The sequence below is a fragment of the Macaca fascicularis genome, chromosome 9 (genome assembly GCF_037993035.2).
Source record: "Macaca fascicularis isolate 582-1 chromosome 9, T2T-MFA8v1.1".
NCBI lineage: Eukaryota > Metazoa > Chordata > Mammalia > Primates > Cercopithecidae > Macaca > Macaca fascicularis.
In genome coordinates, this window is record NC_088383.1 from 51,668,722 (window position 1) to 51,740,810 (window position 72,089).

The 72,089-nt window shown below is 43.7% G+C and overlaps 1 protein-coding gene and 1 pseudogene across 1 annotated transcript; both read left to right on the top strand.

Annotated features, from left to right (window-relative positions):
- Positions 1-20,645: 20,645 nt before the first annotated feature.
- Positions 20,646-26,384, top strand: LOC141407621 (uncharacterized). Its single transcript, XM_074000843.1, has 4 exons — positions 20,646-20,696; positions 20,892-21,192; positions 22,111-22,326; positions 23,530-26,384. Exons 1-4 carry the CDS (start codon positions 20,646-20,648, stop codon positions 23,661-23,663), a joined length of 702 nt encoding a protein of 233 aa, XP_073856944.1. The 3' UTR covers positions 23,664-26,384.
- Positions 26,385-68,676: 42,292 nt separating this feature from the next.
- LOC135965077 (small ribosomal subunit protein uS5 pseudogene) lies at positions 68,677-69,465 on the top strand (annotated as a pseudogene).
- The last annotated feature ends 2,624 nt before the right edge of the window (positions 69,466-72,089 follow it).

Genomic DNA, 72,089 nt, shown 5'->3' on the forward strand with positions numbered 1-72,089 from the left:
ACACACCCCTTCCTGTGCCAAAAGGGAAGGAACTCAGCATGTGGGAAGGATGGTCCTATGCTGTTCACTGGGACAGGAGAATGTGGGAACAAGAAACTCCAATGTGAGACAACAGGAGCGCTGTTTCTATTGCTGTCCTCAGGACACCCTCCTTCCTAGTGAAGCCCATACATTAGGTGCCTGCCTTGGGTATGTGGCTGCACTGACCCTCCACTTCAGGTCACAAACCTGCAGGTCCTGCCAGCCCCTGGTGAGCATAGCATCACCAGGGGAGGCTGAGTAGAGCTTTTCCTTGCTCCTGGTCCTCAGCTTCCCAGTCTCTCTTCCATTACCGAGCCTTAACCCCAAACTGCATTCTGCCTCCTTCTCCAACCTCCCTTCCCAGAGCCAGTGCCCCCTCATCATTGCACAGTCAGTGAATGAGTAAGTAAATATGTGAATAAACACATTTCCTTCGTGCACATGTAAGGAAGTCTAGGAATCAGGATACAGGCAGGGTGGAATACGGAGAAAGTGTTCTGGATGACTTTGTATTAAATACACGAGTTTGGAAGTGTCAGCCACAGACATCCCATGCACAGATGGCTATGCCTCTCTAGCAAAGCACCTCTGTGCTGCTTTCTCTGCAGGACACACTCTCCCTGGTGAAGTCCACAGCAACATCCTTGAAGGACACTGGTTCCTGGACAGATGGTGGGCATTCTTATTCAGCCTGCACCATCTCTGGCAACGTCCACAGGAAATGGTCAAGGACTATCTCCCTTTCCACTGGGAAAAGGTAGCTGTGTATATTAAAAGGTCAAAATCTGCTTGGGGCCCAGTCAAATATTCTCCAGGCTGACTTGGCATATGCCTTTCAGATACATTCACAGAGGTAAATACACTCTAAATACATGATACATTTTACCATGAGGACATGACATAAGGTGTGGTGTAAATATCCTGACCATTCTACAATGAGATGCTAAAGGTGACTACTGACTGCTGATTCTAAAATACTTGAAAATCTATAAGTAAACTCTGATCCCAGGTATTTTAATTAAATCTGTGAACTAAACACATGCAAGCAATTATGTCATGAATCTTATTAATTGTGACTATGGACAAATGATTCCCCAATCTGAAACTCACAATTATCATCTGCGAAATTATTTAAGAATCATTTTAGTGTGATTAAATGTTTTAAATGAACCAATACAGAAAGTGCTTTTGTTTTGTTTTGTTTGTTTTGTTTTGTTTTTGAGACGGAGTCTCATTCTGTTGCCCAGGCTAAAGTGCAGTGGCATGATCTCAGCTCACTGCAACCTCCACTTCCTGGGTTCAAGCAATCCTCCTGCCTCAGTTTCCTGAGTAGCTGGGATTACAGGTTCCTGCCACCACACCCAGCTAATTTTTTGTATTTTTAGTAGAGATGGGGTTTCAGTATCTTGGCCAGGCTGGTCTTGAACTCGTGACCTCGTGATCCACCCACCTCGGCCTCCCAAAGTATTGGGATTACAGGCGTGAGCCACTGCACCTGGCCTGAAATTGTTTCTTATATAACAAAATGCAATACATAAATGCTACAGGTATATTATTCGTTAAAATATTATTGACCTTTGGTGCAATGTCCGTCGTTCTGCATGACTGATCAGACTTTATACAGAACCTGGAGTCAGCACTTGCTGCCTCTCTCATCTGACCAGAGATCAGGTGTCATTACCAAATGTGAGGTCAGACAGGTTTAGCTTCACAAGCCTGTGGTACCTGGGACTGCTGTGCTGAAGGATGGTCCTGGCCTGGCCCTTCCTATAGGATGAAGTCTCCCTTTCCCTCCTGTTTACTCTGGATCCTCACAACTTTCACTATGATTATCTCTTCTATAGCCTCCTGTCTCTCTGCTCATAGAGTAATAGAAGCCTTTCAGTGAGTTCAGCTCTCTCCAGTCTTTCAAACATGGCCACAGTTTTCTAAAATTTACCTTCCTCGAACTGTCCCCCTAGACGCACCAGAGATGCATCTGTGCCATTCAGAGCAGAAAAGGCAGGTTCCTAGTCTCCTGCCCGCCAGAGCAGGATGGTTAGAGCTCACTCTGTAGTGATTATTGGGTGCCTCCTGCTGGAACCCCCACTGGAGCACTGAAATTCTCAATGTCCTGCTTTATCTGCTGTGTTGGCTGGGGCATGCCTTGGATCCATGAAAACATAAAGTGAAGAAAGTATTCTTCAATTCCTTGTCACTCTTTTTTCACTCATCATTAGTTATCGAATTTAGTGCCCAGCCAAGAAAACAGAGACCAAGAGAGACTGTGGAAAGACCATGGTGTACCAAGACATCTATCTTACAGACGCAGCTTCTCACAGGGCGTTTGGAAACTTCCAGCCAGTCTGTATCCCAGATAGGCACAAGAGGAATCACCTCAGTCAATTTGGAGACTCCAGGAGCACACACGACAAATAAATATGAGCGCGGAAGATTTCATGGAGAAGGTGGTAGGAGGTAGATAGTTTCCACAGGCAGAGCTACATCACTCAAATCCTATGAAAGGAGAGAACGGGCAGAAGGAAAACTATGGAGAGGAGATATCAGCAAACCTTGAGGCCTAAATGGTAAACAGTCCCGGCTCCGTCATCTGTGCCCACTTCCCAGCAGGTCTAAGTGGAGTGAGCAAAGCTCGTGGCAAGAGAGTTCAGCCCTGGAGACCTGGAGAGAAGTGGACAGGGCTTTCCTCTCCCTCTCTTTTGTATATGAATACAAGGGTTGTTTCTGCTCCTTCCCCAAGAGAAATTTATCTTCCAAAACTTAAAGCCATTTAAGGCTAAATATTTAATATGAAAAACCCTTAAAGATGGAGACAGGAGAGTCAGCTCCAGGAAAATCAGAAGGATGCTTTGGGAAATAATCTTTACTTGAGGGAAGAGTGAAGCAAGATGGTGAAATAGGACCCTCCAGAAATCATCTCCTCCACAGAAAAATAAAATTGAACAACTAAGCACAGAAATACCTTCACAAGAGCTAAGGCAACCAGGTGAGAGATCAGAGTACCTGATTTTAGCACAGCAATAAGAAAAGAGGCTTTGAATATGGAGGAAAGACAATATTCCATTGCTAATCTCCCCCTTTCCCCAACTCCAAGCAGTGCAGCTCAGGGACATGGCTCACTTGAGGAAGGAAAGTGATGAGGGTGAAGGGTTTTGACTTGAAGGCCAGTGCTGGGCCCATCACAGTAAAATGCAATGCCAGGGAGAACCCTACAGTCCTGACCCCAGACCAGGACCCATGGACAAAGTCCCTAGACTCCCCCCAGCACCTGGTGGAAAACTACAGCCCCAACAGGACAGTCTCAGGTTCTGGTTTGTATCACTGCTGGCCTTCTCCAGTGGCATTGGGCGATGAGTAAACTTGAGCAGCAGGCGGAGCATATCAGCACTGGTCTGGGACATGCTCCAGGTTTTTTTCTGGTTCTAATTTCCATGAGCTTTGGGCATTGCCCACCTAAGCCTTGGTGACCAAGGGACTGCCCCCACCATTCCTCAGCAGCACAATACTGGAAGTGACTATCTACTAGGGAAAAGGAGAGGAACATGAGCTCAAGGCTTCGCCTGGCAACCCAGTGCCAGGCTGGCCATGGTGAAATCCAACACTAGGCAAAACCCAGTGGCCTTGACTCCAGGCTGGTGCCTGTGGACAGAGCTGCTGGACCCGCCACAGTGCCAGATAGAGACCCACAGCCTTGGTGAGACAGTCTTGTTTCCCAGCCCACATCACCATTGACGCTCTGCAGCAGCCTTGAGACACACATAAACCTCAGTGGCAGGCAGTTGTAGCAGTGTGGGCCTTGGGCATCACTCTGTGCTGTGCTGGTCTCTGGCTGTGGGCTTTGGGTGTGACTCAGCATTACAGCAGCTGTGGTAGCCATGAGACTGCCAGTCTCATCATTCCCCTACCCCAGGAAGCACAGCACAGACAGAGGCAGTGTCTGCTTAAAGGAAGGAGAGGGAAGCAGGCACATGTTGCCATGAAGCCCAGTGCCGGGCCTCACACTGGGCAGAGCACTGAAGTGCCTGACCCCAACCAGAGGACCATAAACAGAATCTCTGGACCTGTCCCAGTCCCATCAGGAAACTTGCAAAGCCAGTGGATTGGAGTAGCCACTTCAAGCCCTCTTCTAGTCCTTTCCAGCCAGAACAACACAGCAACTTTGAACATGTGCAAACCTAGGCTTAGAGCGCCCTCTAATGCTGAAAAGAAGCAGTGACCATAGGAGAACACAATAACCAACCTGCTTAGAATCTGTGAAAGAATAAGCACAAAGCCAGACCGCTGAGGCTGTAATAAATACCTAATCATGTAATGTGCTCATTTGATGCCCACAAGCATCAAATACATTCATAAAACCATGACTTGAAAACTAAAGCACCAGAGACTGACACTAAAGTGATGAAGATGTGTGGTCTCATAGTCAAAGACCTTGAAACATGTGTTTTAAGAAAACACCAAGAATATCAGTAAAACACAGAGAAACAACTTGAGAGTTTAAAAACTTTTTTTGCGGGGGGGGGCGGAGCAAGATGGCCGAATAGGAACAGCTCCAGTCTCCAACCTCCAGCGCGAGTGACACAGAAGACCAGTGATTTCTGCATTTTCAACTGAGGTACTGGGTTCATCTCACTAGGGAGTGCCGGACAATAGGTGCTGGTCAGCTGCTGCAGCCCGACCAGCGAGAGCTGAAGCAGGGCGAGGTATCGCCTCACGTGGGAAGCGCAAGGGGAAAGGGAATCCCTTTTCCTAGCCAGGGGAACTGAGACACACAACACCTGGAAAATCGGGTAACTCCCACCCCAATACTGCGCTTTAAGCAAACAGGCACACCAGGAGATTATATCCCACACCTGGCCGGGAGGGTCCCACGCTCAAGGAGCCTCCCTCATTGCTAGCACAGCAGTCTGCGATCTCGCGGCAAGGCAGCAGCGAGGCTGGGGGAGGGGCGCCCGCCATTGCTGAGGCTTAAGTAGGTACATTAAGCCGCTGGGAAGCTCGAACTGGGTGGAGCTCACAGAAGCTCAAGGAAACCTGCCTGTCTCTGTAGACTCCACCTCTGGGGATAGGGCACAGTAAACAACAACAAAAACAGCAGAAACCTCTGCAGATGCAGATGACTCTGTCTGACAGCTTTGAAGAGAGCAGTGGATCTCCCAACACGGAGGTTGAGATCTGAGAAGGGACAGACTGCCTGCTCAAGTGGGTCCCTGACCCCTGAGTAGCCTAACTGGGTGACATCCCCCACTAGGTGCAGTCTGACACCCCACACCTCACAGGGTGGAGTACACCCCTGAGAGAAAGCCTCCAAAGCAAGAATCAGACAGGTACACTCCCTGTTCAGCAATATTCTGTCTTCTGCAGCCTCGACTGCTGACACCCAGGCAACCAGGGTCTGGAGTGGACCTCAAGCAATCTCCAACAGACCTACAGCTGAGGGTCCTGACTGTTAGAAGGAAAACTATCAAACAGGAAGGACACCTACACCAAAACCCCATCAGTACGTCACCATCATCATCAAAGACCAGAGGCAGATAAAACCAAAAAGATGGGGAAAAAGTAGGGCAGAAAAGCTGGAAATTCGAAAAATAAGAGCGCATCTCCCCCGGCAAAGGAGCGCAGCTCATCGCCAGCAATGGATCAAAGCTTGACAGAGAATGACTTTGACGAGATGAGAGAAGAAGGCTTCAGTCCATCAAACTTCTCAGAGCTAAAGGAGGAATTATGTACCCAGCGCAAAGAAACTAAAAATCTTGAAAAAAAAGTGGAAGAATTGATGGCTAGAGTAATTAATGCAGAGAAGGTCATAAACGAAATGAAAGAGATGAAAACCATGACACGAGAAATACGTGACAAATGCACAAGCTTCAGTAACTGACTCGATCAACTGGAAGAAAGAGTATCAGCAATTGTGGATCAAATGAACGAAATGAAGCGAGAAGAGAAACCAAAGGAAAAAAGAAGAAAAAGAAATGAACAAAGCCTGCAAGAAGTATGGGATTATGTAAAAAGACCAAATCCACATCTGATTGGGGTGCCTGAAAGTGAGGGGGAAAATGGAACCAAGTTGGAAAACACTCTGCAGGATATCATCCAAGAGAACTTCCCCAACCTAGTAGGGCAGGCCAACACTCAAATCCAGGAAATACAGAGAACGCCACAAAGATACTCCTCGAGAAGAGCAACTCCAAGACACATAATTGTCAGATTCACCAAAGTTGAAATGAAGGAAAAAATCTTAAGGGCAGCCAGAGAGAAAGGTCAGGTTACCCACAAAGGGAAGCCCATGAGACTAATAGCAGATATTTCGGCAGAAACTCTCCAAGCCAGAAGAGAGTGGGGGCCAATATTCAACATTCTTAAAGAAAAGAATTTTAAACCTATAATTTCATATCCAGCCAAACTAAGTTTCATAAGTGAAGGAGAAATAAAATCCTTTACAGATAAGCAGATGCTTAGAGATTTTGTCACCACCAGGCCTGCCTTACAAGGGACCCTGAAGGAAGCACTAAACATGGAAAGGAACAATTGGTACCAGCCATTGCAGAAACATGCCAAAATGTAAAGACCATCGAGGCTAGGAAGAAACTGCATCAACTAACGAGCAAAATAACCAGTTAATATCATAATGGCAGGATCAAGTTCACACATAACAATATTAACCTTAAATATAAATGGACTAAATGCTCCAATTAAAAGACACAGACTGGCAAACTAGATAAAGAGTCAAGACCCCTCAGTCTGCTGTATTCAGGAGCCCCATCTCACATGCAGAGACATATATAGGCTCAAAATAAAGGGATGGAGGAAGATTTACCACGCAAATAGAGAACAAAAAAAAAGCAGGGATTGCAATACTAGTCTCTGATAAAATAGACTTTAAACCATCAAAGATCAAAAGAGACAAAGAAGGCCATTACATAATGGTAAAGGGATCAATTCAATAGGAAGAGCTAACTATCCTAAATATATATGCACACAATACAGGAGCACCCAGATTCATAAAGCAAGTCCTTAGAGACTTACAAAGAGACTTGGACTCCCATACAATAATAATGGGAGACTTCAACACTCCACTGTCAACATTAGACAGATCAACGAGACAGAAAGTAAACAATGATATCCAGGAATTGAACTCATCTCTGCAGCAAGCAGACCTAATAGACATCTATAGAACTCTCCACCCCAAATCAACAGAATATACATTCTTCTCAGCACCACATCGCACTTATTCCAAAATTGACCACATAATTGGAAGTAAAGCACTCCTCAGCAAATGTACAAGAACAGAAATTATAACAAACTGGCTCTCAGACCACAGTGCAATCAAATTAGAACTCAGGACTAAGAAACTCAATCAAAACCGCTCAACTACATGGAAACTGAAAAACCTGCTCCTGAATGACTACTGGGTACATAACGAAACGAAGGCAGAAATAAAGATGTTCTTTGAAACCAATGAGAACAAAGATACAACATACCAGAATCTCTGGGACACATTTAAAGCAGTGTGTAGAGGGAAATTTATAGCACTAAATGCCCACAAGAGAAAGCTGGAAAGATCTAAAATTGACACCCTAACATCACAATTAAAAGAACTAGAGAAGCAAGAGCAAACACATTCTAAAGCTAGCAGAAGGCAAGAAATAACTAAGATCAGAGCAGAACTGAAGGAGATAGAGACACAAAAAACCCTCCAAATAATCAATGAATCCAGGAGTTGGTTTTTTGAAAAGATCAACAAAATTGACAGACCGCTAGCAAGACTAATAAAGAAGAAAAGAGAGAAGAATCAAATAGACTCAAAAAAAAAAAAAAAAAATGATAAAGGGGATATCACCACCGACCCCACAGAAATACAAACTACCATCAGAGAATACTATAAACACCTCTATGCAAATAAACTATAAAATCTAGAAGAAATGGATAATTTCCTGGACACTTACACTCTTCCAAGACTAAACCAGGAAGAAGTTGAATCCCTGAATAGACCAATAGCAGGCTCTGAAATTGAGGCAATAATTAATCGCCTACCAACCAAAAAAGTCCAGGACCAGATGGATTCACAGCTGAATTCTACCAGAGGTACAAGGAGGAGCTGGTACCATTCCTTCTGAAACTATTCCAATCAATAGAAAAAGAGGGAATCCTCCCTAACTCATTTTATGAGGCCAACATCATCCTGATACCAAAGCCTGGCAGAGACACACACAAAAAAGAGAATTTTAGAACAATATCCCTGATGAACATCGATGCAAAAATCCTCAATAAAATACTGGCAAACCGGATTCAGCAGCACATCGAAAAGCTTATCCACCATGATCAAGTGGGCTTCATCCCTGGGATGCAAGGCTGGTTCAACATTCGCAAATCAATAAACATAATCCAGCATATAAACAGAACCAAAGACAAGAACCACATGATTATCTCAATAGATGCAGAAAAGGCCTTTGACAAAATTCAACAGCCCTTCATGCTAAAAACGCTCAATAAACTCGGTATTGATGGAACGTACCTCAAAATAATAAGAGCTATTTATGACAAACCCACAGCCAATATCATACTGAATGGGCAAAAACTGGAAAAATTCCCTTTGAAAACTGGCACAAGACAGGGATGCCCTCTCTCACCACTCCTATTCAACGTAGTGTTGGAAGTTCTGGCTAGGGCCATCAGGCAAGAGAAAGAAATCAAGGGTATTCACTTAGGAAAAGAAGAAGTCAAATTGTCCCTGTTTGCAGATGACATGATTGTATATTTAGAAAACCCCATCATCTCAGCCCAAAATCTCCTTAAGCTGATAAGCAACTTCAGCAAAGTCTCAGGATACAAAATTAATGTGCAAAAATCACAAGCATTCTTTTTTTTTTGTTTAACAAGTATTTTGTTCTGAACAGCAAAGATAAAATTATTTGTTTATGAGAGAAAAATGAGAATTTAGAGTTTGTGCATCTGTGATATCTAAAAGAGGAAGCATCATCTAAAGTCATAATAAAAAGGGTATTTATTTGCAGTAAGCTGTTCCTGCAAAACACAAAGGATGGAGAGTTCTTAATCGTGGCCATTTACCAATATTTACTACCCACCACATCTTTCCTTTTCACAAAGTAAAGTGATGTCCTATCATTTTTTTTTCCTGTACAGTTTTTTTCAATTTGGTTTTTCTGAGTTGTATCCTATATAATAACCTGGTAAACACAGGTAAAATTTCTCTGCTAAGTTCTGTGAGTAGTTTTATCAGATTATTAAACTTGAGCCAAGGGGGTTATGGAAGCCTATGATTTATGGACAGTAGCTCAGAAATATAGATGGAATCGCTGGAACCCAGGAAGCAAAGGTTGCAGTGAGCCAAGATCGCGCCATTGCACTCCAGGGTGACAGAGTGAGACTCTGTCTCAAAAATAAATAAATATATTAAATAAAACATTTTACATATTTTAAAATCTTATTTTAATCAATTATTTGTAATTTTGTTAATATCAAAGACCCAACTCTAGAAAGTTTTGTAATTTTCTTCTTAATCATACCCAACTAAATTATACAACTCTGTTTTCTAAAAAAAAAAAAAAAAAAAAAAGTTCCTATTAACTAATCTGATTACAGTTTACATAGTTGATTCCAACTATACTTAGACTTTGTGTTTCACCTAATATTTCTCTTTCTTGGACAACCCAGTCATTTTATTTTAGGGCAAAAAATTTACCACACAAAATTCCTTCTTACATAAAATTGCTTTTTTTACCTTCTTTATCAAAAATACCTGTTTATATCTTAAACTTTCTTTACATCTCTTATTTCTTGGTTCCTTTTACATCATTTTATACATAATTTTTATAGAAGCTTTGAATTAGACAAAAATATTTACCTTTTAATAACATTTAAAAATGTTTTCCTATATTTTTTAAGTTGGAAATTACTCAGCTACTTAATATCTATTAATAACCTTAGATTCCCAATCATATGACATGTCTGTTTACAAGTATTTATTCCATTACATTTACAAAATTATTTAATATTTTACCTAGATTATTTATGAAAACTGTGATAGTCATTATTTAAGGTAAATTCCCTGTTAACTATTTTTATAGCTGTGAATTTCAGGTGTTTATTTAAGTAATTTTCTTAAGGCTAAATATAAGAGTATTTTTACTAATAACTCAGAATTTAGCTGTTTTCATTAAACCAACATATTCCATGTCTTATCAAAAATTACACAAGCAAAGATCATTCTGTCTTGGGCTGGGTTTTATAGTTTTATAACCCTTATGACAAATCTTATAATATTCTGCAGGAATAAGCATGAAATCACTTGATCAACACATACAAACAGACCGGGCACAGTGACTCACACCTATAATCCCAGCGCTTTGGGAGGCCAAGGCGGGCAGATCACCTGAGGTCGGGAGTTCGAGACCAGACTGACTAACATGGAGAAACCCCGTCTCTGCTGAAATTACAAAATTAGCTGGGCGTGGTGGCACATGCGTGTAATCCCAGCTACTTGGGAGGCTGAGGCAGGAGAATCACTTGAACCTGGGAAGCGGAGGTTGTGGTGAGCTGAGATTGCACCATTGCACTCCAGTCTGGGCAACAAGAATGAAACTCCATCTTTAAAAAAATGCTAATAATTCTTACATTTCTAATATTATTTTGTCAATAATTTGAAAGCCACCTTATTTATAAAAGATTTTACTTAAGTCACATGAACTTGAAAAAGCATTTGACTAGTCTTTTTTATGATATAATGGTTGATTTATGTACTTGTATTTTTCTTTAAACAAATTAATTAGAGCTATCTATTTATAGTAGGGAAACATTGTGTACACAACACATAAATACATAAACCTATTAGCTACGCTGACAGAAGTATGTGTTATAGATTCATAAGACCTTTTATTTTTTTCCTATTTGAGACTTAATTTTTTTTCTTTTTTTATTTTTGTTTTTTATTTAAATAGATTTTTGGTGAACAGGTAGTATTTGGTTACATGGATATGTTCTTTAGTGGTGATTTCTGAGATTTTGGTGCACCCATCACCTGAGCAGTGTGCACTACCCAATATGTAGTCTTTTATCCCTCACCCACCTCCTACCCTTTCCCCCAAGTCCCCAAAGTCTATTGTATCATTCTTATGCCTTTGCATCCTCATAGCTTAGCTCCCACTTATGAATGAGAGCACATGATGTTTGGTTTTCTATTCCTCAGTTACTTCACTTAGGATAATGGTCTCCAGTTTCATCCATGTTGCTATGAATGCCATTATTTTGTTCCTTTTTATGGGTGAGTAGTATCCTTGGCATAAATGCAGTCTAGGGAACTCCAAGGCTACTGAGAGTAAGTGGGATAGAGACATGCATGAGAGTGGATAATTCTTATTCTCTAGGCCCTCCCTGCTTCATGAGTGCAAGCTGCTTTGGCACTTATGAGCGGCACCTGCCAAGGTTGCAAGGACTCAGGGATGCAAGGACGGAAGAGGGAAAGAGGACATTCTTCCTTCTCTCCCTCATGTACCCTGGGCATATCTACCAGGAAAAGAAGGGAACCAGGTGTGCCTGCTCCCCTCTTTCTAGATGCGTAGCCATTAATCTTCAGTCTATACCCCTTTCAAATGTATCCTGAACCCCTGGGACTCCTTTGAAAAAACATCTTTTCCTTTCTCCTCCTCTGTCCTCTTCACAGATAGGTAATTGTGTCTCCACACTGTGGGACATTTTCCTCAGTTGCATCCTCCAAACTGAGAAAAGTTAATTTCCCAAACCTTAAACTGGTTGGCTTAGGCCTGGGCTTAGGTGAAGGGAACCAGAAGCCCAACATGCTGGCCAAAGGGTCAAGTTCTTTACCAGTTGAGCTTTTAGCCTCCCTCTCCCTGTGCAAACTGGTAAAAGGGACTTTTGAACTGTCCTTACCCCTCCTCTTGTTTTGTTTTGTTTGTTTTCACCATGTTGGCCAGGATGGCCTCAATCTCTTGACCTCATGATCCACCTGCTGCAGCCTCCCAAAGTGCTGGGATTACAGGTGTGAGTCACTGTGCTTGGCTCATTTTGTTTTGATACATGTTTTCTAATAACGTGCTATGTCTTTTCTCACCTTCAGCCATCAAACTTTGGATGTACATGCAGCTGGAGCCTTGGACAATGGCCCCTTCTCCCAGGGACCCTTAGATAGGCCTCTGAGGGGACTCTGAGTGCTGTTTTCCCAAAACTGCCCCTGACAGATGAAAGCAGTATCCTTATTCTAATGGCAGTTAGATGTGCTTCTTTAGAGGGAGGAATGAGGCAACTGAGTATAAAGGGGTCATCAGAGAACCTCCAACTGGCCTGCACAATGGGAGAAGTGTGCACTGGGGTGGAGCTCTGGGAAGTTCGCTGTGTTTATAGTGGGGAGCCTGGCCCCTTTCCTTCCTGGGTGGAACCTGGAATTCAATCTGTGAGGCAGGAAGCCGATGCTAGCATGACTCTCACACTGCTGAGGGTCCCTGGTTCCCCTTTATCCTTTTTGCTTAATAAATTCCACTTTTCTCACCCTTCGAAGTGTCTGTGAGCCTAATATTTCACGACTGTGTGATGAGGACCCCGTCTTTAGTCTGGAATGTTTTACATTGGACATTTATGCCCTATCATCCATGCATACCTGATGAAGAATCACCACAACAAAAAAGATAGCTCTTTAAATTTTATTTCAAGATGAATAATTGAAATAATTTTAATGTTTTTATTTCCAACACTTGACACTAGTGCTGGCTTGTTATTGAAGAAATAGTGATTGAGCATTTAATATCATTTATTTGGAACATATATAGAAAATGGTTCCCAGTGGCTGGTGCGGTGGCTCACGCCTGTAATCCCAACACTTTGGGAGGCCAAGTCAGGTGGATCACGAGGTCAGGAGTTCAAGACCAGCCTGGCCAACATGGTGAAACTCTGTCTCTACTAAAAATACAAAAATTAGCGGGATGTGGTGGTGGACACCTGTAATGCCAGCTACTCAGGAGGCTGAGGCAGGAGAATGGCTTGAAACCAGAAGGCGGAGGTTGCAGTGAGCCTAGATCCTGCCACTGCTGTACTCCAGCCTGACAACAAGAGCAAACCTCAATCTAAAAAAGAAGAAGAAAAAAAATAAAAAAGGAAAATGGTTCCTGGTCTAAAGAAAACCTTTGTAACCCCCTTTACAAAAACAAAGATTTTATTTGTTTATATCTACCTTATAAAAATTTCAAGCAGATCTGACATTCTTGAATAACTTCTAACTTTATTATTGGCCTGATTCTCTATGATTGTGAGAGAATAAAAATGAAAAAAAAAAAAACAATTATATATTCTGGTCTGAAAAAGTTGTCTCTACAATTTTTAACTTAGAAGTTTCAAGCTTCATGTCTTCATTGTATTTTTAAAGATATTTTTTGAACTTAAAATTTTTACTGAAATTGCCCCTTTTGAAGACACTAGTTAGGGATAAAATTTTTGTAATTTAATCATTCATTATTAGGTTCACTACAGAGTCAACCATTCATTACTTTGTGCTGGCATATTTTGGGAAACATATTATTAAGTTAGATTTTAAATAATTTTGATGTATTTCTAAAGTAAGGATTTTGAAACATGAGATACATTTAATAAATTGCTATGGTGTTGAGATATTTTATAAACCAATTTAATAACTTAATAGTTTTAAAAGTTTTAAATAAAATTTAAAAATGAGTATGACACAGAGTATCAAACATTGTCCAATGTTCGAATATAATGGAGCAAATAGGAAAATTATGAGAATTAGTTTTCCTTTTATATTTGTGTTGACAAAGCTAAATAATCTAAATAATATTCTGCCATCTATTTTATCTTGATTAAAACTATGGGTGACTATAATTAAAATCAAATATATCAGAAGTTCTACAAATACATTTTATTCTATGTCTTGTATTTCTTACAGGAATACATCTCCACTGACAATGCTGCATTCCCATTATCTATAATGAAAGAGTAAAATCTTGATCTCATAAATGGTTACTTAGTGAATGCAACATTGCTGCATTATTATGATTTTTTCATGGATTTGTTAGCCTATTTGTATTTTGTTATAATTTAGACCCTACAGTATTGACTGTACCCACCACAATGCATTAGGAATAAAACACAAACATTTATTCTCAAATAATGTAACAAAAAGAAATAAGCAAAGCACAATTTTCAAATTATCTTTCTTTAGGCTAGAAACTACAATTTCCTAAAATCCTTCTCTGGTCTCATGTAATGCATCATCAGCTTGTGGGGCAAAAATGTAATGTTATTTGTTCTTTCCAAATAATATTTTCTAACCAAATATTTTTACTTTTGTTTTTTATTTTTCATTATCTCAGCTTTGGCAATAAAACAGCTCTATGAAGACCTGGGAAACAGGGAAACCAGACTTATGAGATCTATGGAATCTGATACTGTTTGACTACAGGGGATTTCAATGTGCAAATGCTAAGTGCCACAAAGAGGTGGCAGGGCCTTAAAGGGCAACATTTACATAATTTTTTAATTTACATAATGCCACTTTTGAGTCAGGCATGGTGGCTCACGCCTGTAATCCCAGCACTTTGAGAGGCCGAGGCGGGCAGAGCATGAGGTCAGGAGATCGAGACCATCCTGGCTAACATGGCGAAACCTCAACTCTACTAAAAATACAAAAAATTAGCTGGGCGAAGTGGCATGTGCTTGTAGTCCCACCTACTCGGGAGGCTGAGGCAGGGGAATCGCTTGAACCTGGGAGGTGGAGGTTGCAGTGAGCCGAGATCATGCCACTGCACTCCAGCCAGGGCAACAGAGCAAGACTCCCTCTCCAAAAAAAAAAAAAAAAGCCACTTTCATCTCAAAATGTAAAAAATCCTGGATGGCACCATAGTCTACAGATAGGGACAAATAAAGTAAGACTAAAAGAGCAAAATATACATGAAAGGTATACAACTTAGACAATTCTGGGTTTTTTATTACCTTGCGTATTTTACAAACTTATGCTTGGAAATTTTCTTCCGCTTCTAATCCCTCAAAGCACCTTTAAGAAAACAGCTCTACACTGGGCACATTGGCTCACACCTGTAATCCTAGCACTTTGGGAGACTGAGGTGGGCGGATCACGAGGTCAAGAGATAGAGATCATCCTGGCCAAAATGGTGAAACCCCGTCTCTACTAAAAATACAAAAGATAGCTGGGGGTGGTGGCATGCCTCATTATACATCCGCCTCAGCCTCCCAAAGTGCTGGGATTACAGTGAGCCACCATGCCTGGCCTGCCACATCATTTTCTAAAGTGGTTAGGTCATTTTACCTTCCAACTAGAAACGTGTTGAAGTTCCAGTTATCTCATATGTTCATTAACATGTAGTTTTGCCAATATTTACAGTCTTAGCCATTTTTGTGGATAGGGCATGAAGTGGTAAATTATGATGGCTTTAATTCTATATATTAAAGTATATTATTCATAAATATAATATACTCGTATTCCTCACAAATAATGAGTTTCAACAGCTTTGCAAATATTTATTGTATATTTATTTGTATATCTTCTCTGGTGAAGTGTCTAATAATTTGCTCATTGTTTTAAAGGTTATTGTCTTTATAGATGTACAGATGCATTGCATAACTTTCAGGTACAAACCTTGTGTCACATATCTGTGCTATAAGGAATATATCCCAGTTAATGACTTCTCTTTTTATTTCCTTAGCAGTAACTTTGATGAGCATGTTATAATTTTGATGGTTAATGAAATTTAACTTTTTGAAACAAAAGTTTAATTTCTGTGGTTATGGTTATTGCTTTCTGAGTCTTGCCTAAAAAGTCTTTGACTATCCAGAATTGATGAAGATGTTCTCCTATATTTTCTTCTAGAAATAACATGTAGATTTCTTTTTTTTGAGACAGAGTCTCACTCTGTAGCCCAGGCTGGAGTGCAGTGGCACGATCTCAGCTCACTGCAAACTGTTTCCCGGGTCTAAGCAATTCTCCTGTCTCAGCCTCCTAAGTAGCTGGGAATACAGGCACGTGCCACCATGCCCAGCTAATTTTTCTATTTTCAGTAGAGACAGGGTTTTGCCATGTTGCCCAGGCTGGTCTTGAACTCCTGACCTTAAGTGATCCTCCCACCTTAGCCTCTCAAAGTGCGGGGATTACACGCATAAGTTACCACGCCTGGCCTAATTTTAGTTTTTATGTTTACATCTACAATGATCTCAAATTAGCTTTTGTCTATGGGATAAGGTAGAGGTCTATATTCACAGTTTCAGTGTATTTATTCAGTTGTTCCAGCACCATTTTCTGCAAAGACTTCTATTTCTCTATCTTCTTGCCTTGGTTTTTGTTAAATTGATTATTTATGGCTGGATCTATGTCTGGGCTTTCTATTCCGTTCCACTGATCTGTATGTTCATTCTTGTGTCAATAACACACGCTCTGAATTACTGTACTTTTATTGTTAATCTTGTAGTAGTAAAAACCCTCCAGGTTTGTTTTCCTTTCTCTAGAATTCTTTGTCTATGCTAGGTCCTTCACATTCTTATGTAAATATTATCATCAGCTGGTCATTTCATAAAAATAAATTTTGGAATTTTTATTGGTGTTGCAGAGAATATATACACCAATTTGAAGAACACTGGAATCCAAAGAGCATTGGTCTTTTTTATTCACAAACATGGTATATACCAACCTTTATTTGCTTCTCAGTTTAATTCTCTCAAAAATATTTTATAAATTTAAGTGAAGAGTTTTAGGATGTCTTCTGTTACATTTATAAGTGTTTTTACAAAAAAAAACAAAAGTTTAAGGAACCGTTTAGATTTTTTCAAGAATAATTTATAGATGACGTTATATTTTTTCTACCCAAACATTATTTCTAGCTGTCTTTCTTTTTGTGATATTAGCAGCTGTTTTGAATTCTTTTGTCAACTTGGCAGCAACCACTACACTTTTCTAAAACTAGGAACTCTATATTCTAGAACCCTCTTCCCTAAATGATTCCTCAAAAAATTTGCAAATGAAGAAAATTCACACACAGTTCCAAAGATAAGAGTGAAGCCGAAGTCACTGTCAGCAATTTTTGGCAGCCAGGCACTGAGACTTTCAGAACCTTTAACACGGTTCTTCTCACCAATTCTAGCATCCAGATGTAGCCCCATGATAGACCTCGCACGAGCGTGTACTTCATAATCCTGCTGAATACAGAAGTTGCCTCGACTCTTTGATGAGCTGCTGCTTTCCCGCCTATATCAATGTTGTCAGCTGATGCCATTTGTGATTGCGTTTCTGACTTTCTGAAGGAAACCTGCCAAACATTCATTTTTTTTTTTTTTTTTTGCTTACATGCACATGAATGTAGGCACTAATTCTTACATTAAACTGTTTATTTCTATAATACTTAATTGACTGTTCTCCTGGCTGAACCAAAGCAAGAGCAGCAGGGATGATAACTTGCAAAACTGATTAAATTAGAGGTCAAGAAATGGAGCCATTTTAATTCTATTATTCTTCTTTCATATATTAAATATAAAACTTTTGTAGATAGTTTTTCTTTGTTATCTCTTTGGTTACCCTTACGTACTGCTTGTAGAGCAAAGGTAGAATATGTGATTTTTTTCTTTTATTTACCATTTTCTATTTATCAGTTACTATTTTATTTACCAGTTTTCTAAGTAGTAATCTGGTTTCCTAAAATCCTAGAAGGCACTTGAAGAAATTAAAATTGATTGACTTTTTAAAAATTAATTTGGGGAATTATTCTCCTGCCTCTTCTCAGTCTAATGAAATTTTTTCTGTAAGATATTGTATTTTTAAGTACTAGAATTTTTATTTTTTAAGTGTTATCTCTGCTGAGATTTCACATGTGTTTACTCAATATGATTATTATTTCAGTCCTTAAGCATATTTATAATATAGTAGTATCCCCTTATTTGTGGCTTCACTTTCCTCACTTTCAGTCACCCATAGTCAAAAAATATTACATATAAAACTCCAGAAATAAACAGTTTATAAGTTCTAAGTCATGCGTTGTTCTGAGGATTGTGATGCAACCTCCCGCCATTTTGCTGTATTGGGTTCAGGATGTGAATATCCCTTTGCTCAGCAGATCCACACTTGCTGCCTCCTGCTCATTAGTCACTTGCAGCCATCTAAGTTATCAGATGGATTGTCTCGGTATTGCGGTGTTTGTGTTCAAGTAATGGCCCCAGTATGCAAGAGTAGTGATGCTCGCAATTCAGATATGCAAAAGAGAAACACGAAAATGCTTTCAGTAACTGAAAAGCCTAAAGTTTTCCACTTAATGAGGCAAAAAATGTGCTGAGGTTGCTTACATCTAGGGTAAGAATTAATCTTTTATTTGTAAAATTGTGGAAAACGAAAAATAAATTCTTGCTAGTTTTGCTTTTTTACCTCAAACTGCAAAAGTTACAGCCACAGTGTGTGATAAATGCTAATTTCAATCAATATTCTGAGCCTAAATGTGTAGGTGAGTGCTGTCTCCATATTTGCACATGTGAAGTGCTCCTGAACCATAGCCCCATGTATCTCAAACACCATCACACTCACAGAACAGAAAGGAAAGAGCAGTTTCATCAGCCAGCCCTCATAAGCCACTCCCTGGAGTCCTCCCCAACATCTGCTAAATTTGGGAGGCCTGATTCCAGAGGGCTGGATGATGAACTGGCAACACAAACCCAGAAGAATCTTAATTGCAGACAAAGACAAACTCGGGTTCCAGCGCAGACAGACAGCCCATACAAGCGCTTTTGATGTTAGTTGCGGTAAAGGGGGCAGGAAAGGCTCCCACTCTATGGTCTGTGGCATGGTCAGCTCAGTGCCGCCACCTCGGCGGGCTCCATCCCACATGACCCTCCCAATCAGGCTGATGGTGCCTCCTTATGCCAAGTGGAAGGAACTGCAGTCAAATTCTGACAAGTCCTGCAAATCCTCCCAGGCCCTGGGCTACTGGTTAGGCCACCAGTAGGGCTGTGGACCAACCGATTAAACCCATTAATAACTGGCAGCACAGCACGGCCTCCTTCTCAACAAATTATGATGCTGATCCCCGGATTCAGCCATCCATGCCCATGGTGTTTTGTCCTTAAGCTTTCAAAACGCCTACCCTGCTTTATGCTTTCTAGTTTTGAGGACTTGGCTTAAGCGTGCTTCTGAATTTCAGCTCCCTCTATTTGACAATTCTTTACACTGTTCTCCAGTTGGGACGCGGCGAGAGACACCATGGAGCCAACCTCTGCAGAAGGCAGGGCTTGGTAGAATGGATAGACCCCAGCCAGAGGAAGGGTGCACTTCGGGCACCGAACTTCAGGGAAAGCGCTCTGGGTCAGGCGTCTCCTCCAGAATGCTCTGTTTAAAGTTAAAAAGGCCACTTTCAAAATAGTTGTAAAATCTATACATTCACCCAGACATACACATTTTTTGGGACATGGTCTTGCTCTGTCGCCCAGGCTGGAGTGCAGTGGTTCGGTCACAAGCAGTCGTCCTGCCTCAGCCTCCCGAAGAGCTGGGACCACAGGCCTGCACCACCATGCCTGGCTAATTTGGTTCTTTTCTGTTTGTTTTCCTTCGTTTGTTTTGTAGGCATGGAGTCTGACTGTGTTGCCCAGGCTGGTCTCCAACCTCTGGCCTCAAGCAATCCTCCCTCCTCGCCAAGTACTGGGATCCAGTCGTGAGCCTCCAAGCCCTTCTCTATTAATTATTCTTAATTAAAACATTCAAAGGACGCGGTGTTTGAGGCCAGCGCGGCGTTTGCAGTGGCTGCTCCCGCCAGGACAGCTCAGGGGGATGCTCCCGAGAATCCTGAGCCCGCCTCCTGTCCCGGCCTGGTCTGACGGGCCTCTGACGGGCCTGGTCAGACCCAGCCTCTGACGGGCCACCCCCAGCGCTGCCCTGCCCGCAGCTCCGGGCTACGCTCCCCACGAAGAGGCGCCGCAACCGCCTAGGACATCGTGGGAAGCCTCCTGCGGGGACTTTCCACTGCTTGTCCCAGGAGCTTCTACAACAGACTGGCATTGAGAGTTCAGTTACATTTTCCGCTAGTTATTCCCATCCTGGCCCCCAAGCGTCTCAAGTCCCCGCCTTAGGCTCCTGGGGGCCTCCCCTGCAAAGGCGCCAGGTCCCCGACATCTGCCAGTGAATCGGCGTCCAAGGAGGACGGCGTGGCGGGGGCGGAAGCGACAACCACACGACCCATGACAGTGGCCAAGCCTTAGAGGCCCCGAGTGCCTCTCAGGCGCCCGGGCCCAAGCTGTCCACGCTTCCCCGCCCCGGCAGGAACCAGCTGTTCCCGCTGCACCAGCCAGGGGGCTGGGGTCATCCCTGCCAGGCCCGACCGTAGGCGTGGGCTCCAGAGCCCCCTCCCAACCGCCCCATCCCAGGAGCGCGGGAAGCCTGGCTGTCGCCTGACAATAAGAAAATCATCATGGACAGAAGGAAAGCCAGGCGAGGCTGGGAAGGGAGCGGCTGTAATTCGGCGCCGGCCCCCTTCAATTCTCCAGCTCAGCAGCCCCAAAAGTGGGGTGGGGACGGTGATTGAGGCTCAGCTCGCTTCTTCCTTCTTACAGGTCTCGCGCCTCTGAAGCGAACTGGGCCTGGAAGGATGCTGAGGGTCGAGGGAATGGGGCTGAGGGTTGACCCAGGGAAAGGTGGGGCCGGCCCCTGGGCTCCGGTTGGAGGCGGATTCCCAGGCTGTGCAACTGCTCGCCCGTGCCCCACCCGCTCTGTGCTCTGTCAACCGAACAGCTCCGCCCTAGACTCGCGGCTGCGGAAGCGGCGGGCCGGGTGGTGATTACAACCTGGGGGAGGGGGGCTATCCTTTTGCAACCTGACCCCCAACTCCGCTCAATAACCGAATTTCCGGAAGCCGCGACCTGGAAGCTCTCGGCGCTTCTCCATCGCTGGCACGGCGGAGACGCCCGGAATCTCGGAGCCGCAGCTCCCGCCTGCAGCGCGCCTCAGCCGCCAGTGGGGAGCGCAGCGAAGCGGGGGTCCCCCGCGCATCCGGAGCGAGGCAGGCGGGCCGGAGGCTGAGGACCGGCGACCTCGTGGGACGCCGGTGCCCGCCCCTACGGGGAGCAGAGGCAGCTCTGGAAGTCTATTTAAGGCGGAGACCGCAACCGGAGGGGCGCAGAATACTCCCCCTCCCAGCGTTCCGGGCTACGCGGGTACAATTTTAAAACTAGCGGCGAAATCCGAGTCCTGCGGCCGCGTGGTGGGTGGAACGTGGCTGCCTAGCCGAGTGCGGTCTCAGGCTGCCCCCGCTTCTGCGCCGCAAGGCCGCCCTTGAGTTCCAGGGCTCTGTGGGCCCCGAGCCGCTGGCGCTCCCGGGAGTCTCCTAGCCGCGGCGGGAACGGAGCTGGGCGCCCAGACTGCGCCGGGGTCTTTTCTCTGCCCCCAGTGGACGGAGCCGCAGACCTGCCCCTTCCCCACCCGGGCCGCGCCCTCATTCCTCGCGGCGGTACCGCGCCGCAGCCCTGGAAACTCGCAGGCCCCAGGCGGCCCGGCTGCAGCTGCGGTGGTGAAGCTGGGCCCTGCGTGCACGTGAGGTGCCCAGCAGAATCCCCGACCGCCCCGCGCCCGCGTTCTCGCCCACGACAGTGGCCGACGGCGGCGGCTGGTTCCCGGACCCGGGAGTCGGCCCTGGGACCTGCTGCTTCTCTTGGCTCCAGGCCCTCAGCCGTCTCCCTAGCCACAGCCTGCGGGGCCTAGAACTGCAGCCCCGGGCGTCCCCTCCTAAGCAGTGGCCAGGGTTGGCGGGGCGTGTGCGACCCTGGACCCAGAGATCCGCAGCAGCCGCTGCCAAGCATGGCGAGGAGCAGCGCAAGCCTCTCCCCACCGGGGCGGGGGACGGCGGACGTGGGTTAGGAACCGGCCCGGGACGTCCAGGCAGGATCGGCCACCATTCAGGGGCTGTCCCAGGCGCAGCACCAGATGCTGCCGGTGGAAGCGGCCAGGGGCAGGCTCAGCCCGGCGCAGTGAGCATAGACAGGGACCCAAAGTTTATGCCAAAAACGTGTCTTCTCCAACCTCCTCCTCAAGCCCCTGTCTCATGCTGGTTCCTATTTCTTTCTTATAATAAATAGGTCCTGTGTGCCTGGGAGCAGAGACTCGGCCCGTTCTCCCCAGACTCAGCTGTAGTCTTCAGGGACCTGGGCAAGGTCTGGTTAAACCTGCCCATCTTTTGTGGAGGAAGGCCGGTTGCTCCCCTGGCCTTCACTGTGACACTAGGAGGCAAAGGCAGCCAGACCAATTGCTGGTTTCATCTGGGACTCCGCAGGTGATAAGATTGGCAATGACAGGTGGGTTGGTAGCCGGGCTGGAGTGGCATGGCCAGCTGCTGTGGGCACCGTCTTCCCTGCCTGTCACCGCTCCTAGCTGCCCAAGTAGCAAAGCAAAGTCACAGTGACAAGATCCAGAGAGAGGAAGCTCCAGCTGGAGGTGGCGCTGGTGTCAGAGGCCTTCAGAGCAGCAATGTGACAGCTTCTCATGAGGGTGGGCTCTGTCCCCAGTCCATGCCCTCCTCTAGCTTGATCCTTGTTGGCGTCTATGTCTTTGCCTTGCCATTATCTCAGCTTCGCTTCCTTCCAGGATTTCAGCTCTTAAGTGGCTCTTGGTCCACACCTGTCTCCATCTCTCCCTTCTCTTCCCCCCTCCCTAAACTCAGGACATAGTCACTCCTGCTCCTTACACACATACTCTCTTACACACACACACACACACTCTAACATACACGCACTCTGACACTCTCCCTCCCCACCCCGCCCCGCCCACAAACACACTCCCACTCTGCCTTCCACAGGAAACAAGTTTCTCTCCCAGAACCTTTATTAAGACCTGTGGAATGACCAGGATCTGGGCCCCCAATGGGTCTGTGAGTGTGAGCCTCTGTGTGTGCAAAGATGTGAGCCTGTGTGCATCCACGTGGCTGTGGAATTTCAAAAGCGTGTGTACACATGTGAGTGTGATGGTGAAGTGTTGAGAGTTGAGAGAGTGTGTGTTTGGGGTCAGTGTGACCTTGATCATGTGGACATACAGGTGAGCTGTGGCAAGGGTGGAGCAATGTGAGTGACTCTGAGTGTGGAAACTGAGCCGGGGACAGATGGACAAATGCATCCTTTGAGTTCTGGGAGGCTGCCACCCCATACCTTGTTCAACTACTCCCTCTTTGTCATCCTGTACACCCTCAAATCAGGATGGTAGCGGGAAAGGGGAATGAAGCTGCTGACCTCTGGGAAGGGGCCTGCCCACTCACTGGGCCTGTCAGCTCCTAATCTGTTACATGTTACTGTAAATACTTACAAATCCCAGCTGCTGAGGAGCAAGACATCCTCCACCAGCCAGCTGGGGCCCCTGGCCTGGAAGTTGGTGGGGAGGGAGCTAGAGAGCAAGACACATGGGGGAGGGAAGCAGGGGACCGCATCGGAGAGGCTGGCATCAGGGACTCCTGAGTTCAGCTCGTAGTTTTGCCAAAGGTTAGCCTGGGTGCCCCAGTATTTCTTCAGGAACTGCAGAGCCAGAAATACCGTCCACGCCTCTGCCTCAGGAAGCTCCCCTACCTCTGCCTGATGAAGAGAGAGACTCCCCCTCAACAGCCAGCTTCCTGTCTTCTAGTCACATCTTTCAAGTAAACGGGTAAAGAAAGAGGTCTTCTTGCCTTTTTTTGGAGAGGGGCCATCTCACTATGTTGCCCAGACTGGTCTCTAATTCCTGGCTTCCCGTGCTCCTCCTGTCTCGAGCTCCCAAAGCATAGCAATTACAGGAGTGAGCCAAGACACCCAGCAGCTTCTTACTCTTTAAATGACACACAAAATTCTCCTGGAGTTTCTGGAGGGGATTGTCTCTTTGAACTCAGAATCTTTCCCAGGACACCTTGATCAATCCATCAGGCTCTTACTAGATTGGAGGCTGAAGACACTGCAGCTCGGTGAACCCCTTTACAAGGGTCTGCTCCGCAGCTCTTGAGGGGAGCGAAAGCATTTTCATCTGGCCTCACCCCCATCTGCAGCCAGCTCTTTCACTTCTGGAGCTGGGCTGATTGTGATAACCTGGAGGAGGGGGAATTAGTTGGGATGACTCACTTGCTGGAGCCCATCAACACTGGCCCAGGCTTGTGGCCAGATGCCTGGTTAACCAGCCCAAGAGAGCTTCCTTTCTCAGGAAGAGAATGATTATTGATTATTGGTCCTCTTTACCCATTCATTGCCCAGGACAGTGTCAGGTGCACCACAGGCCCCTGGGCATTTGTGTGGCATCATCAGCCTTATGCCTGGATCACCAAGTCAAACTTTCCTATTAGCTCTTGGTGGCAAACTCGAATTCCTTCTGTCAGAAGGCACCACAAGGCCCAGATGTCCTGGGCCTCCCACCTTAGGCAAGCCCAACATGACACAGAAACCCCTGACACCGAGCCAAGATCTATCCCCTTGTCTGGCTTGAATTTCAGATTTATTAATGGTGAGCCCTCCTGGCCCACAGTGGGACTCCCCTTGGCCTTACACAGGTAATGCCTATATCCTGGCCTAGGCTTTTGCAAGAATCCAGACTCTGGGAAGGACGTGGAGTGGAGGAAAAACCAGGCAGAGGGAACCCCATGATATTGAGGGGCTCTGGGTGCTGTATGGGACACCCCGCTGGAAACTTGCCCCTAATGGGGCCTCAAAGCCAGGCAAGCAGGGGCTCCTTCTCTACCAGAGTTTAGAAGCCAGGACCGCAGCTTCCCATCTTATTCTCAGGATGCAGGTTAGTTGTTTTCCCTCAGATGAGGGAGTCTAATGTTCCAGTTTTATAAGATGAAAAGAAGGGCTGAGGTGAGGCCCCTTCTGCCACTTTGCTGAGTCCAGAGCTGTGATGAAGTGAAGAGGGAGAAAGCACAGGCAGGACAAAGAATGGGGCCCAGGGGCCTGGAAGTTTTCCTTGGCAGAAGTCAACTTGCCCCATCCCTGAGAAAACTCTAACCTTCTCAGCTGCAGGGAGGAAGGCTGGGACTGGGGAGGAGAGGACAGGGAGGGGCAACAGTCTGGTGCTCTGTGCTCTAAGAGAGAAGTCTGATGATGGCAAGTGACCCAGGAAGGGTTAAGAATATTCCTAAAGTAGACAAGCCACAGCCTAAGCCAGTCCATGAATACCTCCTCTGAAGAGCAGATCTGTAGCCTGATCTTTGCCTCACTGCCTGCTGTCTGGCCTGGCTGTTAATTAAGCCTCCCACCCTGTCCCTTCACCAACTCCTGTCATAGTGGGGATGGGGTAGGAGTAGTCAGAGGGGCCAAGTCTCCCCAGTCAACAGGGAACTCCAGCTGGGCCCAGGAGCACTGGGGCTCAGTGTCCACCCCCCATCTACACTTCTGGTCTGAGTCAGGTAGGGGGACACAGGGGGACAGAGAGGCAAAGTGCAGGCCTTGTGCATGGGATGGAGGCTGCCAGAATAGAGAGCAGCCAAATTCTCCCACCCGCACACGTGCATCACCAGCCATGCTCAGGTGAGACTTCCAAGATCATCATCAAACACCACCTTCTCCTAGCTGTGTGTTCCCCTTCACTTAGGGTACCTTGGAGTGGGATGGACAGGGAGGAGTAGGGAGGGCCCTTCATGAACAAACTATGTCTTTGCTTCAGGGGCAAAACTGGGTACATAATTTATGGGACCCAGTGTGAACTGAAAATGTGGAATACGTTGTCCAAAAATTGTTAAGAATTTCAAGACAGTGATAGCAGAACATTAAACCAAGTTCAGGTCCCTTCTGAGTGTGGGACCTTTGCCACTGCACAGGTGGCACCTCTGAAGCCAGCCTTGTGCAAGGGTTTGATTTAATGAACATTTACTAAGATCCCACTGCTCAGCTCTTCTGGCTCTGTGATATGATCTGGCTCTGTGTCCCCACCCAGATCTCATCTTGGTTTTAATCCACATGTGTTGGGGGAGGGACCTCCTGGGAGGTGATTAGATCATAGGAGTGGTTCCCCCATGCCGTTCTCATGATAGTGAGTGAGTTCTCACAATATCTGATGGTTTCATAAGGGGCCTTTTCCTCTTTGTTCTGCACTTATCTCTGAATTGGCTCGGGAGATAGTACCACAAAGCCCCTGCGTTTGTGTCCGGCAGATAACACGCAGAGCCCCACACCTATCACCTTGTGATGATTTTAAGCCCCTGCACCTGGAACTGTTTGTTTTCCTGTAACCATTTGCCTTTTTAACTTTTTTGCCTGTTTTACTTCTGTAAGATTGCTACAGCTAGAATCCCCCTCCCCTCGCTAAAACAAAGTATAAAAGAAAATCTATCCCCTTCTTAGGGGCCGAGAGAATTTTGAGCGTTAGCCGTCTCTTGGTCGTCGGCTAATAAAGGACTCCTTAATTTGTCTCAAAGTGTGGCATTTCTCTCTAACTCGCTTGGTTACAAAACAATGTTAGGTAGGATTTAAAATATTTAATAGATTTTAAGGTGAGATTAAAATATTTTTATATGTTTTAGGTGAGTTTCAGCTTCTCAGACATGCCATTGCCAATTAACCAGTCCAAAGAAAGAAATGGAAGCCCTAAAACGTGATGAGATGTTTCCGCGCACACGTGGCCAGTTGATAGCTTAACTAGGCCTTAAGAGCTAGTGTCTGCCTCCTGGTTCCCACTTTCCCATCTTGCCCAAACCAGGGCTATAGACCTTTTATACTAATATATGCCTTTTATACTCCTGGGCCCTGACCCTACAGTGGCTTTGTCTCCCCCACTAGGTGCATGCCTGCTGGGCTGGGTGGGATGGAGTTCCGAAGAGCCCGCACCTGGGGTCAAACAGGCCTGAGTTTCAATCTTGCTCTTCCTTTTACCTTTTTCCTTTTATCCTGGGCAAGTCACGGAACCTCTCTGAGCCTCAGCATCCTCATCTCCAATGTGGAGATCATGCTTAGTCCTTAGACTTCTGGTGAAGAGTAACTGAAATAGTGTAAAGCCTCAGACACATATCAGTACCCGGGCAACAGCAACAGCATCCATTTATCCTTCATTCAATAAACATTTCATGATCCTTCCAGAACCTAGGAGTCTTTTGCCCCCACCCAATCCCCATCCCCATCCCCATCCCCATCCCCGTTTTCATCCTCATTCCCATCCCATCCAATCTGTCAGTAAGTCAGCCAATCCCACCTTCTACCTCCCCAAGTCAGGCTACCATCAGCTTTCACCTGGACCATACTGGTGAGGAACCCTACAAATGTAAAGAATGTAGCAAAGCTTTTAACTAGGGCTCATTCCTTACTAAACGTCAGATAATTCATACTGGAGAGAAACCACTCAAATTTAATGAATGTGGCAAAGCCTTCAACCAGTACTCAACCCTTACACAACATTGCAGAATCCATAGCAGAGAAAAACTAAAACTATAAAGAATACGGCAAACCCTTTAAAAGGTGCTAAAACCTTACTCAACACAAAAGAATTCACAGCAGAGAAAAACCGCAAATTCAAAAAATGTGGCAAAACCCTCAACTCATGCTCACACCTCCCTCAACATTAGAAAATAAGTACTGGATAAAAATCTTATACACATAATTATTTTGAAAAGACCTTTGTACATGCTGTACACCACAGAGGACACCAGAGTAATTACACTGGAAAAAATTATAAACATAAAGCAGTTAGCAAAACCTTTAATTGATACTTTAATCTTACTCAACAGATAATTCCTATGAGTGAGAACCTCTACAAATGAAATAATTGTAGAATAGCCTTTGTTCAAAATGTATACCTTAAAAAACACCAGAGAGCTTCTACTGGAAAGAAACTTTACAGGTACAATAAATGTGGGAAATTAATTAAAAAATATCAACTCTGAAAATTTGATAAATAAAAATAAAAATTGGATTAATCACCCTAGAAACAACTAGGAAACTCACAGTGGTATACATTACTCTAAATCAGAGTGTTTATTATGAAGAATAATCCAAAGTCCAAACAATAAAATAATTTAATTGTATGTTTCAAAAACCAGAGATTGATGGAGCGATAGATATATTCAGTGTATACTTTTTTGGTAATGACAGTATTTGAAATTATTTGAGCAAATCTTATTAATATAATTAAACTCTTGAGTTATCTGATGCTTTTTCTTCATTTGTAACATTTAAGTAAAAGTGTGAAGTGGATTTGTGCCACCCGTTAGCTACTACAGGATCTTATATATTATGTGAAGATCATTCACATGGAAGATTAAGGGTACAAAAATCTAAATGAATGTGGGTGCTCTTAGATTTGACATATAACAGTGTTGTAAGTCATGCATGAGTCAGGTATTCAGGATACAATTCTTCTGCATTAAATTATGAGACAGGGGCACTCTGAGATTTAGAAATAAATAGTTTTACCAATGAGTTATTCGGGAGAAAAAGCTGAGCTTTTTGGATACACCTTTATAGTAGCAATAGTTAGAAGTCCTGAATGTTAGTTGGTGTAGTAGCAGTAAAGAAATTTTCACACGTTAGAGAAATGTTCAGATGTAACTCCTATCAGTTAGGATGTAGATTTATTGTGAACTCAATTTTCTAAATACTTAACCTCAGATTTTTTTAAAAAGGATGCCCATTTTTTACATAGAGCATGGTATCAGAAAGACAAGAATGCTTTGTGAGGGTTTGTAATCTACATTTTAGCCTTTGAGGATACAGCAGGTTTTGAAATGTCTTATTTAATTTATGTGTATACTTAATTTGTTTTAACAATTAAAACTAAACTTTTTTTTAACACTGTTGTGTATTGAATGACATGTTATCCTACAAAAATATTAACCTATTAACCTTGCTTAAGATTCTAGATAGCATATGATAATTACATACTATTGGATAACCTAGCCCCATCTCTAGCAATTTTTATTCCCAGTGGTGTTAAACTCTAAATAGTTCCAAGAATATTAATTCCATATATCAAGAACATTAATTCCATAAGTTGTATTTTATTCTTTTATTGTAACTACTGGGACTTTATCATGGCCATAATGAAAATTTTATAGGAGTATAATAATAAACTATAATCTTTCTATAACATTTGATCCTATAATGTCTTTTCTACATGCCACCCCTCTGGGCCTATAAAATATACACAGAGGGCCAGGCGTGGTGGCTCATGCCTGTAATCCCTGCACTTTGGGAGGCTGAGGCAGTCAGATCACCTGAGGTCAGGAGTTCGAGACCAGCCTGACCAACACGGGGAAACCCCGTCTCTACTAAAAATACAAAAATTAGCCAGACGTGGTGACACATGCTTGTAATTTCAGCTACTTGGGAGGCTGAGGCAGGAGAATCACTTGAACCTGGGAGGTGGATGTTGTGATAAGCCAAGATCCTGCTGTTGCACTCCAGCCTGGGCAACAAGAGTGAAACTACACCTCAAAAATAAATAAGTAATACACACACACACACACATACACACACACACACACACACAGAGAGTTTTGGATTTTATTTATAATAACAAATATACAAATATGCAAATCTAAAGTTTAGGAATATGAGCACTATGGAACAATTAATGTGTGCGTGTGTATGTGTGTGTGTGTGTGTGTGTGTGTGTGCAAGCAAGAGAGAGAGAGTTCCTATCTTGAGAATGAGAAGAAGAAACAGAAAATATTAGAACAAAACAGATTATTTTAAAAAGTTGATGTTTTAATAGCAATCTAGAAACCTCACAGATAATGAAATAAATTGATGGTCCCTACATTGAATTCATTTATTCAAAAATATGTCTCCCTTAGTACAAGTCCTGTGTTTTTTGCCTATTACTCATGTGAGAACTATTACATGATTTACACGTTCCAGCATTCATTAGGTTTTGTTTATATATTCTGCTAATAGTTCTGTTCATATAATCTACTAATGGACACTTTTATGAAATTTAATGGTATTCAGAAATTAATTCAAAGATGTAATTCCATGGTAAGTATAATAAGTTATATTTTATTTAATGTATACATTCCATTTTTTCTACTCAATTGAAGAACTGTATTGAAGCCATTTTTAATTGTTCCATTCTCTTTTTATAAGTAGCATCATAAGGTTTTCTGACTATACTGTAACAGTTGAATCAGGTGAAAACTTGTGAGGCCTCACGAATCAAGGCGTTGTTTTAACACGTCTATAGAGTAAACTAATAACCAAGACAATTCTGGTTGTTTATTCGATGCTCCAGAATTAGTAGTAAAGTATTCCTATTGAAATGTATTTGTAGCTCCAGGTAAGAGACTGAAACATCCAGTCCAGAAGTGACATTACTTCTACATGTAGCGAGAGAACATCTGTATCCAGGCAGCACAATTGGCTCCACGAATTTAGAAGACATAGTTCTATCTGCTTTATTTTCTAATTATTTGTAGTTTCTCATTGTCTCTTCACCCTCAGCTCCACATTCATTACAACTCTTCTCCTACGCCTGTGCTGTGGCTGCAACTTTCTCAGCGCTCTCTCCACCCAAGGTCATGTCACACAGGGCTTTCTTGGTTCTCATGAGTGGGATGGAATTCTTTAATGCAATGAGAAGTAGTTTTAACTGAGAAGTTTGTATCCATTTGAAAGCTTTAAATACAACATACTGACCACTTAATTGAGATAAGAGGGAAAGAGTCTCATGATCCAGAGGATTGAACCAGGTAGCCAGCTCTGTGGCGGATGTGGAGACAGAGAAACACGATGATGACGTTCTTCTCAGAGAGGTAGATACGACCTACTGAAAGAAAATATGGGGAACACTTCTGGAATTAAAGTGGAAGTGAGTTTTTAAAAATCACTTTGAGGTCATAGGGTAGCTACTGGTGATGTCATCTCAAGGAAATATGTAACAGAGATAAAAAGGGGATGTGGGGAATGTGGTCCATTTTGAGGATTAGGGAAGTGGTATTGGGTCTTTATGACTTATGGGACTTATTTAGCAGTAGTGCAGACCATCAGCTGTTGGGAAACAGAGCTTGTTGTACTTTCTCAGGCCTAGATTGGGGCAGTGAGAAGATGAGGTGGTGGCTGAAGCAAACTCTGTGGGCACAGCTTTAAGATGTTATGTTGTCAGACAAGATGTTCGGGGTGATGATGCCTTTGGGAGACGGTACTAGGCAGGATTGGCAGGTGCTGTGGTTACTCATACTCCAGTATCTTGGGAGATGATCACAAAATATAACCTCAACTTAGTTTTAATCCACTGTAGATGGGTGATTTTCCAGGGAAGCTGACCCACAGGTGGCAGGGCCCTTCCTGACTTCCACCCAGCCTATGGATCAGTGTAGTCCTGTGGTCCTGGCTTTGTGAGAGGCACTGGCAAAAATGGGGGAGCAGTTGGCCAGTCAGATGCAGTGAGCATTTTATCCTCAAACATTCCAACCAGCGTTTAGCAGGAAAGTTCCCAGGTTCTTTCACAGTCAATGTTCCGTTTTCACCCAGCCTGTCTAGAGTAGAAAGTGGAGTGTCAATTTTTGGAAATAGATGCAACAAAGTTGGGTAGCTCACACATTTAACATTGGTACAATTGAAATACAATAATGCATCTCACTCTGTAGCTATGAGTTTGTGTTCAGATGTACCAAGAAAAGACTGTTGGATAGTATCAGAATAGAATATGTGTATTTGTCTTATTTTCACTGTGAATAGGTAGCATCCCAGGACTGATGCCACAGTGCAGTGGTCTTATTGAATACCAGTTTGTTTTCATTTCCTCAAACCATATTCCAAACAGCAATGAGGAGAAAATGTAAAGCTAACAGGACATAGGGAATTAGGTATGAAGCCATTTCTCTTTAATTCAGAGAAGGCCATCATTGCCAGGAACTTCTCTCTAAACCTCATTGACCAGAACCGTATCCTGTGGCCACTCTATGAAGAAACATCTCTCAGGCACTGGAAGACACATGAGCATGTGATTGGGAATGGCTATTGTTACTTGTGCTGTTTTACAAGATCTGACAAAAAGGCCATCCTTTGTGCACTAGAACAGGGTGTTATCAAAATCCTCAAGTTCAAAATACACTCTTTCCACATGCGCAAGAATTTAATTGCATATGTAAATGATGTGTCCATTCTTTAGAGGTGTGCTTAAAGAGCTATTTAATTGATTGTTGTTTATGACTCTATGATGGACATTATTATGATAGTATAATGGTTTAATAATAAGAAAATTATATTCATGAAATATAACATATCTTAATCTTTGGCCACATGTATTATATCTTATTTGTTGAAAGGTTTACTGTTTGTTTTAAATTGTATTATTGTGATGCTTGACATGAGTGCAAGTTTAGGTTCAGGGTTAGGCTAGGGTTAGCACAAGTTATTGGAATGGTGATCACTGGAAGCACAGTAGGGAAGTGAGAAAAGGAGGAGTAAGAAGACAACAGAAGCTGTTTTTCTTTTTTTTCTTTTATTATACTTTAAGCTCTGGGATAAATGTGCAGAATGTACAGGTTTGCTACATAGGTATACATGTGCCATAGTGATTTGCTGCACCCATCAACCTGTCAGCTACATTAGGTATTTCTACTAATGGTATGCCTCCCCTAGCCCCTATCCCCTGACAGGCCCCAGTGCGTGATGTTCCCCTCCCTGTGTCCATGTGTTCTCATTGTTCCACTCCCACTTATGAGTGAGAGCATGTGGTGTTTGATTTTCCGTTCTTGTGTTAGTTTGCTGAGAGTGATGGTTTCCAGATAAGCTGGGTTTTTTTTTTTTAAGATTTATTTTATTGATAATAATGTTTATTGAATTTTGGTCACCTTTATAACATCATGTTGGGCCAAACCTCATTAACTACAATGAAGAAGGCACCAGGTTCAAGAGGTTAAAGAAGAGACTCAGCATCAGCAAATGATCCATGGGGTTTAATAGGGGTTTCCATGCTGGGGAGAGTCCAGTGGTGATCAGCTGGGCAGGAGAGCTGTCGTACAGAAACAGTCCGGGACTGGCAGGCTGGAAAAGGTATCTGCATCACATATAGTCTAGAGCTGATGGGCCAGACAAGGTACCCACCTTACATACAGTCTAGGGGGTGGCACGCTGGACAAGATAACTGTGCAGCTCAGTGCCAGTAGGATAGGCAGGAGAACTGCAACCATTTGCTAACAGCATGCAGGTTATACAGCATTTTCACTTATACCCTACCCTTAATAACCTCCTCAAGGCAAACTTTATTTAACATAAAACGCAGGACTTCAATCCCACAGGACAGATCGGGGGCTCAAATATTCCTTACAGATGAGGAACGAATCTCCAAGGTGGCTGCTCCCAGTTTTCCTAGCAGGAAACACATATTCAGATGCATCTGCCATACAAGGTCATTCTCAGGGTATGCTTCCGTTATTGCTCTCAGGTGTGTTTACCCTACAGCCCATCCCAGAATACTGGAATGGCCCCCACATTCTGATAACGCCATTTTAAAAAACTTTCCTGGGGCAAGGTATGCAAAGGAGAATTGTAGCCAGATGCCACAGCAGCAGGACAGACTACAGCAACAATGAAATCATGAATACAATAACAACCGGTAGGCTATTCCCAGCGCTTGGGAGTTGATCTTGGCTATGCCATGGCAGGCCCTTAGTGGAGGAAAGGAGCAGCTCTCCATGAGATCGGCAACCTATTTTGTTCTGGAGAAAGGTCACTGACTGTGCCCAGTCAGCAAAGAAGTTTTCTGCACATCATCTATGGGTGGAAAATGAGATGTTTAGTGGATACAAGCAAGGGCAATTCATGACCCTTTAGCAAGACACAGAAAGTTGTGTTGCTCTATTGGAGCACACCCTTGGCAATGGCCTGGTGCCTGGTTTACAGTACCAAATGTATTGGCCCCCTCTGTGACACAGAAGGACAGAGCAAGACACCAAGCCTACTACAATGATCCACAATGAGGATGATTGCCCGTTGAGTAATAGAGGATCAGGACTCATTATTCCGGAGGTATGAGAGGGAGTAGGATGCAGGAGAAGTGTGAACTGTATATCTTGTTCTAGACCCTTCCCCCATAGAGTGGGAAATTGAACCATTAGAGGGCTGGTTTTCTTTTTCTAGGGTCACTAATAATGTGGGCAGGTCCTGTGGCAAGGAAAACACTAGGTTTCCACGAGTCTCAGGCTGAGGCAAAGGTGTGTCAGGAATTGGGTCCTTTCCATCTTGTATGAAGGAGGAAACCTATAGAGGTCAATGGCCTCTATCAAAGACTGCCCTTCAGCTGCCACATAGGTGATAGGGCCAAGCACCAAATACAGTTCTGTGCTTAAGGGGTTATTGGTTAATGTGCTCCTTTGTGACAGGCATGCATGCCATCTGGTCATAGTCTGTGTCTGGGCACTTTCAGACTTCATTCTCTAGATAGCAGCCTTCAGCCAACCTGCCATGGACACTGGGCACATGGCAGCACTGGGACCCACTCTGCAACATCCCCCAGCGACCGCAGAGCATGATATGCCTCACAGAGTTATTTCATTACACCGTTATCCAACTTCAGTTCCCTTCCATAGTTGGGACCAGAATCCTGAAGGCACACATTTCTGACCTAGACTTTGCCACGGGTCCCACCCAGACCCCTCAGGGTACCTGTCTATTTTCACCTCACAAGACTGTTCCTGCACTAGACCCTCCCTGCAAGGCTTGTATTTGTTTTGTTCCTGGACCAAACTGAGGGTCAAGCTGCTTATTCTCATGGCCCAATAACGAGATGCAGATGAACTGAGAAAGAAGAGAGTTTGTTACTCAAACCAGGCACAGGGAAAAGACAGTGAAAATATGTCCAAACTAACTCAAAATTACAAAGTTTTCCAGTGCTTCTAAGCTATGTGTCTACCTGTAACTGTGCATTCATCTAAAGACATAAGTAATTAATTTCTTCTAATCTATAACTAAAGTCTGAGTCTTGGGGACCTTCTTCCAGAGGCTCAGTAAGTGTACTAAATCTAGATAAGTTCAGGTGCCAAAGTTGATTACCCTTATCAAAGATCATTACCCTTATCAAAGGTGATTATACTTACCTTGTCTCCCACTAAGTTGTGGAGGTTTGGGGAGTTCCTTCTGACTGCCAATAAAACTTGTTTAATCCTGAATGGGTCTTAGTATGAAGAATGTTAGCAATCTTTCATTATCTTGTCATGCTTCAAGGCCCAGGAAGACCTGGGCAAGACTCTTGATGGGCCTTTATTACTTGATCCAGCCTCTGTGTAAGGGCACCAGCTCTCTCAGCCTTTAATATTTAACCTAACCACTCAGTCAGTGCTGAAACACTTGTGATGGAGGCCTGCCTGTTCAGCTTTTGGAGACCTGGCCTACCACAGTTTCACTGTGACTACCTTGTTCAAAGGCATCGTCTTTCCTTGTGAACCAATCCCAGAGGTCTCCTTCTTGACTAAGTGGTATAGGGGGCCTAAGAAATTTCTCCAAATGGGGAGGAAAATAATACCCTAGCAGGCCTAAGAAGCTTTCCAACTGCTTTGGTGTGGCAGGACATGGGTTGGCTTGCACTCTATTCATAAAGGCAGATGGAACAACTTTAGTCTTACCTGACCAGATGACACCAAAGTATTTGACTAAGAAGCCTCAACCTTAGACTTTGTCCATGCTGACCACCTACCCTCTGTTGTCAAGGTCACAGGCTGGGGGGTGCAGTTGGTAAGCTGGAAAAAATCTTCAAAGTTAGCATGATATTATCAATGTAATGAAAATCTGTACCCCCTCCAGAATGGTATCCCTGGAGCAAGGTGGAGAGGGTTCATTGTTCTCCTTCTCAGGTGAACACAAATTGGCCTTGACTCTTTGGAGTAATGAGTGTGCCGAAGAAGGCATTGGATAAATTGATCAAAAAATATGTGTGTAGAAATTCTCCTACTCATGTCAGAAGGGAGGCAATATTGACAACAGCTGCATACTTTGGGGGAACCATCTTATTTAGTTCCCAGCTATCTATCTTCATTCTTGATGTCCCATCAGGCTTTCACACAGGTCATATAGGGCTGTTGCATGGGCTGTATCCTGGCCTTATAATGTCTACCTGGGCTAACTCCTTAACAGTCCCTGGGATGTCCTAATTCCCACCCCTGCAGGTGGTATTGCTTCAGTGCTACTACTTGCTTTGGGGTTGGCAACTATACCCGTGTCCATTTTACTTTCCCCCACTTGCATGCTTTACCATATTGACTCTCAGTTGAAATTTCCTGGCAGTTGTTTGCAAGGTCAGGCCTGATAAAATATCCATTTCCAAGATGTATTCCATGATAGGAGCTATGTATACTAAATAGGGTTTTGGTGGCAGTCTCTCAACTTGTAATTCTAGTTCAACCTGTTTGGCTTTCACGGCCCCTCCTCCATAACCATCTATTGCTGTCATAGGCCTTTAAAAGTGATGAAAGTTACCACATGTCAGAGTGCATTCGACTCCAGTATCCAGTAGTAGGGCAAGCAGTCTGTTTTTTCTTAGATGACAAATACATAGTTAGCCTCCAGTCTCTGTGGCCTCCAGTCCCCAGATACCCTGGCCACCATTGCTTTTACTGGGTTTTCAGGGCCTTGGCGTTAATTCTAGTCTACAGAGGTTGGTACCTGCCAGTCATTTGCAGGAGAGCCTATAGGCTGAACCTGAGGCCCCTTTTTGAGCTTCCACCCCAATCTGACTAGAACAGTGCTAGGCTGCTTATCTATTTACATGGTTGGTGTCCCTGCCATGACCAGGTCATGCTACATTTGTCACTGGGTTACCCGGATGGGCCCCATGGCTGTGTTCTTCCCTTTGGCTCCCTTGCCTTTAATTCTGGCAGTGCACACTTATTGCCCATGCACTTTCTCCATTTCTCCTAAGTCAGTGGCCACCAGGGCTGTTTGAGAGCGTGGCTGTCCTACCAGAGGGCACAGGATAGACACACTCTTGGTTGAGTACTGACTGTAGGATAGTATCTTTTATGTTGGCAGTGAGAACTCATTGTAAGGACCCACAGTAATTCTCCTTAAAGGTAGCATGTCTTATCCCTAGTTCCTGAAGTATGTATTTCAATTTCTCCACAATCTGCCATCACGGAGAAGACATGGACATCAGCCTCATTTGGCCAGGCTACCTTGCAGCCCACAACCACCCAGCTGAGGGAGATAGTCTGATCCCCATTACAGGTGCCACCAAGACATGGCCTTCAGGGCCAGGTGGTTTATGATGAATGCCATTCTACTCATCTGCAGTTTGGAGAGTATAATGCCCTCCACCTCCATGTCCCATAGATGGAGAAGGCACCCTGCAAACAACTCTCTCACCTTCTGTCTGAACGTATTTCTCAGAGTCACCAATTGCACTGCAATGCAGCCATGCATTCTGGTGCACTGTAATCTTCTAGTGAGGGCAAGTACTGTGGGTCTGCTCCCTGTGTGTGCGTAAGAGTTGCTGACCCTTCAAACAGGCTACCTAACAATCCAGGGTCTCCATTTTGTCTGGCATCTCTCTCTAATGACAGTTCATCCTGAACCGATGAACCCTTGCCTGCGCTGTGAGCAGAGCCTCCCTGGATGCTTGGAGCATAGTTGGAAGTTGCCAGCCAGCCATGGCTGCTTCCACTCTAGTATCTGACTCTTGCTCAGTCAAATACCCACCCTGCAAAAACTCCTCCAGATCCTTCAGCATTGTCAGGATGTCCCTGTACTTATGCAGTGGGGCCCATCCTTCAGGGGTAGTGGCTATTGAGCTCAACAACAAAGTGGATGGACAGGCTGGGATTCCCCCCATGGATTTCCCCTTCCCTGATCTTAGTTTTATTGTGCTCATAGGCTACTTGCTGTGCCAAACTCCTATTAACTTCAATAGGGAAGGTACCAGGTTCAAGTAGCCAAAAAAGGGTCTCAGAGCCAGCAAAAGAGATACCAGGTTTAGTAGAAGTTTAAATATAGGGGTAAGTGTTCGGTGGTGGCAGGCTGGAGCACGGCCACCTTATGTACAGAAATGGTTCAGTGGCAGCAGGCTAAATATCGCCTTACATACAGTCCAGTGGCAGTGGGCTGGACAAAATCTTCACCTGACAGGGTGGTGGGCTGGACAAGATAACAACATAACTGCACTGCCCAGTGGTAGTGGGCAGGAAAGGACAGCAGCACCTTCTGATACACAGCATGTCGTTTTTGTAGCCTTTTATCTAAATGATGTTCTTCACACCCACGTGAGCCTCCTCGGGGTGCTTTCTCTCATGAGCAGAATCTCACCCAGGGTACTGCACTTTTGTTTTTGCCATTTCAGGGAAAGAAATGGGTCATAGTGTTGCCTCCACATACTCTTGGGAGCTTTTTCAGTTTTCTTCTCTTATTTTACCTGCTGTGAAATTCTCTCTCAATTGACACTCTCAGAAATATGTGATGGAAATATTTACTGCCTATTCGGTAGTAGGTGAAATGATCTATATAAACTTCTCAACCCATATCTAATCACAGTTCAGAAATTATAAATCGAATTGAGAACTTTTATTTTTAAGCAATATTTGTTTGCATTTTAAATTTCTTTTTTTTGTTAGTTTTGATTTCTTGGAGATGTTTTTAAACTGAATTATTCCCTTACAAAATAAATTATAATCCATTATTTAGTCTCTAATCAATTTTGACTTTGTATCTGTTTAAACTTTCTGAAAAAATAAAACATGCCGGCCCGGCGCGATAGCTCATGCCTGTAATCCCAGCACTTTGGGAGGCCGAGGTGGGCGGATCATGAGGTGAGGAGTTTGAGACCAGTCTGGCCAATATGTTGAAACCCCGTCTCTACTAAAAATACAAAAATCAGCTGGGTGTGGTGGTGCACACCAGTAGTCCCAGCTACTAGGGAGGCTGAGGCATGAGAATTGCTTGAACCCAGGAGCCAGAGGTTGCAGTGAGCTGAGACTGCACCACTGCACTCCAGTCTGGGTGACAGAGTGAGACTCTGTCCAAAAAAACAAACAAACATGCAAATGTGTTGTTATTACTTTTCTAAATTATGCTTATGTTTTATTTTATACTTATAAAAAGCCTTTTCAATTATTACATAAAATTGTCATGCTTCATTTTGGTGTTTTAGATGTGTTATTTGTATTTAAATAAGTTATTTATGCATCTGTAGTAATGTTTTTTGAACCACATTTGGCCAGGTGCAGTGGCTTACACTTGTAATCCCAGAACTTTGGGAGGCCAAGGCAGGTGGATCACCTGTGGTCAGGAGTTTGTTACTAGCCTGGCCAACATGGTGAAATCCTGTCTCTACTAAAAATACAAACAAACAAACAAACAAACAAACAAACGAAGCTAAGCTTGGTGGCAGGTACCTGTAACCCCAGCTACTTGGGAGGCTGAGGTAGGAAAATCACTTGAACCTGGGACGCAGAGGTTGCAGTGAGCCAAGATTGCGCCACTGCATTCTAGCCTGGGCAACAAAAGCGTGAAATTCTGTCTCAAAGAAAACAAAACAAAACAAAACAGAAAACAAAGCAAACAACAACAACAAAAAAAGCAAAAACAAAACCATCATTTAAGGGCTATTTTTGTTCTTATACAAGATGATGAATTTAATCACTTTCTATGTTTAGCTTTAGTATAATAATACAATAAACAAATTGTACAAATCTAAAAATAGGAAGTTATTTTACTTAATTATCTTGTCCAGCACACTGCCCTTGGACTGCATGTATATTCTTGTGCATCTGTGATGAGTGTTCTGAATATGACAGGTTTATCATGACACCCTGTTCCAGTGCAGAAGCTGACAGCCTTTTTGTCAGGTCTTGTGAAACAGTACAAGTAACAACAGCCATGCTCATGCATGTTCTCTTGTGTTCTTCTGTGAGTCAGAGAGTTGTCTCTGCGTAGGGTGGCCATATAATAGAGTTTCAATCAATATGATTTAAAGAGAACACCTGAGGAGAATGTTCTCTGAACTAAAAAGCAATGGTTTTTATTCAAATATTCTATGTGCTATTGGCTTGACGTTTCCTCTTTGATGTTGTGTGGAATGTGATTTGATACCTGTCGGTGAAGCAGCCAACATTGGGTTCTAAAAAATTAGGCATGAGCACAATGACTAAGTACGCACATAATCAGAGAGAAAAGAGAAAAACTAACTGATACCTTGTAAGGTCATTGGGCTATTTCATCAGCACTGAGTTGCTACTATTCACAGTGTACATAAGACAAAATACAAATAATATTTTCTGACACTGTACACCAGTCTTTTTTTTGATATCTCTGAACAAAAAGTAATAGCAATGGAAAAAGATAAATTATCGTATTTTAGTTGCACCAATGTGAAATGTGTGAGCGTAACCTATTATCTAACTTTAAAAAAATCTATTTCCACAATGGACACTTTGCTGTCCACTGTAGACAGGCTGCATAAAAACAGAGCATGGGCTGTGAAAGAACCTAGGGACTCTCACCTGAAGGCTGGGTGGAGTGAGTGCAGTTGAAATGCTCATTATATCTGAGTGGTTAACTGTTCCCCAACTTTTCCCAGTGCTTCTCACAGAGCAAGGGTCATGTGATTAGATTTATCAACACATGTGTGTGATATGTGGGAGTGAGGGAGATCCCTGCCGCCTGTTGAGGACAGAGGCCATTTCTCCTGAGGTTAAAGATTAACCCCCCACTCTAACCACATGTGCTATCTGTGGATCTTAATCTGTCATGGCCTTTTCACGTGAACCCCTTAGATTTGTAAGCCCTTAAAAGGGCCAGGAACTCTTTCTTTGGAGAGCTCGGTTCTTGAGACACAAGCCTGCCAATTCTTCTGGTCAAATAAAGCCTCTTTCTTCTTTAACCTGGTGTCTGAGGGGTTTTGTCTGTGGCTAGTCTTGCTACATTTCTTGGTTCCCTGATTGGGAAGTGAGGTGATTAATGGATGGTTGAGGCAGCCCCTTAGTTGGCTTAGGCCTGCCCTATTGAGCATCCCTGTAGGGGACTCCTGCCAGCTTGAGTGATGCGGATCCTGAGAGTGCTCCCAGGTAGGCATTTGCCCCGGTGGAACCCTTTGTCAGAGCAGTGCATGGTAGGCCCCTGTGGAGGATCAACACAGCGGCTGAACACCAGGAAGGAACCAGCGCTTGGAGTCTGGACATCTGGAATCTGGGAGGACCAGTCCTGGGAACTTGTCTGCTCCATTTGAGTGGAAGCATGGCCTGATCACCCAAGATGCGCCTTTATTGGTACTTTGATCTCAGTATTGATTTGACTTGACTTGTTTGCAAAAAGGAAAGTGAAAGTGAGTAAGTGCTTGAGTTTGAGACAGGTGAGGGAAAGGAGTGACCCCTTAACCCTTTCCTTCTTGTGGTGTGAGTGTTGTTTTATCTTGGGAGGAAGATGGGTAGAACATAAAGTAAGCCCTCTCTGCTAGGAACTATGTTAAAAATTTTTAAGAAAGCATTTATTGGAGACTGTGGAGTTACTATGACAGCAGGAAATCTTAGAACTTTGTGTGAGATAGACTGACTGGCATTAGAAGTAGGTTGGCCATCTGAAGGAAGCCTAGTCAGGTCCCTTGTTTCAAAGGTATGGCACAAGGTAACTCATAAGTCCAGACACCCAGACCAGTTTACGTACATAGACACTTGGTTACAGCTGGTTTTAGACCCCCACAGTGGTTAAGAGGACAGGCAACAGTAGTACTAGTGGCAAAGGAACAGACAGCCAAGGAAGAATCCCCCTCTACCCGCCAAGGGGAGTCGGCTCCTAAAGTCCTCTCCTACCCGACATCAGAGGATTCATGGCAAGAAATGGTGCCAGTGACCCCCTACTTTCACCAAAAAGGAAGACCTCCTACTCCTGAGCCCACTGTGCCTGAGCTTCCACAAGGCCTACACACCCCTAGGCCACCCAGAGTGGAAAAGAAAGGATGCGAGACCTCAGGAAACCCCTTCCTTGGCAGCCTGTTTAAGGCCTAGAACTGGGATACAAATGCCCCTGAGAGAGCAATGGTATACTGGGGTAGATGAGGACGGGCATATGGTGGAAAGGCATGCCTTGGTGTACCAACCCTTCACCTCTGCTGATCTCCTCAATTGGATAAACAATACCCCATGCTATACTGAAAAGCCTCAAGCTACAATTGATTTGCCCCAAGCTGTTACCCAGACCCACAACCCCACCTGGGCTGATTGCCACCAGTTGCTCACATACCTCTTTAACACAGAGGAAAGGAAGAGAGTGCTCCAAGCAGCAACTAAGTGGCTGGAAAAACATGTTCCAGCTGATTACCAAAGCCCCAAGAGTATACGAGGATCCAATTACCAGGAACAGACCCCCAGTGGGACCCAAATGAAAGACAGGGTATGCAAAGTCTAACCTGATACAGAGAAGCCCTTCTGGAAGGGTTAAAGAAGGGAGACTGTAAGGAAATAAGACACTGGAAGGACAAGTGCCCCCAGTTGAAAGTGAAACAAGGTAACTCTGAGCAGGAGACCTTAGACAAGGATGAAGGGGCCTTGTTCAATCTGGCAGAAGGGTTACTGGACTGAGGGGGCCAGGCTCATGTGCCCCCAAAGAGCCCATGGTCAGGATGACAGTCAGGGGCAAGGACATTGAGTTTCTTGTTGATACTGGTGCTGAACATTCAGTAGTAACCACCCCAGTTGCCCCCTTATCCACAAAGACTGGTGATATAATTGGAGCCACAGGGGTTTTGGCAAAGCAAGCTTTCTGTTTGCCCTGGACCTGCACTGTTGGGGAGCATGAAGTGATTCACCAGTTTCTGTACATGCCTGACTACCCCTTGCTTTGCTAAGAAGGGACTTACTTAGCAAGCTGAGAGCCACCATCTCTTTTACAAAGCACAGTTCTTTACAGCTAAAGCTACCTGGAACGGGAGTTATCACGGCTCTTATGGTTTCTCGGGAGGAGGAATGGAGACTCTTCTTAACTGAGCCAGGCCAAGAGATAGGACCAGTTCTGGCTAAGTGGTGACCAAAGTTGTGGGCGGAAGACAACCTTCCAGGGTTGGCAATCAACTAAGTCCCCGTACTCATGGAAGTTATGCCTGGGTCCCAGCCAGTCAGGCAAAAACAGTAGCCAGTTTCCAGAGAAGCTCCTGAAGGTATCTAGGTCCATCTCAAATGCCTGAAGGCTTTTGGAATTATAGTCTCTTGTCAGTCTCCATGGAACACTCCCCTCCTGCTTGTTCCCAAGCCAGGGACCAAAGACTACAGTTTGGTACAGGATTTGCACTTGGTCAACCAAGCTATAGTGACTTTGCACCCAATGGTACCTAACCTGCACATGTTGTTGGGGTTGCTGCCAGCTAAGGAGAGTGGGTTCACCTGCCTAGACCTGAAGGACGCTTTCTTTAGCATCAGACTAGCCCCTGAGAGCCAGAAACTGCTTGCCTTTCAGTGGGAGACCCGGGGTCAGGTGTCACCACTCAGTAAACTTGGACCTGGCTTCCCCAAGGGTTCAAGAACTCCTCCACCATCTTCGGGGAGGTGCTGGCTCAAGACCACCAGAAGTTTCCCGTTAGAGACCTAGGTTGCATGTTGCTCCAGTACATTGACGACCTCCTGCAGGGACACCCCATGGCAGTCGGATGTGCCAAGGGAATGGATACCCTGCTCTTGCACCTGGAGGACTGTGGGTATAAGGTGTCCAAGAAGAAAGCTCAGATCTACAGACAGCAGGTATGTTACCTGGGATTTACTATCTGACAGGGGGAGCACAGCCTGGGATCAGAAAGAAAGCAGGTCATTTGCAACCTCCCGGAGCCTAAGACTAGAAGGCAGGTGAGAGAATTCTTAGGAGCTATGGGGTTATGAAGGCTATGGATCCCAAACTTTGCAGTACTGGCCAGGCACCTGTATGGAGTCATAGAGGGGTGACAAGGAACCTTTCAAATGGGGGTCCCAATAGCAATGAGCTATTCATGACTTAAAAGAGAAACTCATGTCGGCCGCAGCCCTAGGGCTGCCTGACCTGACAAAGCCATTTGCACTATATGTGTCAGAGAGAGAAAATATGGCAGTTGGAGTTTTGACCCAGACCATGGGGCCCTGGCCGAGGCTGGTGGTCTACCTCTCTAAACTACTAGACGGGATTTCTAAAGATTGGCCTCTGTGTTTGAGGGCCTTGGTAGCAACTGCCCTGCTAGCGCAAGAAGTGGATAAGCTGACTCTTGGGCCAAACCTGAACATAAAGGCCTCCCATGCTGTGGTGACTTTAATGAATACCAAAGGACATCATTGGCTAACGAATGCTAGACTAACTAGGTACCAAAACTTGCTCTGTGAAAATTCTTGCATAACCACTGAAGTTGCAACACCTTGAACCCCGCCACCCTACTCCCAGTATCAGAGAGCTCAGTTGAACATAACTGTGCAGAGGTGTTGGACTCAGTTTATTCTAGCAGGCCCAACCTCTGAGACCATCCTTGGACATCAGTAGACTGGGAGGTATATGTGGATGGGAGCAGCTTCATCAACCCACAAGGAGAGAGGTGTGCAGGATATGCAGTGGTAACCCTGGACGCTGTCGTTGAAGCCAAATTGTTGCCCCACAGCACTTCAGCCCAGAAGGCCGAACTCATTGCTTTAATTTGGGCCTTAGAGTTAGGTGAAGTTAAGACTGTAAACATTTACACTGGCTCTCGATATGCCTTCTTAACCCTCCAAGTGCATAGGGTGTTATATAAGAAAAAGGCCTATTGAATTCTGGGGGAAGAGACATAAAGTATCAGCAAAAGATCCTGCAATTATTAGAGGCAGTGTGGAAGCCCAAAAAGGTGGCAGTCATGTACTGCAGAGGTCACCAGTGAGCTTCCATCTCGATTGACTGGGGGAACTCCTGAGCTGAGTCAGAGACTTGAAAAGCAGCATCCATCCCCTACTGGGCATCAGTCACAGCCCCCCTGCTCCCTCAGGCACCTGACCTTGTACCTACTTATTCTAAAGAAGAGAAGGACTTTCTCCAGGCAGAGGGAGGGCAAATGATACAAGAGAGATGGATTCAGTTATCAGATGGAAGAACAGCCGTGCCACAACTGCTGGGAGCTACAGTCATACTGGCGGTGCATGAGTCCACCCACCTAGGCCAACAGTCACTTAAAAATTTGTTAGGCCAGTACTTCTACACTCGCATCTGTCAGCCCTTGACAAAACAGTGGCACAGCACTATGTCACCTGCCAGCAGCACAATGCTAGGCAAGGTCCAACCATCCCGCCCAGCATACAAGCTTATGGAGCAGCCCCCTTTGATGATCTCCAAGTAAACTTCACTGAGATGCCCAAATGCAGAAGTAACAAGTATGTGCTGTTTCTAGTGTGTACATACTCTGGGTGGGTGGAGGCCTATCCACCACTAACTGAGAAAGCTCATGAAGTAACCCATGTGCTTCTCTGAGATCTCATCTCTAGGTTTGGACTGCCCTTAAGAATCACCTCGGACAATGGGCAGGCATTTATGGCTGACTTGGTACAGAAGACAGCAAAGGTATTGGGTATCATATGGAAACTACATACCACTTAGTGACCACAGAGTTCCAGAAAGGAGGAACGGATGAATTGTACTATCAAAAATAGTTTAGGGAAAGTGTGCCAAGAAACAGGATTAAAGTGGGTACAAGCTCTCCCTATGGTATTGTTTAAGATTAGATGTGAAGTTCTAAAAGAACAGGATATTCCCCTTATGAAGTATTATATCATAGGCCCCCTCCCATACCATGGGGACTCCCAGGCACTCTTTGAGAGCTAGGTGAAATTGAGTTACAGCAACAGCTACAGGCTTTAGGGAAAATTACACAAACAATTGCAGCCTTGGTAAATGAGAGGTGCCCCGTCAGCTTACTCTCTCCAGTCCACCCTTTCTCCCCAGGAGATCAGATATAGATCAAGGATTGGAATGTAGCCCCCTTGGGGCCACAGTGGAAAGGATCCAAGACCATAGTCTTGATCACTCCTACAGCCATAAAGGTAGAGGGAATCCCAGCCTGGATCCACCACAGCCACGTAAAACCTGCAGCACCTGAGACCTGGGAGGCAAGACTGAGCCTGGACAACACCTGCAAAGTGATTCTGAAGAAGACGACAAGCCCTGCCCCAGTCACACTCAGAAGCTGACTGGTCCACACATGGCTGAATAATAATAATAGTGTTAGGAACCTGCATGTTACTTCCCTGTAGGTTACCCATATTTCTCCAGTTCTAAGAGGTTTTGTTACCACCTTAGTTCATCAAAAGACCTCAGCACAAATGTGTTACAGGAAACACTATTCATCTGTCTCGCAGGAAAACCTGGGTAGTGAAGATGAGAGTGAGAACTCCCATTAATGAGTGAGGTTCTCAAAGTGGGGAATAAAGAGAGAGGTCATTTCTCCTGAGGTTAAAGATTAACCCCACACTCTAACCACATGTGCTATCTGTAGCTCCTAATCTATCATGACCCTTTCATGTGGACCCTTGGAGTTGTAAGCCCTTAAAAGGGCCCAGAACTCTTTCTTTAGAGAACTCAGTTCTTGAGACACAAGTCTGCCAATGCTCCTGGCCAAATAAAGCCCCGTCCTTCTTTAACCTTGTGTCTGAGGGGTTTTGTTGGTGGCTTGTCCTGCTGTACTGTGGGTCAGCTTCTGGGAAGGTCACTCACCCACAGTGGATCACTGTATGTTGGTGTTATATTTCATTAGCAGTCCCTGGTAAACTGGGGCAGGGGGGTTGCTGTCAGGATGCTGGTGGGACCATGATAGTAACATGGAGGTAGCCTCAGACACAGGCACAGAGTGAGGGGTCAGAGAGCCTCCCTGGTCACCAGGGAGTGGCTGGAGAGCTGTGGGTGAAGGTTCAGGTTTGGACTCCTTCAGGGGCACTCCAGTTTCCTCTGACCCTGCCCTGGGGCTGGACAGCCCCCATATTCCTGTTGGTGGTGCCAACTTCAAGCCATCGGCTGCCAGCCCTTTGAAGTTCCCTCTTCTAAAAGCCTTGTTCACTGCAGAAGAATTGGAACATATAGAGAGATGAAAAGGATGAAAATGAAAGAATATAGCTCCTCCTGTTCCCATCAGAAGACACTGTCAGAAGCCTCAAGGTGTGTGTGCCATTTGGGGTCTGGCCTGGGATTCAGTGCCATGGTCTTAGCTTGTTGGCTGCCTACCATCCCAGCTCCTCTGTGCCATTGATATGATTTGGATGTTTGTGCCCTCCAAATCTCATGTGGAAATGTGGGCCTGGTGGGAGTGTTGGAGGTGGGCCTGGTGGGAGGTCAGTGGATCATAGGGCCAGATCCCTCATGAATGGTTGGTTTAGGGCCATCCCCTTGGTGATGAGTGAGTTCTCTCAAGAGTTGGTTGTTTAAAAGTCTAGAACTTCCCCACTCTCTTGCTCCCTCTCTTGCCATGTGACATGCTGACACTCCTTGCCTTCCACCATGATCATAACGTTCCTGAGGCCTCACTAGAAGCAGATGCTGGTACCTGTACAGCTTACAGAGCCAGGAGCCAAAATAGACCTCTTTTCCTTTTAACATGTTTTTAAACACCATGTTTTCAAATGAGTATGATTTGACTTCTTCCTTATTATCTTGGATGTTTGTATTTATTTTTCTTGCCTGATTGCTCTGTCTACATCTTACAGTGCTATGTTGAAAAAAAATGGTTAAACATGACTATCCTTGCCTTGTTCCAGATCTTACGGAGAAAGTTTTCAGCTTTTTTCTGTTCAGTATAGTGTTCACTTTGGGTTTGTTATATGTGGTCTTTATTATGTTCAAGTACTTTCCTTCTATAACTAATTTCTTGAGAGTTTTTTCCATAAAGAAATGTTGGATTTTATAGTTTGTTTTTTCTGCATCTATTGAGATTATCATATGACTTTTATCCATTATTCTGTTGATGTGATGTATTACATTTGTTGATTTGCATGTGTTGGACAACATCTTTGCAGCTCTGGGATGAATTCTACTTGATCATGGTAAATAATCTTGTTGATGCCCTGTTAGATTTAGTTTGCTAGCATTTTGTGGGGATTTTTGCATCTATGTTGATCAGGAAGCCTGTAGTTTTCTTTTTTAGTTGCGTCCTTGTCTGGTTTTGGTATATTTTCAAGCAGCCTGTCTTGGAGCTCACTGATTCTCTTTTCTATTTGATTTATTCTGTTGTTGATGCCTCCTATTGCATTTTCCATTTGGTCCATTGTGGGGTTTTTTTAGCTCTAGTATTTATTTATGTTTTTAAATTATTTCAATCTCTCTTAACTTTCATTGATAAATTTATGAATTATCAATCTGTGTTTTTTTGCAGTTCCTTGAGCTTCCTTAAAACATCATTCTTGACTTCTCTGTGAGATTACACATCTTCCTTTCTTTGGAGTCAGTCTCTGGTGTTTTACATTCTTGATTTCTTGAGGTCATGGTTTCCTAAACGTTCTTGATGCTAGTGGGCATATGACAATGCCTGTGCATTGAAGGATTCAGTATTTATTTCAATTTTGCACTTCTACTTTATTTGTGCTCATTCTCCTAGAGATCCTGAGCAGGCTGATTATGATATCCCATGAGTCTGTGGTCACTGGTGCCCTAAGCCAAGGTTTGCCACAGGTCCGTAGTTGGCGTGTTGCACTTTTTCAGCATTAGAGGACACTGAGACCAGGTTTGCCCCTGACCACAGCTACTGTGTTCTTCTGGCCCAGTAGAACTACAGAAAGTCCTAAAGATGATAGTCCTTCCTATTGGTTCTGCGAGTTTCTGCCTGGGACAAGAGAAAGTCCAGAAGTTTTGTCCATAGTCACCAGCTTGAGAGGCACTATGGGGTTGTGACCAGTGAGGTGCCTCACTATGGCAGGCCCAGCACTGGGCTCCAAAGCAATGTCTCACATTTGCTTCTTTTTCCTTCTTTCAAGCAGACAATGTCTCTCCCCATGCTGTGCTGCCTGAGGTTGAGGGAGGAATAGGCCTATGGCCACCAAAGCCAGCATAACACTCTGTCAACTCAAACCCCACAGCCCCAGAGACAAGCACATCCCAGGTTCAGTTAAGACCTACACTGTTACATGTTGCCTGCTACTGAGGTCTATTCCTACTTGAGGCTGTAGCTGCAGAAGATCAGTGGTGATGTGGATTGGCACCTGAAACTGCGCCACTGGGACTGTGGGGCACTACCTGTTGCTCCGGTGGATCTAGCTGCTCTGTCTATGAGTAATGGCCTGGGGGCAGGGGGTATCAGACTTTGGCCATGTTTGATTTCACCATTGTGTCCCCACACTGAGTTTCAAGGAAAATTCTCGCCTTCCCCCAGCAGTTGGAGCCACTCTGCACTGTGCTGCCCAAGCTTGGGGGAAGAATGATGGCAGCAGTGCCTTGGACGCCAAGGCTGAAGCTCATCAGAGTCACACTCAAAGCCCAGCTGCCAGGACCAGGGCAGTCCTTGAACACTCCCCAGGTCCACACTGCCAGGGCCTGCCTGCCACTGAGGTTCACTCATGGGCTGATGCCACTGTAGAAGGTCAGCGATGGTGTGAGATGGAATACAAGGCCATCCTATGGGGCTGAATGTTTCTGTTCAGCACTGGCATGCATCTTGAAGCTCCATCTCTAGGTCCTGGCTCTACAATATGGAAACATCATTATTAGCTTCTGGTGGGACAGGACTTTATAGAACACCTGGGGGAATTCTCATTAAAAATGATATTTTAAAAAGCTGTATTGGCAAGCAGTACCCAGTTGAAAGATTTGCACTATGTGGTAATATTATGCATGTTAGAACTCTAAGAGAGTTAATAGAACAATTTAGAACTTTAAATAAAATTAACTCAGAAAAGCAGCAGGTATCTTTTGTAGCACAGTTTACTCAAAATTTCTTAAAAACTAAAAATCAAAAAATTTAAAACAAAACTAAGATTAGGAGATGGGATTCAGACAAGTCATTAATGTCCAATCCTGATCTGAGGACCAGGTGACAAAATTTCAAACATTTTCAACAGAGATTATATTTTTAAGGCTCAGACAGAATTTTCGAAACCACCAACACGGTTTTTAAGGCTCCAGGCTAAACAGGTAAAATAATTGTAACCACCTGCAAGACAAAGGAAATGCAGACAAAACAATAACCGGATTACACAAAATAATTCATTTAGACAACAACCTAACTCACAACAAGAATAAATGATTCAAGACACTCAAACACCCAGGTATCAACAGAGACAAACAGAATATATACCCAAACAAAGGAAATAATACAAGCTGTTCTGACAATCATGAGGCGGTCATGGTCTCCATGATAAAGAGGCCCAACAGGAGGATAATTACCCCTCTATTATATTAGTCATTAATAAAGAAAATGATACCAATATAGACAATACTACTAATTTCTGTACCTTTCTTATAGATATTGGTGCTCAATTTTCTTTTCCTTTTTTTTTTTTTTTTTTTTTTTTTTGAGACTGAGTCTCACTCTGTCCCCCAGGATGGAGTGCAGTGGCGCAATCTCAGTTCAATGCAAGCTCCGCCTCCTGGGTTCACGACATTCTCCTGCCTCGACCTCTTGAGTAGCTGGGACTACAGGCGCCCGCCACCATGCCCGGCTATTTTTTTTGTATTTTTAATAGAGACGGGGTTTCACTGTGTTAACTAGTATGGTCTCTATCTCCTGACCTCGTGATCTGCCTGCCTCGGCCTCCCAAAGTGCTGGGATTATAAGTGTAAGCCACCGCATCCGCTGGTGCTCAGCTTTCTATACTTAAATTTGTTTTCCCTCCTATATCCAGTGACAATAAAGATAAAATAAAGGTTGTGGGATTGGACAGTTCTGTGGTAGAAGGAGAAATAACTACACTTTCTATTTGAAAGACATGACAGAACACCATCACAGATAACAATGACTTACTACCTTTATTAGAAAACATATAGAGAATGGACTGAATTTCTTTTATAAAGCATTTACTCAAGACAGATGAATTAGGAGAAATAAAATAAAAGTGTTTTTTCACTTCAATGGACACTATGACCTTACCAAAATCATTCAAAGTGACTTTTATACCACAATACCCTTTGAAGTTAGGACAAACTAAGATAAGACAAAAAATAATGAGTTACTTGAGGATAAAATAATTGAAGCTGCATTTTCTCCAGGCACTTTCCTGATCTGGCCAGCTAGGAAATCTGCTGGACTCTATGGATTCACAGGAGTTTATAGACAACTCAACAAACACTCATCATTAATGGAAGGAGCACGACCAGATGCAGACCCAGCAATCAGGTTTCCACACACCCAGGAGGATACTGTGTAGTTGTTGATTTGTCTAATATGTTCTTTGCACAATATTACTTACTTGTATGAGAAGGAAAATGATGTCAATTCACTAGTTTACCATAAAGAGCCCTAAATAGCCCTGTAATTGAACACAATATGCTCACAAGTCACTTCAGTGATTTAAAACTTAATCCTCAGGTGATTTTGTATATGGATGTTATTATCTTGATAAACATAAATTAAAACAATTGGTAGAAGACAAATGAAAACTTATCAAATTTTTAATCTTTCATCCTTCGGAGGGTCATAATATTCCTAAAAATTTGACTGATGTCTCTGGACATTGTACTTTCTCCAGGTTTTTATCATATTTTTAGGAATATAATAGTCCTTTGAGGGATGACAGATACCACACTCTATCATGAATAAGATTTTAAGAATAACAGAAGCTACTAATAAAGAAGAACATCTGAGATTAATTGTATTTTTGGTTCATTTGTCTATTTTTTTTCATCCTTAAGATTTTATATCTTTATTTTTTCATTTTTTAATTATTATACTTTAAGTTCTAGGGTACATGGGCATAACGTGCAGGTTTGTTACATATGTATACTTGTGCCATGTTCACGTGCTGTACCCATCAACTCGTCAGCACCCATCAACTCATCTTTTACATCAGGTATAACTCCCAATGCAATCCCTCCCCCCTCCCCGCTCCCCATGATAGGCCCCGGTGTGTGATGTTCCCCTTCCCGAGTCCAAGTGATCTCATTGTTCAGTTCCCACCTATGAGTGAGAACATGCGGTGTTTGGTTTTCTGTTCTTGCTATAGTTTGCTGAGAATGATGGTTTCCAGCTGCATCCACATCCCTACAAAGGACACAAACTCATCCATTTTTATGGCTGCATAGTATTCCATGGTGTACATGTGCCACATTTTCTTAATTTAGTCTGTCACTGATGGACATTTGGGTTGATTCCAAGTCTTTGCTATTGTGAATAGTGCCGCAATAAACATACGTGTGCATGTGTCTTTATAGCAGCATGATTTATAATCCTTTGGGTATATACCCAGTAATGGGATGGCTGGGTTATATGGTAGTTCTAGTTCTAGATCCTTGAGGAATCGCCATACTGTTTTCTACAATGGTTGAACTAGTTTACAGTCCCACCAACAGTGTAAAAGTGTTCCTATTTCTCCACATCCTCTCCAGCACCTGTTGTTTCCTGACTTTGTAATGATTGCCATTCTAACTGGTGTGAGATGGTATCTCATTGTGGTTTTGATTTGCATTTCTCTGATGGCCTGTGATGATGAGCATTTTTTCATGTGTCTTTTGGCTGTATGAATGTCTTCTTTTGAGAAATGTCTGCTCATATCTTTTGCCCAATTTTGATGGGGTTGTTTGTTTTTTTCTTGTAAATTTGTTTGAGTTCTTTGTAGGTTCTTGATATTAGCCCTTTGTCAGATGAGTAGATTGCAAAAATTTTCTCCCATTCTGTAGGTTGCCTGTTCACTCTGATGGTAGTTTCTTTTGCTGTGCAGAAGCTCTTTAGTTTAATTAGATCCCATTTGTCAATTTCGGCTTTTGTTGCCGTTGCTTTTGGTGTTTTAGACATGAAGTCCTTGCCCATGCCTATGTCCTGAATGGTATTATATAGGTTTTCTTCTAGGGTTTTTATGGCATTAGGTCTAACATTTAAGTCTCTAATCCATCTTGAATTAATTTTTGTATAAGGAGTAAGGAAAGGATCCAGTTTCAGCTTTCTACTTACGGCTATCCAATTTTCCCAGCACCATTTATTAAAAAGGGAATTCTTTCCCCATTTCTTGTTTTTCTGAGGTTTGTGAAAGATCAGATGGCTGTAGATGTGTGGTATTATTTCTGAGGACTCTGTTCTGTTCCATTGGTCTATATCTCTGTTTTGGTACCAGTACCATGCTGTTTTGGTTACTGTAGCCTTGTAGTCTAGTTTGAAGTCAGGTAGCATGATGCCTCCAGCTTTGTTCTTTTGACTTAGGATTGTCTTGGCAATTCAGGCTCTTTTTTGGTTCCGCATGAACTTTAAAGCAGTTTTTTCCAATTCTGTGAAGAAACTCATTGGTAGCTTGATGGGGATGGCATTGAATCCATAATTACCTTGGGCAGTATGGCCATTTTCATGATATTGATTCTTCCTATCCATGAGCATGGTATGTTCTTCCATTTGTTTGTGTCCTCTTTTATTTCACTGAGCAGTGGTTTGTAGTTCTCCTTGAAGAGGTCCTTTACATCCCTTGTAAGTTGGCTTCCTAGGTATTTGATTCTCTTTGAAGCAATTGTGAATGGAAGTTCATTCATGATTTGGCTCTCTGTTTGTCTGTTACTAGTGTATAAGAATGCTTTTGATTTTTGTACATTAATTTGTATCCTGAGACTTTGCTGAAGTTTCTTATCAGCTTAAGGAGATTTTGGGCTGAGAATTTGGGGTTTTCTAAATATACAATCATATCATCTGCAAACAGGAACAATTTGACTTCTTCTTTTCCTAACTGAATGCCCTTTATTTCTTTCTCTTGCCTGATTGCTCTAATCAGAACTTCCAACACTATGTTGAATAGGAGTGGTGAGAGAGGGCATCCCTGTCTTGTGCCAGTTTTCAAAGGGAATTTTTCCAGTTTTTGCCCATTCAGTATGATATTGACTGTGGGTTTGTCATAAATAGCTTTTATTATTTTAAGATATGTTTCAGCAATACCGAATTTATCGAGCGTTTTTAGCATGAAGGGCTGTTGAATTTTGTCAAAGGCCTTTTCTGCATCTATTGAGATAATCATGTGGTTTTTGTCTTTGGTTCTGTTTATATGCTGGATTACGTTTATTGATTTGCATATGTTGAACCAGCCTTGCATCCCAGGAATGAAGCCCACTTGATCATAGTGGATAAACTTTTTGATGTGCTGCTGGATCTGGTTTGGCAGTATTTTATTGAGGATTTTTGTATCGATGTTCATCAGGGATATTGGTCTGAAATTCTCTTTTTTTTGTTGTGTCTCTGCCAGGCTTTGGTATCAGGATGATGTTGGCCTCAGAAAATGAGTTAGGGAGGATACCCTCTTTTTCTATTGATTGGAATAGTTTCAGAAGGAATGGTACCAACTCCTCCTTGTACCTCTGGTAGAATTCAGCTGTGAATTCATCTGGTCCTGGACTTTTTTTCGTTGGTAGGCTATTAATTATTGCCTCAGTTTCAGAGCCTCCTATTGGTCTATTCAGGAATTCAGCTTCTTCCTGGTTTAGTCTTGGGAGAGTGTAAGTGTCCAGGAAATTATCCATTTCTTCTAGATTTTCTAGTTTATTTGCATAGAGGTGTTTATAGTATATTTCTGATGGTAGCTTGTATTTCCATGGGGTCAGTGGTGATATCCACTTTATCATTTTTTATTGCATCTATTTGCTTCTTCTCTGTTTTCTTCTTTATTAGTCTTGCTAGTGGTCTATCAATTTTGTTGATCTTTTCAAAAAAACAACTCCTGGATTCATTGATTTTTGGAGGGTTTTTTGTGTCTCTATCTCCTTCAGTTCTGCTCTGATCTTAGTTATCTCTCACCTTCTGTTAGCTTTTGAATGTGTTTGCTCTTGCTTCTCTAGTTCTTTTAATTGTGATGTTAGAGTGTCAATTTTAGATCTTTCCAGCTTTCTCTTGTGGGCATTTAGTGCTATAAATTTCCCTCTACACACTGCTTTAAATGTGTCCCAGAGATTCTGGTATGTTGTATCTTTGTTCTCATTGGTTTCAAAGAGCATCTTTATTTCTGTCTTCATTTCATTATGTACCCAGTAGTCATTCAGGAGCAGGTTATTCAGTTTCCATGTAGTTGAGCGGTTTTGATTGAGTTTCTTAGTCCTGAGTTCTAGTTTGATTGCACTGTGGTCTGAGAGACAGTTTGTTATAATTTCTGTTCTTGTACATTTGCTGAGGAGTGCTTTACTTCCAATTATGTGGTCAATTTTGGAATAAGTGCAATGTGGTGCTGAGTAGAATGTATATTCTGTTGATTTGGGGTGGAGATTTCTGTAGATGTCTATTAGGTCTGCTTGCTGCAGAGATGAGTTCAATTCCTGGATATCCTTGTTAACTTTCTGTCTCCTTGATCTGTCTAATGTTGACAGTGGGGTATTGAAGTGTCCTATTATTATCGTATGGGTATGGGAGTCTAAGTCTCTTTGTAAGTCTCTAAGGACTTGCTTTATGAATCTGGGTGCTCCTGTATTGGGTGCATATATATTTAGAATAGTTAACTCTTCCTGTTGAATTGATCCCTTTACCATTATGTAATGGCCCTCTTTGTCTCTTTTGATCTTTGATGGTTTAAAGTCTGTTTTTTCAGAGACTAGTATTGCAACCCCTGCTTTTTTTTTTTTTGTTCTCCATTTTCTTGGTAGATCTTCCTCCATCCCTTTATTTTGAGTCTATGTATTTCTCTGCATGTGAGATGGGTCTCCTGAATACAGCATACTGATGGATCTTGACTCTTTATCCAGTTTGCCAGTCTGTGTCTTTTAATTGGAGCACTTAGCCCATTTACATTTAAGGTTAATATTGTTATGTGTGAACTTGATAATGTCATTATGATGTTAACTGGTTATTTTGCTCGTTAGTTGATGCAGTTTCTTCCTAGCCTCGATGGTCTTTACATTTTGGCAAGTAATGGCTGGTACTGGTTGTTCCTTTCCATGTTTAGTGCTTCCTTCAGGGTCTCCTGTAAGGCAGGCCTAGTGGTGACAAAATCTCTAAGCATTTGCTTATCTGTAAAGGATTTTATTTCTCCTTCACTTGTGATACTTAGTTTGGCTGGATATGAAATTCTGGGTTTAAAATTCTTCTCTTTAAGAATGTTAAATATTGGCCCCCATTCTCTTCTGGCTTATAGAGTTTCTGCTGAGAGATCTGCTGTTAGTCTCATGGGCTTCCCTTTGTGTGTAACCCGACCTTTCTCTCTGGCTGCCCTTAAGATTTTTTTCCTTCATTTCAACTTTGGTGAATCTGGCAATTATGTGTCTTGGAGTTGGTCTTCTCGAGGAGTATCTTTGTGGCGTTCTCTGTATTTCCTGAATTTGAATGTTGGCCTTCCCTACTAGATTGGGGAAGTTCTCCTGGATGATATCCTGAGGAGTGTTTTCCAACTTGGTTCCATTTTCCCCTTCACTTTCAGGCACCCCAATCAGATGTAGATTTGGTCTTTTTACATAATCCCATACTTCTTGCAGGTTTTGTTCATTTCTTTTCTTCTTTTTTCTTTTGATTTTTTTTCTCACTTCATTTCATTCATTTGATCCTCAGTTGCTGATACTCTTTCTTCCAGTTGATCGAGTCAGTTACTGAAGCTTGTGCATTTGTCATGTATTTCTCATGTCATGGTTTTCATCTCTGTCAATTCGTTTATGGTCTTCTCTGCATTAATTATTCTAGTTATCAATTCTTCCACTCTTTTTTCAAGATTTTTAGTTTCTTTGCACTGGGTACGTAATTCCTCCTTTAGCTGTGAGAAGTTTGATGGACTGGAGTCTTCTTCTCTCATCTCGTCAAAGTCATTCTCTCTCCAGCTTTGATCCGTTGCTGGCGATAAGCTGCATTCCTTCGCAGGAGGCAATGCGCTCTTATTTTTTGAATTTCCAGCTTTTCTGCCCTGCTTTTTCCCCATCTTTGTGGTTTTATCTGCCTCTGGTCTTTGATGATGGTGACGTAGTGATGGGGTTTTGTTGTGGGTGTCCTTCCTGTTTGTTAGTTTTCCTTCTAACAGTCAGGACCCTCAGCTGTAGATCTGTTGGAGATTGCTTGAGGTCCACTCTAGACCCTGTTTGCCTGGGTATCAGCAGCAGAAGCTGCAGAAGATAGAATATTGCTGAACAGCGAGTGTACCTGTCTGATTCTTACTTTGGAAGCTTCTTCTCAGTGGTGTACTCCACCGTGTGAAGTGTGGGGTGTCGGTCTGCCCCTAGTGGGGTATGTCTCCCAGTTAGGCTACTCAGAAGTCAGGGACCCACTTGAGCGGGCAGTCTGTCCGTTCTCAGATCTCAACCTCCGTGTTAGGAGATCCACTGCTCTCTTCAAAATGTCAGACAGAGTCGTTTGCATCTGCAGAGGTTTCTGCTGCTTTTTTTTGTTGTTGTTGTTGTTGTTTAGCTGTGCCCTGTCCTCAGAGGTGGAGTCTACAGAGACAGGCAGGACTCCTTGAGCTGCTGTGAGCTCCACCCAGTTCGAGCTTCCCAGCCACTTTGTTTATCTACTTAAGCCTCAGCAATGGCAGGCACCCCTCCCCCAGCCTTGCTGCTGCCTTGCTGTGAGATCGTAGACTGCTGTGCTAGCAATGAGGGAGGCTCCGTGGGCATGGGACCCTCCCGGCCAGATGTGGGATATAATCTCCTGGTGTGCCCGTTTGCTAAGATCCTTGGTAGAGCACAGTATTGGGCTGGGAGTTACCCGATTTTCCAGGTGTTTTGTGTCTCAGTTCCCATGGCTAGGAAAAGGGATTCCCTTCCCCCTTGAGCTTCTCAGTTGAGGCGATGCCTCGCCCTGCTTCAGCTCTTGCTGGTCGGGCTGCAGCAGCTGAGCAGCACCAACTGTCTCGCACTCCCTAGTGAGATGAACCCGGTACCTCAGTTGAAAATGCAGAAATCACCTGTCTTCTGTGTCGCTCACGCTGGGAGTTGGAGACTGGAGCTTTTCCTATTTGGCCATCTTGCTTGGCCCCCCCCCTTTTTTTTTTTTTAAGTAGAGAAGAGGTTTCTCCATGTTTCCCAGGCTGTTGTTGAATACCTGGCTTCCAGGGATCCTCCTGCCTTGGCCTCCTAGAGTGCTGGAATTAGAATCATGAGCCTCCACACCCAGTCTCTTAATTGTACTTTTGGGATACTGTACTCTTTGGAGACAACAGATACCACACTTAGAGATTGTTTTGCAACTTCTTTATAGGATAACTAGGAATTCATCACAATTTCAATGGGAACAGAACAATGACAAGCTTTTCAATAGCTTAAGATACTGTTAGGGAATTTCAGAGTCTTATAAATTGTACTGAGGCAATAATTATAGATTAGAAGTGTTCTACACAAAGATTATGCCTCTTGGTCACTTTGGACAAAAATTAATGATAAAGATATACCAATGGATTATTTATAAAGAAACCTCTTATTCTACATACAAATATTCTACTTTAGAAATATTGGAATGGGTAACTTATGAGCCCTTTGGCATACAGAAACTATTACAGGCAAAGCAGGCACCACAATAGGAACTCCAAAACTTCTATTGCCATTGGTACAGTTAACACCTGAAAGTATTGCAGATGCAGCTATTGATGCAAAAACACTGACATGGTACATTGAATTGTACATTCAGGAGAGAGATGGGAAACCTGATGGTGGGTGCAGCTTCTTCACTGAAAGAATTTCAGAACTTTCTGTGGTAGACTTCCAGAGATATCACTGAGGAAGGAACAAATCCAGTATCTAACAGGGCAATGGGGGTTTCTCCTGGTCACCTGAAGTGTCTAACACTTGGTTTACGGATGCATCGCCTCTGCAGCCTCAGGATACACTCTCAGGAAGGCAGGAGCTGTCAGGCCAGCTGATCTTCTTGTACTGAAGGACCTAGTGGCAGTTCTGTCAGCAATCAGAAAATCATTAGGAGAAAGGCAATCTGATAAACATGTATATGCTGACTCACGGGTAGTGGTCAGTGGGATAGCTCTGTAGGCATCTAAGCAGAAAATTTATGATTGGAACATGAATGGAAGACTTTTATGGTCTGTAGAACTATAGAAAGAATTAGAATAGCCTTCATGCCATTTAAAGACATACGTCACCCATACAGATGTACACTAAAAGGAAGAAAATCCAGAATCTGAATTTCATAATAGGCTGTGTGTGGTGTGTCTCATACCTGTAATCCCAGGACTTTGGGAGGCTGAGGTGGGCAGATCACGTGAGGCCAAGAGTTCAGGACCAGCCTGGCCAACATGGTGAAAATATGTCTCTACCAAAAAATATGAAAAATTAGTTAGATGTTGTGGCTCATGCCTGGAATCCCAGCTACTTGGGAGGCTGAGGCAGGAGAATTGCTTGAACTTGGGAGGCGCAGGTTGCAGTGAGTCGAGACTGTGCCACTGCACTCCAGCCTGGGGGACAGAGTGAGACTCCATCTCAAAAACAACAAACAAACAAACAAATCTCATAATAAAGTAGATGCTTTGGCACACAAAATTACAATTAAGATAATAAATGACTCCTAGAAAATAAAAAATAAAATCTATCCAAGAGACCGGTTGGCTCTTCATGAGCATTCAGGATGCCAGGGCATCATTGCCATGAACAGTTGACTCAAAAACACAATATACAAATTAATACTAAAGAATTTTAAGAGTTAATTAATCCATGAATCACACACAAAACTGTTAAAAAAAAAACGAAAACAAAACAAAATTTATCATCTAATGACAAAGACAAACCTATGTACACTAACCAGATTGTACAGATTGATCTCATAGACTGTGCCTAAATCAAATAGCAATCAATATTTGTTTGTATGATAGTAGATACATAGTCAGGATGAGGACTGGCAATCTCCTCACCACATCCAGATGAAAAAAATACTTGAAACAGTTTACATATTTGGGTGGCACTTTTTGGTCCCCAGTAATTGTAGAACCAGTCAAGGATTCCATTTTACAGTTTGTGAAACACAGTTACAAGATAGAAATCGACATGTGATATAACTTTTACTTACTCTATAATCCAACTGCATCAACCTACATAGAAAGATTTAATATTTTATTAAAATAGCTCACATTATTAATCAAAGACCATGATTGAAAAGGATGTCATAATAAATTATGAGAAGCATTGGTATTTGTCAACAGCAAAGAGAAAGCAAATACTCCACCCCTTACTAATTATATAATAAGGGAGAGAAATATACGGTACAACATACACTATCACATCCAATTTACCAATAAGGAAATATAAATGTATTGCTAAAGACAAGATACCTAGAAAGATGGAGGCATTAGCCTACTCCCACCCAAACACCCTGTGTGTGAATGGAGGATAGGGTGATGATCGTAACCGGAGTTATCTTCTCCACTTCCCTGAGGAGAAAAGAGCAACACCTGACGAGGGTCAGAATGAACTGGCTGATTTATTGGACTGGGAAATGATTATAAAACTTAGTATATAGTTTTGTAGCACTTTATTAAAAGGGTGTGGGTGATTGGGTGGGTGGGGATGAGTTCTTGGATTATTCTCTTAACAGAGAAAATGGTAGAATTAATGGACTGTGGTTCTGGTCAAGGTAAAATGCTCAAAATGGAGGTGTTTGTACAAGTCATCTAACAGAATAGGATGGCCCACTCAGTCACTTTGCCAAGAATTCAGTAGAAGTCTCAGACTCAGGCCTACTAAGAAATAGGGGGAGACACAAGCTTAGCAGCGGTTATCATAGCAACTGATACCTTAATAGTAAGTGTTCTTAGAATAGCTTGTTTGTCTGAGTGTGTACCACCTTTAGCCCCAGAGAGTGACTGTTGTCCTGTCTGCCATTGTCCCCATCCCATCCCCATGCCCATGCTCATACCCAAACTTCCCTGATTTTATCTCATTCAGAATCTTATGGGAAAGACCCATGAGGAAAAGTGTATAGAGGCAGTCCCAGGACAAGTCTAATTTCACACTTAGATATCTTACCATTGTAAACACTTTACCTGAGACACTAACTCAGTGTTACTCATACAAGATTTCCTGTGGATCAGAGGCCTGGTTTACTCTAAAGTGAAGGCCCTAGCCTTAGTCCCTAAATTCACTAGCCAGGTTGATGTATTCAAGTGCACTTGACTCAGCCACATCATTCAAATGCAGAAACCTTTTGTAAAGATGGATCATCTGACAGAGGCTCAGGCATCTCTCCATTAAAGGGTTTTCTTCAACTCCCCCACCCCTAGGCTGCAGCTTCCAAACTGCAGGAAGATGTCTAAAACCCCTCCTGTTGGGAGCAAAAACAGTCTCCTACACTCCTTATGAAGACAACCTTTCTAAAAGAAACCCTTTGAGAATCTTTGACTTGGAGGCTGCCATTTTACCTTATATCTTTCTCTTAGGGGTGGCCCAGTCAAAGGAAGACACTACACAGGGTATTTGGTGTCTTCGAGTTCATAGTTCAAAGGCAAGACTGAAGAAGTAACGGAGGCTTAGTGGATGGTTTTGACCCTTCAGCCCTGGGTTATGGGCCCAGCACCCTCCTGTCATGTGAGCTTTTACCATGCATCCTCATGGTCCATTCTTCCACCTGCTTCCCAGGGGAAATCCTCAGTCAGATGCCACACACCTATGGCAGTAGCCTAGCCTAATGACTTAATATACTGCTTATTGTCCCAAAGGAATGAGGCTGAGGAACAAAATGTGATGTAAAGAGTTTACTTGAGTCAAAATGTGGACAGCTCCCTGGAACCCAGATTTAAAGTAACCTTGGACATGAGCTTCCTTAGACCATTGTTACAAGCAGTCTTGCAAAGTCAAAAAAGGAAGACAGGAAGTGCACTCATGCAAAGTGGTTTGTTAAGGATTTTCAGCTGGATTTTGTAGCTAATGCCTGTAATGCCAGCACTTTGGGAGGCCAGGGCAGGAGGGTCACTTGAGTCCAGGTGTTTGAGATCAGGCTGGGCAACACAGGGGGACTCTGGTCTCCACCAATAAATAAATTAAACATTAGCTGGGCATGGTGGCATGTGCCCCTGTGGGGGCAGTTTTATTAACATGGCAGTAATATGAACATACCTAATGCCACTAAAATGTATGCTTGAATATGATGAAAATGGCAAATTCCATATAATGTATATTTTACCACAATTAAAAACAAAACCAAAGAAATACCCTCTCTTTGACTTGGAGTAAAGGAGTTTAGGGGTTTGTTGAAGAGGGTCATGGGCAGTGTGATAAATCCATTAGCAATTTGGAATATCTTCCTCTTCTCAAGGGATCTAGAAAGAAGCGAATAGAAATTGTAACAGTAGATTCTGGGATTAAGAATGAAAGGCAGGGAGAAGCTTAGCTAACAGCACGCTCTGTTCACCATTTCACTGCATTTGCACTCTGAGTTAGTGTGAGTTCTGGAGTCAACTGTCTTCTTGAGTCACTGTTTTTTGGGGAGTGGGGGATTAGAAACATTTCAGAGCAACTGGAGCTGTTACTATATCTGTTGGAGGGGCCTGGTAGACTGTGTGTGTGACCCCAAGGGTCTGAAGAATCCCACTGAGTGTAAACATTTTGGTGTTGATGGGGTTCATGACATGCGACCCCAAAACATTGCCCCTTGGAATTTGAGAGCACAGCGGAAGCGGTAAGGTCACTCTCACCCTCCCCTCACCCTTCTTCCCTGAAGCAGATTATAAAACTTGGAAAACACACTTCCCAAATAACTTGAGGAAGTACTCCTCTATAGCGTTTAAAAGTCAGTTCTATTACTTTTAAATGCAGAGATTTTACTAAAAATAGCAGATGTTAATTCACCACATAAAACGATTAAAATGATGCATTTTATGGGATGTATATTTGACACAACATGTTTTCATTGTGGTAAAACAAAACAAAACAAAACAAAAAACACATCCCATGAAATGTGCCATCTGGGGTCTCTGGGTGAATGTCAGAGTGAATAGGAACAGGTGCAGCGGCGGACGCTGCATGAATGAGAGAGATCATGGCCCGGAGAGATGTGGTGCAATCGGCCAGGGAGCCATGGGAATGCTGCTGGGCTGCCTCACGCTGAGGGCAGCGGCGTAGGCTGGCTCTAAGAGGAGCGTCGCCTCGTGGGAGCGCGTGGCAGCGGGGCGAGGGCGGAGTTTCCGGGGGCCTGCGTTGCATCTCGGAGGCCAGAAGGCACTGCCTGGAGGCACCGGTGACAACCGTGGCGGTGGGGACGGGCACCGCACTGGGGGTGAAGTTCCATAACCCAGAACTCTAAGGCTGAAGACTGAAGAAAGATAAGGGACATGGACTAATCTGGAAATAAGGACATCTTCGGAAACTTTACTTTCATCCACAGTAATCATGTAAAGTGTCAAGTGGAATTGATTTCTTCATCTTATTCTGCTTATTGGGAAGAACATGGCTTCAAGGATTTTAAGTTCCCTTTAGTTTTACATGAACCCTATAGGAAGCAGAGCCCCTAAAGGGCTTGGGAATAACAAGAAGCAATTGAGGACAGAGAAGCTTGCCCTCTGTTTTCCTTCCCCCTTCAAACAAAAGGATTTAGAACTCCAATCATAACAGCTGTAGCCATCAAGCGAAAAATGAATTAAGTCGCCATTGCCAGACTCCAATCCCTGGTGAAGTAGGGGTGCGGGAGTGGCCGCATTGAGAAACCTGCCTGAAGGAGACAAAGACTGCAGGAAATGCAGCTTCTCTCTAAAGTTGCAAGGGACCTCAGGTTCCTTCTTGGATTGACATAGAAACACAGGGCATACCTCTTTTAGGCACAGCTCATATTTTGTAGAGTGTTATTGAGAAGGGAGTGTAGTCTCTGCAGAATAATTTTTCCTAAAATTTTCCGCCAAACCCTGATACTCTCCCCTTCTTTCAGAGACCTGCCTGCATCCATGAGCTATCCCTTGATCTGCCTGTCTGTGTTCTCCACTTGCAGTCATTTGCATGGGTACAGCCTACTACTTGTCTCCATATTGTAAACCGTACAAGTTGTGTTTCCTAGTTTCCCCTTTTGCCTTGTTCTGAGGAGATGGTTTTCCATCATTTGGAATCCCCTTTCCTCCTCCCGTGTGCTTTCCTTCATTTGAGTTCTGTCAACCTTTGGCTTTATCTGGGAGGGGCGAGGGTGATCATTTGAAATTTTCTGTGTCCCTGGTTTCCTTCTGCATTCCTCTCTGTTGCTTCCATCATCCCATTGTTCTTGTCTGTTCTGCCTCTCTGTGGGCCTAAGCTATGTGGTGGGGCAGATTTCCCTTCAGAGCTCCAATGTGCCTGCAGAGATTCAAACCCAACAAGTATGTCCTGGTCTCAGCAGCCACCATCATCCTAGTGGGAGCTATGACACTCTTCTTTGCCTTTACGTGTCCAGGACTAAGCCTCTGTGTGTCACCTGCAGTGCCCATCTACAGTGCAATTTTGCTTCTCTATGTGCTGGCCAACGTCAGCATGGCCACCTTCATGGACCCAGGGATTTTCCCTCTAGCTGAGGAAGATAAAAACAAGGAAGATGATTTCCCAGCTCCCCTTCACAAAACAGTGGAGATCAAGGGCATCCAGCCACACATGAAATGGTGTGCCACCTGCTGCTTCTGCCATCCCCCTCGATGCTTCTGCAGTGTCCGTGACAACTGTGTGGAGGAATTTGATCATCACTTCCCTGGATGTACAACTGTATTGGTCGCTGGAACTACCATTATTTCTTCCTCTTCCTCCTTTTGTTGGCAGCCCACATTGTGGCCGTGTTTGCTTTTGGCCTCCTTTATTTCCTCTACCACACAGAGGAACTCTCAGGGGTCTGCACGGCTGTCACAATAGCAGTAATGTGTGTGGCTGGCTTATTCTTCATCCCTGTAGCTGGCTTCAAGGGATTTCACGTGGTGCTGGTAACTAGGGTACACAGAATGAACCAACAGGTTGTAGGTAAATTCCAGGGAGGTGTGAACCCCTTCACCAAGGCTGCTGTAACAATGTTAGCTGTGTTCTCTGCAGTTCCCCAGCACTCAGGTATTTGGGGGGACAAAATTGCTGCCTCTGCTAAATTGTGCAGGAAAGGTAAGTGTTGGCCTTTGGCTTGTTGAAGGCATTGCCCAGTGTTAGTTGAATATCAAGTCAGAGTATCCTGCAAAGGAAGTGGCAGGAATAAGAGAAGCTAGGTCACCATACAAATCTCCTAACAATTTCTCCCATCTTTGCGTGGTCTCAGAAGTGATCTTTCACTCATGTAGAGAACTGTAGTGTGAGTTTCCTAGCCCTCCATCCTCCCCATATGTCAGATGTGGGTCAGATGGCAGCCTTGCAGGGCTTAAGTGAATATGGTAGGGCCTCTTGAGGCCATCTGGAGCCAGGTCTGCCATAAATGAGACCACAGTGGAGGTGATGGCTACTGAGAAGAACATGGTGGAGGGCATGGGGGCTGAGCTGTGAAATACACACTCAGCTGCCCTCACTGAGCTCTCAATGGAAAAGGAAACTGACAAAGGGTCAAGTCATGAGGGATATGTTTCTGGAACCATTTATAACAGTTGAGGGACTAGAACATGATTTCTCAATCTATTCCAGGCCCTTTTGCTTCACTGGACTCCCATTTTGTGCTTTTGTAGAAAATCGATTTTTGTATTCTGTGTGCTCAGGTACTGCGAAAATTTTTCCCTCTCACATCAGGCTGAAAAGCCACCTTTCTTGGGAGGTTTTGTGCCTAGAAGACTACTTCTCTACCACATGGGATGGGAGTGTGAACAATTCAGTCTTTGAAAATCAAATGTATGTGGGTCTCTGACGAGGCTGGTGTAAAACTGTGTATGTGAGAGTCCAGATATTCAATAAGTATTCATCTCTGTGTAACAGGTTCTCCAACTGGTATAGTGAAAAAAGCTCTGCTAGTATCTTTGTTTCTTCTATCTGGACATTCTAGAAGACAAGGAACAAGAAAACGTGTAAAAATATACCCTGTATCCTGGTGGCTATTTGTAAGGAAGCAGAGAAACCTGGAGAAGAGTGCAATAGGCCTGGGATCTCTGTCAGTTTTGAGCCATTGTCTCTGTCAGTTTGTGAGTCTGGGTTTGCCCATCTGTGCAGTGATAAAGTGTGAATTCGTATGTTTATCTAGGGAGTGGAATGTATGCATTTAAAAGTCTGGAATGCTTTGGTTTCATTTTCTTGCCAGATTTTCCTGGCAACACCTCCCTTATCATATTGAATACTACTGATCAGAGCAGATATCCTTGTTTTTTTTCTGATCTTACATATTAAAAGTTCATTTTTTTACCATCAAAATACTGTTTTGGGTTTTTCATATATGACTTACAGAAAGTTGAGGGCATTGTCTTCTATTCATACTTTATTGTGGGTGCTAAATTTTGTGAAATGGTTTTCTGCATCAATTGAGGTGATTGTACTTTTTCTGTCATTTTGCCAATATGATGCAGTACTTTGATTTTCAACTGTACTTACATTTCAGGAGTCAATCTCTCTTGGTTATGTTGTATAATGTTTTTAATATGTTGCTCAATAAAGTTTGTTGGTGTTTGAGTATTTTTGTGTCAAAATTCATAATGATTATTAATGTTATTTTTCTTGGTTTCTTAAGCCATTTTGCACCTGGTGGGGGGGCCCGCCGTGCTTTCTCTGAGACCTCACCTATGTGAGTAATAAGCCTCAGTGTGTGTGTGTACTACATAAACATCAGTGTCAACATCAGAACCACACCCTTTCAGGTTCCCATAATTGGCAGGACAGGCAGGGTTTCTAGATGTGGATCTCCACATCCTATGCTTGTCTGCCTTACTCTGTGCTGTCACCCTGCTCTACAGCCTGATGGCCAGTGTGCAGTTGGAGCTGCTACTTGCAGCTCTGTGCTGCATTGTTGTATCACAGCAGGCCTCAGTTCTAGACTTAGCCAGTGGAGGTCCTTGTCATTCAGGAGCAGGAGTATGGGATTGGAGTCCCCCTTGAAGTCATTATGATTTGGGTCTTTTGGCTGAGACTTATCTGTGTATTTTGGAATGAAGCTGTGACTGATACTGGGTTTTGACCTTGATCTACAGGTCAAGTGGTGGGGATTTGTATTGTTTTATTCTATGCAAGTTGTGGGCCTACTGAGTGATCATGTCAGAAAGAAGAGTCATATGAAAAAGACAAAAGGAAGAGAAAGAGAGTGGGTCATTAGTTGGCATCTTGAGGTCCACACTCACCTGGACCCTTAGGTACCTCTGTTGCCTCTGCTGCCCCTGCTTCTAACTCAGCAAAAACCCAATCCCCCAGGTTGTCAGGAACAACCCTTGTGGCATTCTTGTAGCACAGTAAAGGTGTTCATTTAAACCTGAATAAAGCCTTGTGTCATTAAACCACACAAAACATCTATTGTCATACAGGAGGCCTCTAACTGATACTACCCATTTGAAGATCTGTGGAGGAAAAAATTTCACACACCGCAGTTGAGAGGACGTTTGCTTCCTTAAAATATTACCAGTGACCAGAAAACAAAACAGCAAATAAAGGTAATAAAGTTTTTCTTATTTCCTTCCTTCTGACGACAAAAAGCTAAAACAAAAGTCCATGATTGGAACCATTTGGAAATTGAACATACACTAACAGAATTTGAGAAAATTCAATACTGATTATTGATCAAAAACACTTAACATGGGCTGGGCACAGTGGCTTATGTCTGTAATCCTAGCACTTGGGAGGCCAAGGTGGGTGGATCACTTGAGGTCAGGAGTTTGAGATCAGACTTGCCAACATGGTAAAACCCCATCTCTACTAAAAATACAAAAATTATCTGGGCATCGTGGTGTATGTTTGTAATCCTGGCTACTCGGGAGGCTGAGGCAGCAGAATTGCTTGAACCTAGGAGCCAGAGGTTGCAGTGAACCAAGCTCCAGCCTAGGCGATGGAATGAGACTCCGTCTCAAACAAACAAACAAACAAACAAAAAACACAATAGGAATTGAAGAAAACTACATCAAATTGAAGCCATATATGAAAAACCCACAGCTAACATACTCAACAGTAAAAGGCTGAAAGCTTTTCCTCTAAGATGAGGAACAGGACTACGATACTCACTCTCACCTCTTCTGTTAGACATGTCACTCCAAGTTCTAGCCAGAACAATTACACAAGAACAAGATATAAAAGTCTTTTACATTGGGCAAGGAGAAACAAAAGTATGTATTTTTTTAGATGACAAAATCCCTATGGAAAAATTTCTTAAGGATTAATTTTTAAAACTTTAAACTATATAGTCATCCTTCAGTTTTCATGGGGGATTGGTCCCAGGACTGCTCTCACATACTAATGTTTATGGAACCACAATTGCCTTATATAAAATGCCACAGTATTTACATATAACCTATACATATTCTCTTACATATTTTAAATCTTCTCAAATATTTATAATACCTTATACAATGCAAGTACTATGTAAAGATTTGTTATACTGTATTATTTAGGGAATAATGAGAAGAAAAAGTGTACGTGTTCAGTACAGCTGAAACCATCCATTTTTTGTCTTAATATTTCTGACCTGTAGTTGTTGAAAACTTGGAGGTAGAACCCAAGGATATGGAGCGCCACCTATATATGATTTAAGCAAAGTTGTAGAATACAAAATCAGCACAAAGAATCTGTTGCAATGGCGGATGACGCCGGTGCAGCGGGCGGGGCGGGGCGGGGCGGGGGTGGCGCGGAGGCCCTGGTGGCTCTGGGATGGAGAACCACGGTGGCTTCAGCGGGGGTCGCGACCGTGGACTGGGCCGGGGCCAAGGCCGCAGAGCTCGCGGAGGCAAGGCCGAGGATAAGGAGTGGATGCCCGTCACCAAGCTGGGCCGCTTGGTCAAGGACATGAAGATAAAGTCCCTGGAGGAGATCTACCTCTTCTCCCTGCCCATTAAGGAATCTGAGATCATTGACTTTTTCTTGGGGGCCTCTCTCAAAGACGAGGTTTTGAAGATTATGCCGGTGCAGAAGCAGACCCGTGCTGGCCAGCACACCAGGTTCAAGGCGTTTGCTGCTCTCGGGGACTACAATGGCCACATCGGCCTGGGTGTTAAGTGCTCTAAGGAGGTGGCCACGGCCATCTGTGGGGCCATCATCTTGGCCAAACTCTCCATTGTCCCCGTGCGCAGGGGCTGCTGGGGGAACAAGATCGGCAAGCCCCACACCGTCCCTTGCAAGGTGACAGGCCACTGTGGCTCTGTGCTGGTGCGCCTCATCCCTGCACCCAGGGGCACTGGCATCCTCTCAGCGCCTGTGCCCAAGAAGCTGCTCATGATAGTTGGTATCGATGACTGCTACACCTCAGCCCGGGGCTGTACTGCCACCCTGGGCAACTTCGCCAAGGCCACCTTTGATGCCATCTCTAAGACCTACAGCTACCTGACCCCTGACCTCTGGAAGGAGACTGTATTTGCCAAGTCTCCCTATCAGGAATTCACTGACCACCTTGTCAAGACCCACACCTGACTCTCTGTGCAGCGGACCCAGGCTCCAGCTGTGGCTACAACATAGGGTTTTTATACAAGAAAAATAAAGTGAATTAAGCCTGAAAAAAAAAAAAAAAAAAAAAAAGAATCTATTGTGTTTCTATATACTATCAATGACCAATCAGAAAAGAAAATTAAGCAAACAATCCCATTTATAATAGCATGACAAAGAACAGATGCTTAAGAAAAATAGTAACCAAGAAGGCAAAAGATTTATATAATGAAAAGTACAAAGTATTGCTACAAGAAATCAAAGAAGATACAAATAAATAGAAACATTTCTGGGATATTGAGAAATATCTACTTTGCTTTTTTCTTATGTCTTAGGTTAGAGTTCTTAAAATATTTGGAATCTACAAAGTGATAAGTTTTTGTTGTTTTGTTTTTTTTTGTATACTAATGAGATGACTATTAGTTCAGGGGTTCTGGATAGCCTCAGGATTGTCATGGCTGCCAGGGGAACCTACCCTGTGATTAGAGGGTTGGATTGTTCAGCCCCCTGCCAGACCTCCCTGGAGGGGATAGAGACTGAAACTATCAACAATGGCTAATGATAGGATCACTTGGAGATTTCTAGAGGGTGGTCCACCCAGAGAGAGCATGGATGCTCCATGCTCTTTCCCAAATATCCTGCCCTATATAGCTCTTCCATCTGTCTGTTCATCTGTATTTTTTGTAATATTCTTTATAATTAATGGGCAAACAAGTAAATCAGTAAAGTGTTTACTTGTAATCAGTAATAAGTAACATGTTTCCTTGAGTTCTGTGAGCCCCTATAGCAAGTTATTCGAATCTGAGGTCATGGTCATGGTAACTCCAAGGTAGAGCTGCTCAGTCAGAATTTGCAGACGTCCAGATTTGTAACTGGCATCTGAAGTGGCAGGCCAGTTACAAATCTGGATGTGGGCTGGAGACCTTAACCTGTGAATCCGATGCTATCTCCAAGAAGTGTTTGAATTCAGCTGAATTAGAGGACACTTGCTGGTGTCTGCTGGAGAATCTCCTGCAGAATCCCTTGCTTCTGATGTGTGGAAAGAACCCCACACATCTGATCACAGAAGCGTTCTGTGTTTATTGCTGTGTAAGAGTGTGAAAAATTACTATTTTTCTTTATATTCTTAGAGACTCTAATGTTCATAGATTGGATGACCATATTGTTAATATGCCAAAACTACCCAAAATGGTCCACATATTTAATGCAATATTTATTAGAATTTCAATGGGATTTTCTTGCAAAAATGCTTTTTAAACTCTCAAGTTGTTTCTCTGTGTTTTACTGATATTCTTTGGAGTTTTCTTAAAACACATGTTTCAAGGTCTTTGACTATGAGACCACACATCTTCATCACTTTAGTGTCAACCTCTGGTGCTTTAGCTTTCAAGTCATGGTTTTATGAATGTATTTGATGCTTGTGGGCATCAAATGAGCACATTACATGATTAGGTATTTATTACAGCCTCAGCGGTCTGGCTTTGTGCTTATTCTTTCACAGATTCTAAGCAGGTTGGTTATTGTGTTCTCCTATGGTCACTGCTTCTTTTCAGCATTAGAGGGCGCTCTAAGCCTAGGTTTGCACATGTTCAAAGTTGCTGTGTTGTTCTGGCCGGAAAAGACTAGAAGAGGGCTTGAAGTGGCTACTCCAACCCACTGGCTTTGCAAGTTTCCTGATGGGACTGGGACAGGTCCAGAGATTCTGTTTATGGTCCTCTGGTTGGGGTCAGGCACTTTAGTGCTCTGCCCAGTGTGAGGCCCAGCACTGGGCTTCATGGCAACATGTGCCTGCTTCCCTCTCCTTCCTTTAAGCAGACACTGCCTCTGTCTGTGCTGTGCTTCCTGGGGTAGGGGAATGATGAGACTGGCAGTCTCATGGCTACCACAGCTGCTGTAATGCTGAGTCACACCCAAAGCCCACAGCCAGAGACCAGCACAGCACAGAGTGATGCCCAAGGCCCACACTGCTACAACTGCCTGCCACTGAGGTTTATGTGTGTCTCAAGTCTGCTGCAGAGCGTCAGTGGTGATGTGGGCTGGGAAACAAGACTGTCTCACCAAGCCTGTGGGTCTCTATCTGGCACTGTGGCAGCTCTGTCCACAGGCACCAGCCTGGAGTCAAGGCCACTGGGTTTTGCCTAGTGTTGGATTTCACCATGGCCAGCCTGGCACTGGGTTGCCAGGCAAAGCCTTGAGCTCATGTTCCTCTCCTTTTCCCTAGTAGATAGTCACTTCCAGTATTGTGCTGCTGAGGAATGGTGGGGGCAGTCCCTTGGTCACCAAGGCTTAGCTGGGCAATGCCCAAAGCTCATGGAAATTGGAACCAGAAAAAAACCTGGAGCATGTCCCAGACCAGTGCTGATATGCTCCGCCTGCTGCTCAAGTTTACTCATCGCCCAATGCCACTGGAGAAGGCCAGCAGTGATACAAACCAGAACCTGAGACTGCCCTGTTGGGGCTGCAGTTTTCCACCAGGTGCTGGGGGGAGTCTAGGGACTTTGTCCATGGGTCCTGGTCTGGGGTCAGGACTGTAGGGTTCTCCCTGGCATTGCATTTTACTGTGATGGGCCCAGCACTGGCCTTCAAGTCAAAACCCTTCACTCTCATCACTTTCCTTCCTCAAGTGAGCCATGTCCCTGAGCTGCACTGCTTGGAGTTGGGGAAAGGGGGAGATTAGCAATGGAATATTGTCTTTCCTCCATATTCAAAGCCTCTTTTCT

Bases quoted from the DNA above. Each gene is read 5' to 3' on its own strand.
- LOC141407621 (XM_074000843.1), top strand. From the start codon at position 20,646: ATGGGGCTGAGGGTTGACCCAGGGAAAGGTGGGGCCGGCCCCTGGGCT. The intron at 20,697-20,891 runs GTTGGAGGCGGA...AATTTCCGGAAG, and splicing joins GGGCCGGCCCCTGGGCTCCG to CCGCGACCTGGAAGCTCTCG. The intron at 22,327-23,529 runs GTGGGTTGGTAG...GTATTTCTTCAG, and splicing joins GATAAGATTGGCAATGACAG to GAACTGCAGAGCCAGAAATA.